Consider the following 72,089-nt stretch of genomic DNA (forward strand, 5'->3'; position numbering starts at 1 on the left):
TGAAACTTTTTATTTAGGAGCTAAAAAACAAATGGATACACATGTGCTCTTAATGACAGACCTGTTCTCTTCTTGAGAGCCAATGGCTAGAGATGGATCCCTTGGTCTTGTTCTGGGTGCTTACCGTCCCAGCATTTCCTATTCCTTTAGAATCTCATGCAGGGAGGGGACGCTACATCTTTCTCAGTGTATGGTGTGTCTGTCTCCATGTCTCCAGTGTACAATCTAGCAGCAAAAGCTCCACTGGATTATCAGGTTTCCGCATGGAAAGTTGATCAAATGGCGACGTAGAGATTGCATTCCCAAGTGAATCCACAGAATGTCTGTTAGAAATACAAGGGCAATATATTTCAATTTTCAAAATCCAGAGCAAATTTAACTTTTTGATATTTATGAACTAAGAAAGAGTTTGCTTCTAAACATTTAATTTCATTTCACAGCAGTCAGTAAAAAAATGTTTAAGCATTAAAGGAAGAAACATGCATTTTACCTTAAATGCCAGCCTTTAACTCACTTGTGAAATAATTTCCAAGTGCTCAGGAGAATTTAACCTTTTCATATCATTTTTACTGGTTGCATGAACAGAAAAAGTAAGAAAACCATACCACATTTATATTGAGAATTTCCCCCCTTTTTTCTTATCATCTTTTATTTTAAACATCACATTTTCTACTCTAAAAATAATATTGTTTTAACATGAGCCTTGATCTCAAGTAAAAGTTATATAATTCTTTTTGCCAACAAATAGTGATAATTTGATCATCTTAAGAGAGGCTTTATTAATGTAATAAAAAACACACTATTTTTTATAGGTTGCTTAACATAAAAATCATTTAAAGTATGATTTTTTTCAATTGAGCTAAATTAACAGACTGTCTAATCATATGTTCACCTCTGTAAGCTCCTAATTCTTGCAGGGTATATAATTTTTAAATTAACTCATAATTTTGTCAATTGTTTTTGCTGACAAATTTAGCACATTGCATATTGGGCACATTTAAAAGTGTTCCTATATTTACAAAATAGCAGGAGTGGATGGCTTTTTTCATTACAGCATTCTTCAGCTATTATGTCATAATTGCTTAATCTAGGCAAAGTAATGCCATGTCACACTGGTAATTTAGCAAAGATAAATCACATTTTTGTTAGGTTGTTTTCCCTCCATGTAGTTAGAATTATACACTTTTTTGGAGTTGGTGTAATTTACCAGTGAGGTCTACTCTGAATTGAATTTGAAGGAAAAAAAAATCTTAATTGAGATTAATGCCATAAAGGTTGGTGTTTACCTGCATTTTCTGTTTTTGTTATTATTGTTTGCTTGAGTCATTTAAGTTTCAGAAAATTGGGAAAATTTTAGAGAAATGTCCTGTACGCAAACTGGGGCACATGAATTACAAATGACTTATTGAATCATTGCGAATATACCTATTAACAGGAAAGGAAACACATGTTGTCCAGAAGAGGGACTTGGTTTCTGTTGGATGCATTATTTTTATAAGAGTTTTCTCTGTGCGTGTTGTACCATAACCCAGAAATGTAAACTTGTCTTGGATAAATTGATGGTGAAGACATTTTTATAAATAGTGATTCCATGAGCACTCTCTGATCACACTATTTGGATATGGTGACAACCATAGAAAGTTGTGTGTTGGTTAGAACACTGCACACCATTCTCCTAACAGTATCAAGGAATGAATGAATAACATTGGGGAATACTTGGAACATTGATTAGAAATCATCAAACCCCTTGAAATATTTAAAGATTTGCTAAAAATTCAGGCTTTCCACGGGCTTATTTGGATAATATGATAAATTGGTCAAGCCCATTTCCCAGACACCTGGAGGAATTTTATCAATTTTATCAAAGCAATGGCAACACATGCTTGTGTCCTTTCTTTAATTTTCAAGTCATTGTTTATTCTTCTGAAGACACATTTCAAAGGGGAAAGTACATGTTGCAGATGCTGTGGATCTAATTACAGAAACACACAGATGTCATAAAAAACTTACCTTCGGGGCCCAGGATATAAGTTCAGGATTTGAGGCCCAGGAGTCTGTTGAGGTAAGATCCATTGTTCTGTAGCAAACAAACATTGAAAGTTCTGAAAATGAGAGGCTTGATGGCATTTAATGGTGCTCCCCCCATTTTAATGATGTAGTTCATTTGGGCCCAACTGTGCAAAATTGAGTGAAATTCTGTCTTGTTTTAGTTGGCTTCATTTGGGCTAATTTTGACTTACAGTTGTCAAATTAGATACGTATATTAAAAGAAAAACAATTATTTAACAAAGTACAAGTGGAATTAAATTGCTTGTAAACAAGAAAGTTATAAAGAGAATGATTTGTTGCAGTGAAAAAAAGTATGTTTTGGATAATATATGTCAATACTAAAGTGGTGTTACGAGATCATGCTTAATAAAAGAAGCATGTTGTAAAATCTTGATAAAGAAGTTTTATCCATTTACTCCCTTAAAAGTAGTCTTTTTCCTCCCCAGACCTGGGTGTGAGAATTTAGCTTTCCTTTAGCCCAAACACATTGCTACATAGCAAAGAAGAAAGAGATTAGAGGGAAAAGCTACTCAATAGAGGCCAGAAGCCTCTCCAAACTGAATTTTAAGTGCTGCTTCTGATGTAGGTTTCTTCTTTTTCATTAAAAAAGGGTATTAAGGAAGTAACACAAGCATAATAACTGTTCACACAGTCTCTTTCACAAGGTATTCTTAGTGGCTTGCATTTTTCTGGGCCTCGTGTCCGATAGTGGAATAGAATTGATGCAGATGGTAGAGAAGCAAATTCTGTGGAAGTGGCTGCAATGAGCAATATGGTATAATCTTGGGCACAATGTTTTCATTGTGTTTGATGCATTCATTCACTTGCAGATGCATTCATTTGCAAATTACCCAGAGCTCATATCCCTTTTCAAACTAAGAATATGTCATTCCAGGAAGGCCAGCACATCCATGACCCACTAGATTCTTTAACAGCCTGCCCTCGTTCTGGTTTTCCCCACCCTCTTTTATTTCCTTTGAGAGGCTGGAAGAGCCTCAGTGAAGAGAGCATAGGCTCACGCGGAATGTGAAGGTAGATCCTTAACTACATATACCTGGACGTCTCCCTCACAAATATTTCATTGCACATCCATTTGAAGATACATTGAAATTAATGAAGTTAACCATAAATTGATGGAGTAATCTTGGAAGATAGAAAGAATTACTCAGGTTAAATTTATGTTGTCATGATGGATGTGCAATAAGCAGAGATAAGACACACTTGAATAGATACCTATTTTATTGAATTAGGAGAATTATCTTACATATACTTGTATTGGGTCAAGATCATAATGATTGGAGGAACAAAAGCAATAGAAAGCAAAGAGACTCTAACAGAGGAAGAATAAATCACAAAAGGAACATTGGTAAGAGAATAAAATCCTTCAATAATCAGGCATCAGTGCTGGGGTTTTGCCAATGCCTCATGAAGTGTCAGGTTAGATTAGGCAGGATGAATCTGTTGCCTGCTGTGTGCCAATGTTAGACCCCGAGTTTTAGAGGTGAATGAAACAGCCTCTACCTGCAAGGAGCTCACAGTTAACCAAGGCATCTGGGCAAAGTGAAGTCTGGTGCAGGCACCCATCCTTGATAAAGAAACCCCAGAGCTGAAACTTGAATAATGATGAAGTGGCAACTAAGTGCCTCCAGAGGGAAAGAGCAAAGACTTGTCCTTGCAGGGGACTCAGAACAAAGTGGTGTGTGAGATGAATAAGCAGTTTCCACATGGCTGTATTATCTCCATTCCAGTGCTCCAGCCTCTCTATCACACTCTTTCTTCAAACTCATTGAAGGCACATCTATGCATTATTTAGGTGTATAATTGACTGGGGTTTGGCCTTCTTATGTTTTGAAAATGCTATTCAAAATTGAATAATTTCTGTTCTTTTTCCACTGGCTATCCCATTTTTGACTTTCATTCCGAGGAAGGTGTTAGAGCAGATCAATCGAAACGGTTTGTGAGGATCTATGAAAACTAACATTGACCGCAGGAAACTACTATTGTTTGCACAAAACAATCTCCATTTTCCTTTTTTTTTTGACGTTAGTATATCTCTACTTGAAAATGTAATATATAATAGTTTTCATGATGTTCTGTGGACAAATAGGGAAATATTGGGGAGGATACTAGATGGATAAGTAATTGTTCGCAAAGGTCATTAGCGGCTCAGTTGCTGTCACTCTGAAGGGAAATGTCTAGTGACTAACCTCTCAATTCTTTCATTGCTCCTTCACCATCAACATTGAACGGAAAGGTTAAAAATGCTGTTGCCAACATTGTAGCGTTACAATACATATTTTCTTCCTTTCTCTCCCTACAAAAATGACAAAAATGGACAGCGTCTATTATGTAGTCGACATTGACATGCATTTTCTTTAATCTTCACTGTCTCCCTCCCACATGAGTGTATTATATTCCAGTCTTACAAATGAAAAAAACTGAACCAAGTAAAATAACCCACTTAAAAGTCACAAAGCCTGTAATTGTGGAGTGAAGATTCCAGAGATGGCTCTTCTGGCTCCCAGACTTGTGCTTTGCCCATTGTTTATACTCCCTGTGTAATGCCTCCTTTAAATATATTTGTCATCAAGAGTATTTGCACATTATGATCTTGCCACTATCTTAAGTTTGCCTTCTTTATGGACAGGAACATCTTCATGAATGAAGGGAGGGAGTAAATATCCTCCATCAGTCTTTTTAGAACAGATCGTCTTTATAAATTAACATGATAGCTTCTCTTACAATGAAAAGAGCATAATATCATTACTACTTGCTTTATTTCTTAAACTTTAAAAATTTTCAAATGATTTTGGACTTATGTTAAAGTTGCAAAGATATTACAGAGACTTCATATACCCTTTGCCCAGTTTCCTGTAATGTTAACATCTCACATGGTACATTTATCAAAACTAAGAAAGTAACATTAATAACATTGCTATTAATTAAACTACAGACTTTATTTGGATTTCACTAGTTTTTCCACTAATGTTCATTTTCTGTTTTGGGATTCAATCCAAGAACCCACATTGCATTTAGTCTTCATGTCTCCTTAGTCTGCTATGGTTTCTCAATCTTTTTTGTTTTTCATGACCTTGACAGCTTGGAAGAGTACTGGTCAGGTGCTTCATAGAATGTTCCTCAATTTGACCCATATGAGATATTTGTCATGATTAGCCTAGGGTTATGGGTTTTTGGGAAGAATACCACAGATGTGAAGTGCCTTTTCATCACATATTGTTGGGGGGTGCATGGTACGTAAGTGAGTAAAATACCTTTCTTCTACCCATCTTAGGTGCTTGCCTAGGTCTCTGTAACAAAAGGCATATTAACAAGAGAAAGGCGTACACATTTGTTTAATATGAATTTCACACAACATGGAAACCTTCATAAGGAAATGAAGGTCTGAAGAAATGGTTAAACCTGAGTGTTTTTATGTTAGGTTTGGTGAAGAGTGGAAAGTCATGGAAAGATAGGATAGAACCAAAGGGGTATGAGCTAAGTGTAGGAAACTGGGGGAAACTTAACAAGGTCTGTTAGTACAGATTCCTCTCAGCATCTCTCCATCTTCAGAGATAAGGATGCTCTTTTGCCTCTGAGTATAGAGAGGGCACCTCTCAAAGGGGGTTTTATGACTTACTTCCAGGGAAGGTCAAAGGATCCTTTTGCACTTGCTATTTCTCAAATTCCTCCAGTTTAAAATATCCAATGTGCCAGGTTCCATATTTTGGGGTAGTGTGTCCTGACTCCTGTTAATATTGACACGATCTACTGCTAGTGCTATTAACGTTGATCACTTGGTTAAAGTTACGTTTGCCAGGTTTCTTCACTGAAAAGTTATTGTTTTTTAGGGGCTGCATTCTGTGCTCCAAAAAGGATATGTCGAAGTCCTGGCCCCCAGTACCTGTAACTGTGACCTTATTTGAAAATAGGGGTTTTGCAGCTCTAATCAAGTTAAGGTGAGGTCATTAGGATGGGCCCTAATTCAATATGACAGAAGTCCTTACAAGAAGAGGGAAACATCATGTGAAACATCAGTGAACACACAGAGACACACAAGGAGAGTGTCATGTGACAACAGAGGCAGAGATTAGAGTAATGCAGCTGCAAGCCAAGGATCAATGGCCATCCCAGAAGCTCGGAAGAGGCAAAGAAGGATTCTGTCCTGCAAGTTTCAGAAGGAGCATGGCCTTGCCGACAACTTGATTTCAGACTTCTAGACTCCAGAATTGTCTGCAGTTTTGAGCAACCCAACTTGTGGTACATTATTATGACAGCCCTAGGAAACTAATACACTCTTCTTCATTTTCCATCCTCTATCTTTTGTAAGCAAGTCACTAAATCCAGGTCACATTCAAAGGTATTTAGTTTGCTCTTATGTATACATCTTGCAAACTTTGGACAGAGCTTGTCACTATCTCTTCATCTCATTTAATCCTTGGCTAATGACACGGCCAACAGGAACATGGGAGGACTGCCACTGAACAATGGGTCACGTCTCAGCTTATCACAGAATTCTCTTCAAGGGCAGGATTAAAAGTTTACTCATTTGGGAATACTACTCAGCCATAAAAAAGGACAAAATCGTCCCATTCACAACAACATGGATAGACCTTAAGGGTATTATGTTAAGTGAAATAAGCCAGACAGAGAAAGACGAACTCTGTATGACTCCACTCACAGGTGGAAGTTAACATATAGACAAAGAGAACTGATCAGTGGTTACCAGGGGAAAGGGGGGTTGGGGGCAGGGCACAAAGGGTGAAGTGCTGTACCTATAACATGACTAACAATAATGTACAACTGAAATTTCGCAAGGTTGTAAACTATCATAATCTTAACTTAAAAAAATCAAAAAAAAGTTTACTCATTTGCATTCCCTCAAATCACACTATACTATTATAATGCACAGAGTCATAATTGTTTTTGTAATCCTTTGTTAGCACAGCATTGAATGAATGAAGGTTATAAAAATGCGGTATTTAGCTCAGGCTTTTTATATGAAATTCTCCAAAAATGTTTTCCTTTAACAGCAATTTGATTGAACTGGTAGGACAGTTTGGTTAAACCACTTGAACTTCTACCTATTTATAGAGTTCCAATTCTTTTTTCTTCCAGAAGGAAAGAAGGAATATCAGGTTAAATCTATTTACTTGGAAAAGCCCCCAAAGTAAGCTACGGTTTCAACTGTGTTTCCCCAAAGGAAACTGTGCTTTCAACTATGTTTGAGGAAGCTAATTTGTTTTATTTTTCCTTGGCATTTCTTTCTTTCTTCCTTCCTTCCTTTATTTCTTGTTTTCTTTTATTTACAAGAAAGGTTACTTTCTGTGAAACTAGGTGTATATATTTGCTTTAAATACACATTAGTCAGGCTATAAGAAGAAAGAAGAAATATGTGAAAGTTCATTTTTGCTACCCTATCTGTGGTAATAACACCTATTTTCTGAGATTCTTGTGCATTTCATTAAATTCACTTTAAAATTTAATTATGTAAAACCAGTGCATTACAGCTTGTGATATCATGATGGCTTAGAAGATGATCCCTCAAGAGTTGCCCACCCAGGGGAGCTGGGAGGTTGCATTACCAATTACCAAAATATGCTTAATGCAAGCCCATTCTTCTTCCCACACGATGCAGCATTTATTGGAAACATTCCAAAGCCTTATGAATATGTATGCCCTAAATCGTCCATTTAGCTTAGCAACAAAAAAGTGTTTCCTGTTACATTATACAATATTGACCATCAATTACTTTTAAACAGTGTGCTGTGGAAGGTTTTGAATAAGCATGCAGATGGAAACTATGATATCCTGCACCTTTGTCATGTATTTAAAAAAATTAGAAGATGGTTCCTAACACATACACGCAGACACACAGTCTCTCTCTCTCTCTCTCTCACACACACACACACACACACACAGAGTATGTGTATATTGGACTTTCTACATAAAAGTGTATATGATTATAACAGTTTTTATTTTAGATATGGTGTATATGACCTTACTGTTTTTGTATGGACCTCCTGATTTAATCATTTTTATGAGTACATCTCTTTGACCATTACTCATCAACTTAATCCCCAAATCATGTCAGTGAATTTGTTTAGAGATAGTTTTAGGCAAGGGGGAAGTCTGGGAGAATGAGGCAAAGAGACTGTAATGATGATTTACTAAGTCTAAGATATCGGAGAAAGAGACATCTTGCTTTCTGCAATTCCTTCTTATTGTTCAGTCTCACGTTCTTGGGAGACTTACTGAAGTAAGCAAGCATAATATTCTCTGTGTTTGCTAAGTATGTATCCATTTTGTTGCTCAATAATTATCGGCAATTGCTGATTACTGAAAGCAGCTTTAACAATCAATCATTTAAGCCATACCTGGGGACCTGAGGAGAAGACATGTAAGAATCAAACAGAGTCTAAAGCAAATGATGTGTCACGAATCTGTGTGACAAGCTGCCCTTCATGTTCCTTTTTCCATTTTGGTCTGAATAAATTAATTGTGCAGGGAAATTCTGAGTGCTTATTTGGTAGGACGCTTGTCAAGTGTTGGCTATCACAAGAAGGTACGTTGGCACCAAGGAGAAAATACTTGTTTTCCCATTTCCTTAAGGAAAAACAATTAAATGCTACCTTTTGATGAAAGAAGAGAAATCATCTAGCAAAATGGAACTCCATCCCCGCCCCAAACCCCTAAACATATTGAGAATAAATTCAGATTTATGAAATCAGTTATTTTCAGAAGTGTTTCTTTCTTTGGCAGTTTTAGCAGTTGGGTCCATTTGTTTAAGATTGCCATCCCAAGGAATAAATTTTCAAAATCTCCTAAGTATCTAACCATATTCTTACCAAGTCATAGATCAAAGAAGTCTGGCAACAGCAAGTTTGGACAGATTATTTGGAAACATGACAGATTTCTACATAATAAATAGGAGTCACAAAAAATGAGAGAAACAAAGCAAGAGATAGTCTTCCTTCAAAATGGAGCAAATTAAATTCCAAATATTTTCAAATAGTTATAGTTTCCTAGGGAAGAAATTGTGTTACCTGCCTGAAATGATAACTTCCAGGATGCTTCTTTTGAATGTGACAGGTACTTGCTTAGTTTAGATTGGAATTTATTAGTCCATATACGAATTTCTTGAATATGATTTCTTATATTTTAAAGAAAGACTGAATTATTCAATTTTCTTTTAGGGCCATTTTATTAGGAATTCAATTTGACAAAAACCTGAAGACATCCGCTTTTAATCTCTGGCTTTCCTGGCCGGTCCTCTACCAACCACAGAGCCTTCAGCCAGTCCAGCTCTAGTTGTCAGAAAACCATTAAATGCTTTTGATTTTATCTTCTAATATTTACCAATTCCCTCCTAGTTCAGCATCAAGCCGTCTCAAAACTCAGTGGGCTTAAAACAACAACAATGGGACAGCTAATCTCTGCTTCATGGTGTCCGGGCCTCAGCTGGGAAGACATGAAGGGTGGGGTTTGGAACCTAAGAAGGTATCTTCACTCACATGACTGGCAGCTGATGCTGTATCATGGCTGGGATCTCAGCTGGGCTGTCGGTTGGCACTTCCCTGTGACCTTTCCGTGTGGTTTCTCTGTGGGGGGCTAGTTTGCGCTTCCACACAGGACGGCAGCTGGGTTCTAAGAGCAAATATCCTAAGAGAACCAGGTAGAAGCTGTATCACATTTTACGACCTAACCTCAGAGGTCACAGATGGTCACTTCAGCTGTAATTACAAGGGGAGGAAATATAGCCCCACTTCTTGATGAGAGGAGTCTCTGAGTCACATTAGAACTTGGAGTTGTGACCATTGTGGCAGCCACTTTTGGATAATACAATGTGCCACATTTTCCTTCCTCTTCTTACCTACCGTCACTATTTTAGGTCTGCATCTCATCATCTTTTGCTGGGACATGAAGGCCAATGGCCTCCCGTCTGGTCGTCTGATCTCCCTGCCTGTGCTCTAATTCTTTTCAAATCCACCTTCAACACAGCAGTAAAGGTGACCTATCTGAAATGGCATGTCCATCATTCCACTGTTCTAAACCCTTCAAGGTTCTCTCTAGAAGAAAGGCCTTCAGCCTGGTGTCCAAGCTCTTAGTGATCTGTTTGCCAAACTCTCCAACCTGTTCCCATGGCAGGCTCCAACAGAAACAAGCTTCTCGCAGTTCTCTCTCCCCTGTCCCATCACGCAGGTACACATGCTTCCTAGGCTTTTTCCATGGTGTCTCCTCTTCCTCATTTGTATCTTCTACCGTCTTCATCTTCCTCTAGCTAATGCCTTCCAGTTCTCTACAAATGGGATCAGGCATTACCTCCTCCACCCAGTTTGCAAGATGTTTTTAACTTATCTTCTAAATTGTAATTCTCATTTCTACCCACTATGCCTCATTTTTCTCATCTATTAATAGGAAATAGAGTCCTCAGCTCATATGGCGGTTGTAAAAATTAAATGAATTTAAGGCGTGTAAAGGCTTATAACAATACCCAGTACACGGAAACTGCTCAAAAGATGTTAGGTATTGTTATTGTGATTATCAACTACTTGCATCCTATATTTCTGGCAAACTGGAATAATTCTGGAAAGTGTCTTGCTTCAGTGTCTTTGCTACGTTCTATTCTAAATGGAATTCTCTATCCAAATCTCTATCTAGACCCATTCTCCCTATTTCCCAAATTCTATTTTAAATTCCACAAATTCTCAAGGGAGGCATCTGCATGGACTGAATTTTGTGTGCCCTCAAAATTCACATATTTAAACTAATACCCAATATGATGGTATTAGGAAGTGAGTCCTTAGGGAGGTGCACAGGTCGTGAGGGTAGAGCCCTCATGAATGGGATTAGTGCTCTTATAAATGAGACTCTAGAGAGCTAGCTTGTTCCTTCCATGTGAGGACTCAGAGAAAAGATGGCTTTCTATGAGCCAGGAAATGGGTTCTCACAGACACTGAATCTGCCTGTGACATGATCTTGGACTTCCCAGCCTCCAGAACTGCGAGAAATAAACGTTTGTTGTTTATAAGCCATTCAGTCTCTGGTGTTTCGTTATAGCAGCTTAAATAGACTGAGGCAGCATCTTTCTTCCCCAAACTTTAAATGCTCATAACTTTGTTCATATGTCCTCTCGGAATCTGCAGATTCTACTTTTTGTATTAGTTTGTTTGAATGTATCTTATTTATGGAATCCTTGAGGGTAAGGATAACATCTTATATTTTTATCACTTTAATGTATAACATTTTACCTTGCTTGGAGCAAGGTGATATGCATTGCCTTAAATTAGACTTAAGATAAAAGAATTACTTCATCACAGATTTTGATACTGTTAAACCAAGACAAATGTATGTTAAATTTGACATTTAGTTTTGTTATATTATGTCATATATTTACTATGTATTTTTATAAGATATACCCAATGCTTTGTATTATAAGGTGGAAATATGTAAAATGTTAACTTTATCGTCTGGTCAATCTTTTTTCGGTGTTTTGATTATTCCAACTTTAAGTCTTCTCTTCAATTATCCTTATTTAATTTATTTCTAAATTAAAGCAAAGAGAGACTACTATACAGACTATTCCCAAAAGTATCCTAAATAAAGCTTTTAGAGACATATTTGTACTTGTTAATTTATAATTTATTTTGAATCCAAAATTTATTTCATGAATACTCAATTGGTGCCTAATAGAAGATAAACATTGGTGCTACAAGGATTAACAAGACATAATCTTCTTCCTCAGGAGCTTAGCATTGACTAGGGAGTGAGGGAGGAATCAGTGAGTGATACAGATAAGGAGGTAGGAGAGTTCGAAGGAGGTGATATTATTCTCAGCCAAGAGGAACAAAAAAAGGATTTACCGGAGGACATGGCATTTGGGCTGGGTGTTGTGGGATAAGTTTGATGAATTTGGTGAGCATTTATTATTCCAGAGAAAAGGAGAAAGCAGACAAGTTGTGCAGTGAGTGTAACAACGTGAACATACCTATTTGGTGGGAAGGCACAGGGGTGTGTGGGTATGGGAATAGAGTTTGGTTGAAAGGTACTGTGGTTGTAAGAGGAGGAATAAGAAAGGTAGTTGGGCCTTGGTGCCAAAATCTTTAAATCTTCTGCTTTGTTCTGTAGGTGATGTGAAGCCGTTAAAAAGTCTCCATGTGATCAAACTGAGCTCAGGAAAACTGCATGGGGAGAAACACTGAGGTGAAGGGATTAGTAAAAGAGTCTGACCTCAAACACTTTCTCTGTAAATGTTTAAAGAAAATCTAATTTGGATGTGGATATATTTGCTTTTCCACTAACAATCCTATTTCATAAGCTCGGGTTGCTTTTGAGGTGAGAATTTTCAGTCACTCCCAACCCAGGCAGGAATCACTCCAGTGGATGACCCCGGGGCGACAGCTCCACAAACCAATTACAGTCCTCAGGAGATGTCTGCACAGGGTCTGTGTCACTCTAATTTCAATTAACATCTTTCTTAATTAGAAAGAAATACAGAGGGAAAGAGTGATACTTTTAATTCATTGGCCCTTGCTTAGCTTTCTGTCCATTTGATACTTAAGATCGCGCAGATGGAAATTTGGAGAGCCAAATTCATGGAGAATCTGATTATGACAATAAAAAAGTTAGGTCAGGTAAATTATACGCAAGTTCAAGTTTATTCCAGGCCCCACATTTGCCCTGAACAAATTGTGTAGTTGTGCTTTAGAAGCTATTTTTGTGGATTCTATATGTCAAACTGTTATGGACAGCGCTCTTTTTAAGCCAACATTATCCATAGAAGTTAGGTCCCTATTTCAATTTCCAATAGACAAGTCTGCAGTATAGCTGCTTACCTCAAAAAGAGCAAAACAACAAAGTGAACCAAGGGTTGCTTCATCATGCCAACTGAACTTTGAGACACTGTGTCATTGGGTATACATGTTAATGTACCCATGGGGGGTACTTTCACTATATAAACTGAGAATATTACTTCAGCCTAAGGGCAGGCTCTGATTCACCCCTACCATCCAAGACTTCTGATCTTTTCAGGAAGCTGGATAACCTGACCTTAACTAGACAGCTCATGTGATAAAAGGTCGAAGGCAAATCATCGCTTCCGGAACTTAAAGCTAACTTTACTCAAATAAGAAGAGAAATGCCCTGTTATAAAAATAGTGAGAGAAAAGCAACTCGAAAGGGCTTTTAAACTACAGTGAAACCATTGCTGTGTAATAACATATTCAGTAAAGATGGTAACAGAAAATTCTACCAGAAGTATTTACAGGTATTAAACAGAAATCTAGAGGGAGGAGTCTGTAATCTAGGGCTTTATATCATCTCCCTTTAATTAAAGAGGAGAAACACTTTTATTTAATTTCACCAGAACCTGTGAAATGCTTTCATCATTTCATACACATTGTGATGAGACTAACATGGTAAATGGAAATTGGACTTTTCCCTTTTTAGATCAATAAAAATAGCTTCTATTTGTGGAATGTTTACTTTATAACTGCTTCCCATGAATTATCTTATTTATTTCCCACAGAGTTATGGGTTGACGTAATTACCTTTATTTTACAGGTGAGGACCCTGTGGCTAACCATGTTCAAAGACATTCCCAAAGTTACAGCCATTAAACGAGAATCAGCATTTGGATCCAGGTTAATGTGAATTCCAAATCTGATCTAGTTCCCACAACACTTTAATGACTGTCATGCAGTATCTTAGGATCTTCTGTGGGGATGGTATTTTAAACTGTTCCTTAAATCAGCAGTGGCATTGGGCTTTGATTGCATCTTCAGCAGTACCCTATTAATTGGGACCTTTTAATACTAAAACTGTGAGATTCATAGGCATAATATCACCTCAGTGCAAACCAAATTAGGAAAGATCCCATTTGTAACTTTCAAGTTGCTTTTTCAGATCCCTAATTTGATGAATATAACTGTGGATTAGAAATGAAACAAGACTATAATTGAAACAATTTTACTTGCTTTTCAGTTTGGGTAACTTAGTCTTAGTTATGTTCCTTTTCTTATAGCACTACTGTTTTCCTTGTTCACAAAGTGGTGTAATTGAGAGGGTAACAGCCATTTATATTTAGGACAGTCTGTATCTAGGTTGGTTCAGCCATTCAGAACTCAAATGAAGCTTAGTGCCATAGTTTAAATAAATATTTTACTTTGGATCGAATGCTACGGTCTGGTGTTTGTGTCCTCTCAAAATTCATATACTAAAATCCTAACCCCCAAAGATGATGTACCAGGAGGTGGGTCCTTTGGGAAACGCTTAGGTTATGAGGGGGCTATGAGGTTCATGAATGGGATTGGTGCCCTTATAAAAGAGAACCCAAGAGATCCCTTGCTCCTTCCTGTGATCCAGAAGAGGGTGCTCAGTTGACCTTACTGGGACCCTGATCTCAGACGTCCAGGCTCCAGAACGGTGAGAAATAAATTCCTGTTGTTTATAAGCCATCTAGTCGGTGGAATTTTGTAATAGCAGGCTGAATGGACTAAGACACGGAGACCTCAAAGTTTTCAAGTAGGAAGTCCTGCTTTTTACTCTTATTTCCTTATCTAAATGCATTCAGTAGGTCTAGTAATTTTTCAACTCTGAGTCCTGCCTCCTTAGCTCTCCATACACCTTGAATATCAACTAACGCCAAGGGCTACTTCTTGGGTTTGTCCCGTCAATTTCTAATTTAGGAAAATGGGATGCAGCAACCTCCTTGTACTATTTATACACATTCAATACTTTTACACCTTTAAACCCTCAGGGACATTCAAGGAAACTTCACACTTTTGTGTCACTTTCTGCTCAGATTCAAGGCCATCAGAATTATAATTAATTTGCATTTTAGACCCTTGTGTAAAAGGATGTCACTTCTTGGAAATGCTACTGGATGATAAAGTAAAGCAGGAAGCATCCACTGCTCTGAATACACTTAATTTGGAATTCCAGTTAATTACTCATTATGTCCCTTTACATTTCTGGAAATTTATAGAGAAATCGTTTCTTCTCCCTTTGTGTCAAAAAAACCCACCTCTGCACAGCAAATTTTTCTTTTTCATATGATCAGATCCTTAAGTGACCTTTGTTAAAAATACTTTTCTATCTCAATGTCTTCTTTTACCTTTCAGGTGTCAAAAAACAGCCTAATTCTGAAAAAAGGCAAATTTCATAGTTAGATACACTAAAAATACAACACAGAAGAAAAAGAAGAATTTGTTTTCTTTTTTAAATTTAAGAAACACTTATATTTTAAGTGTTTTAAAGTATTAGCTCATTTAATCCTTATAATAAGCCTATGAGGCAGCATACTATTATTATGCCATTTTACAGATGTGGCTATGTCTGTAAATGATGTATGACATCCTTAGATATTAGATAATATTGTTGGCTAGGCAATGACAAAATGTTTGCGTTCCATATATAGGTTTAGAAAAATAGCAGAAGAAAATGTTGATTACTAGCTTCTTTAAAGGGCTGTCATTTCTCTCTGTGGCAGTTTCCTTAGACAATCTCAACGGTGAGTCAAATTCATTCTATGAGCAGTTTCTTCATGAATTCCAGTGGACAAGCTCCTGAAGTTAATTCTAAAGATGAATTTAGTGCATTCAGTCCCGCACCACAGTGAGTCACGTTACAGTGAAGCTCCGCCATGGCTTCTTTTTATAGTTAGAGCAGCAAATTAAAGGAGATTTCATTTGCTTTTGAGCCACTCTCCAATTTAATTGTTCACATTTATATAATAGCTGGTAGCACAACCTATTGGAAAGGACAGCCAAAAGCAATTCAGTTCTATTTGTTCCTTAATGGACTGTCTGTGTGATTTTAGGTAAATCCCTTTATCTTTTCCGATTTTTGTTTTCTTTTCAGTAAAACAAGAATAATGCCACTTTTATTTCCCTACCCATCTCCCAGGAATAGTCTATGATAAAAACTCAAAACAATGAGGAGGAGAGGCATAGCTGTGTGCCCCTGTTCTTTTCTTCTCTTTCGAGCTGATGCTAGTCTGCTTGTGTTATTACCCACTACGCTTGCCTAAATGGCATTTTCTGCTTTTGATGGACAAGGAGCCCTTGTGCAGTTTGTCAAACATCTTATTACAAAAGCTTTTGAGAAAAACAATATTTTAACACTTTTCTGACTACAGAAGGCTGCCCCTTGAGATTGCATCTGCTTTGATGTAATGAGCAGGGAGGGTAACAACTTTATTTTTTACACAAATATTTATTAAGTGTCTACCAAAAATGAATGGATAGAAAGTAATATGGGTGAACATGGAAGCAGCATTTAAAAGTCCTGGTTTTCAGTTTTTTCTTTACTGTTTCTAGGCCCCAGTCCTCAGATACGTTATTTAAATTAGCTGAGTTTTTTTTTTCTCATCTATTAAATAACGTTACTAATACCTCTTCTTCTTTTGAAAACCATAAATTCCATTTGTCGTTATTGCTTTTGATAGACAAATGATAGTGATATTTAGAAATGAAACTAATTAAAGGGGTGATGGTAACGTGTTCTAGTTTTGCATGAGCAATAATGCCTATGATGTTGCAGTAAATTAACTGTGTAGCTTTTCTTAGTAAATCCAGACTGTTACTTAGAACTTATTTGTACAAAGCTATCCAAATATTTTCTCTGGGCTTCCAAAAGTTTTAGTTCAGTTTGGATTCCATTGCAGGTTTTCTTCAGTCTTAAGCAATCACTACGTGGAGAATACTCATAGTCTTCACTGTGAGCCAAGGTCAAAATAGCACCAGGCTCCTACTCAACTCCTCTTTCCCTCTAAATATGTGTAAATTGGACTTACTATCGTTCCTCCAAAAATCCTTCCTTCTTCTGCGTATCTTGTTGCATAATCACTATAGGATGGAAACCTAGAGTCATCATGAAATGCTTCCCTGCCCATCACCTTGTTATCTTCCTCTCCATTTTGCCCATCATAATCTATAAATCATCAAGAACCATTGATTTCTTCTTTTTCCCATGACTTATATATGCTCCTTTGCATATATATTTCTTTCCAAAACTTATATAAATATGAGCATCAGTGTGTTAGAGGGTGAGATGCTATGGAACAGAATTAAGGCTACTGAAATGACCATTGATAATATAGCCTAAAGCGAGTGCTAATCATAGCAACAAAGAAAACCTAAATATTTTCTTTCAAACAAATTTGAAGAACAGATTTGAAAAGAGTAGCATGCTGCTTAAGCATTTACTGATTGGAAATTTATTGACATGGAAATTAGAGCAAATCAAGAATGCTAGTGTAAGCATTCACTAGTATAAGGAGAGATCAAGTTATATGTAATATAACATTCTATTAATAACAAACTTAACGACTACGTTACAATATGTTGATAGCTTTTGGGTACCTTTTGTGTGTGCATGTTGTGTTGTATGTGCATTTGTGTGTAGGAGGTGTATAAGACATACTCTTATACATATAAGAAAAATAGCTGACATGTATTAAAGATTCTTCTAAATGATTTAGCACATAGACTCTTATTTAAACTTCATAACAGTTCCAGGCAAGAGGTATTGTTATTCTACCCATTTTGCAGATGGCCAGGACTGAAGCAAAGAGCAGCTGTTTGTCCAGAGTTACAGACATCTGGTAAGCTGCCAAGCTAGGATTCTAACCCAGGATGTCCAAATTCAGAGCCTAAACTTTTAACCTCAACATGTGCTCCTATTCTGCCTTATGAGAATTTCATCATCATCTTTTATAAGCAGTCATACTATGAACCCTGTCAGGCAGAATTATCAACAATAGGGCCTAGAATATAACTCTATTATCAGGGAAGTAGTATACACCTGACTAATGCACTTTTCTGATTTATTGACACTTTCAAAATTAAATTCAAACTATGTGTTGATGGGTTGAATAGAGGTCACTGCAAGGGAGATGGATGACTGGAAGAAGAGAGAGCAACCAAGAGCTATGTATGTGGAAGGATTTGGGGAGCTGGGGATGGGTAGAGCTGGGCTCCATCACAGAGTCTGCCTTGAGGTTGATCCCTTAGCGAGCCCAAAGAGATATGTGCTTGACTCTCAGGGGGAAATTTAAAGATCGGCTTCCTACTCTGCTGGAAGATCTGTGACATATTATGGTTGTTGTACAAGATAAGTGTATATAGAGAGTAGGGGTCTCCAACTGGAGGCAATTCTCACCTGCCCCCTGGGTGGCATCTGGCAATGTCTGGAGACATTTTTAATTGTCATGACTTGGTTGAGGGGGGGAAGTGACTGGTATCTAGTGGATAGAGGCCAGGGATGTCTGACAATGTGCAAGGCAGTCCCCACCAGCCCCCAGCCATCAAAGAATTATCTGGTCCGAAACATCAATAGTGTCACTGTTGAGAAACCCTGATATAGGGGAATAGGTCCTTCTTGCTTCATCACACAGACTTCAGCAAGTGTTGCTTAGACACAGTATAAATTCTTAACTATTAACAGGAAGCACCATAGACCACAAGGTCCTAGTAGCAATGATCATGGTAAAGCTTCGTGATGCTTCTTCATCTTCATGTGGGAAGAAATCTGAGATATTTATATGGAGGTATTTGTGGGGCATTCTCTGGTGACTTCCCAAAATATTAAGGAAATAAGTTAGAAGGAAAACCAGAGATTCTTTCTTCCTCCCTCCCCTCATCTCATCTAAATTCCTTCTTTCCTCCCTTCTTTCCTTCCTTCCTTCCCTCCTTCCTTCCTTCCTTCCTCTCTTCCTTCCTTCCATCCTCTCTTCATTCCTTCCTCTCTTCCTTCCTTCCTCTTTTCCTTCCTTCCTTCCTCCCTTTCTTCCATCCTTCCTTCCTTCCCTCCTTCTGTCTTTGTCCTTTCAACCAAAACAGGTGGGCACCTATTATGTGTTAGGCAATCTGTATAGATACAAAGATGAAAAAAACAAAACATCAAAATGGAATAAAAATGTTTTAGGAGGTCTTTGATACTGTATGATGTCTATGCCTCTATTTAAAACATTATAATGATGAAACCAAGGGCATAAATAACACACATATATGGGTCAGCCCAATTTGCTCAAGAAAGACAGCAAGGCTTTTCCTTGTATCTCCAAATTCAGTACGTGTGAGCTCTCACAAATGTGTGCAATCTGATCACACGGGGAACCAAATAAGATAGTGTAGATATTTCTGTGGAAACCTATCATCTTTAATAGAAAAAAAACCCCAACTTAAAGCCCATGTCTTACTGACTAATCACTCAGCTTATAGTTAAACTCAGACAGAAGGCTTTTCATTAGGAAAAAACCAATGCACAATAGGAAATGCAGGTATTGACAATTATTTCTCCACTTTTGAAATAAAACTGAGAGGCTGGGGAGGCACCGAATTCAATGAGTGTATCTTTCAAAAAATTTTCCTGATCAGTGAAAAGTGGCCTTATTTATGTATTTCTTTTGAGAAAAATTTATCTGGAAATTGTGTTTATAAATAAGTTTTTAGTAATTACCCTTCTAGAATATTCTGCTAAAACCAAAAGGATCAATCAAAGCTCCAGAAGAAGCAGAAAGACAAATATTTCAGCAAGGCAAATCCAAAGCAAACACTGAAGCAAATGAGGTTATAGACAATGGCATGAATGTTAATGAATATAAAGCCATGTAGTGGAAATCTGCTAAATGCATAGTTGAGGGAATTGAGAGGACATTTCCCTAACAGTTTGTTCCTGTTGCTTATAATTTTAAAAACGGTACTGCCGGATGGCCCAATTCAGTCCCAACATCATATTATGCAGATGCATTACAATTCCCTACTGGAGTTCTGCGGAAGAGTTGAGTCTAATTTAGTACAGTTGTTTCCCACGATATCATCAAGATCAGTAGAGGAATACCCAAAGCATGTGTGAAAGGCTGAGAAGTGATTGCAGTTTTGCAACCAAGAACAAACTATTCTTCGGAGGTTCACAAATTCATGAGGAGGGGAAGAGAAACTATATACAACAACAACAAACTCACACAAGCGTTAGTTAACGTTAGACATTTACCTTCAACTTTAACATGTATTTTCTTTACATTTTTATTTACAGTGATGAAACAAAAAGCCTTATAATTTTTAACCAAGGGAATGGCTCACCTCAGAAGTCCTGTCTATCTTTGTGGTATCCTGAGAAGGAAGATATGCTGGCACTCTTAAGATATAGCTGATATGAAAAATCATGGAGGTAGGCTTATGGCAGACATCCAGTCCCCAAACTAGGCATGGCCTCATACCTAATCCTTTCAACTGCAGAAGATATTTTAATGGGAAAAGACCTATGTCAACAACCTACTTAACATTAACCCTTTTCACACGGAGGAAGAATGATATTTGTTCATGTTCTTATTCACTTTTCCCTTCAACAAAGATTTATGGAATGTCTATCATGAACAATATGGAGTCACTATTATTTGAGATTCATAGTCAGATTGAGAAGACAAACATGAAACTAATGAACAATCATGTGATTTGATACAACTAAAAGACCTTATGGGTTTGCAAAGAATGAAGTGCTAGGAGAGAATGAATGGGGAGAGTTTATGCTAGTATTCACAAAAAAGGGATGAATAGGAAGATGTGTAAAAGATTAGCGATGTTTCCCTAGACAGGAGTTAAATGTATATCATTGAATGCTTTGCTGCTATTTTTATAAGACCACCCAATTCATCCATTTCAGATACTAGCTAACTTAAAAAAGATGAGCTCTAAATACTCATAAGTATTCTTGCTGGTTAACCTAGAATTCATCACCACTCCTGAACATTATCATTGCCAGGATACAATATCCTCTCCACCTTACTGCGGCTTTGGTGTTGAACTTGATGCTGCCTACGTGGACTCTGTCCTGGTTTGCTATTCTCTCTGAAGTCCTCATTTGATTCCCTAAACACCTAACCCCTGCCAGTAATTAATTGGGCTGGCGTAAAGGTGAGGCCAGTTCTGGTCCTCCTGAGAAGAGAGATTCACCAGGCTGAGGAAGAAGTACATGCAAAGGCACTGAGGACTGATGAATTGCTGGTGTTTCCAGGAATGCAATTCCTTTTGTCTGGAGCATAGAACATGTGTAGGTTGGATGAAACTGGAGACATGAAACTAGTTCTCTCTGCTATCCACAGATTTAATTTTTTTGATGTGGATGGTAGGGATCCGCTGAACATCTTTAAAGTAAAGGAGAAATGGATTAGATTTGTTTGTTAGGTGACACAGTGAACAAATGGTGTAGAAGAAGGATTGCTGATATAAAGCAGTAAAAGTGGCAATGGAGAGGAGTGGATGGGTTTCAAGAGTTATTTCAGAAGCAGCACTTCGGGGCTTGAATTCTTTTCTGTCCCATTCATTGACCCCTTTTCTTATACCTGAAACAGAGAAGAGTAGAGGATGATTACCAGATTTTTAGATTGAATTAAAGAATGGCCATGCCTTGATTTTACATCTATATACTCTCCCATTTGCCACATTACCACATAGTTTAATAGCTATGTTGACTTGTCCAACTTCCCTAATAGACTGAGCAACTTAGTCTCAAAAGACTTTTTTTACCTTGTCCAACTTTGTATAGTCTATTCTTAAAAGAGTGCTTCACACACAGCATGTTCTTCGTAAAATTTTGACGCACAGATGCAGACAGAATAGCTCTTAGCATGACCGTGAGTAGAGGGATTGGAGAATCTGGTAGAGAGATTTGGGAGTTACTGAAATAATCATTAATTATAGTTGGGATTACCTCTAGGAGACTATGTAAAGAGACTATAAAAACAATAGCCAATGACTATTGACATTGTGGCATGCAACACGCCAAGTGCTTTACACGTATCGACTAATCTGATCACTTAACGACTTACTGAGTAGTTGTTCTTATTGACGCCATTCTATAGATGAGGAAGCAAAGAGGTGTATGGAAAGAACCTTGAGAAGCAACAGATTTTCCAAAGTGGGTATAGGAAGAGGGACCCGTGAATGTGGCAGAAATGGAATGCGCAGAGTTAGGCAGAGAATCTCTGGAAAGAAAAAGAGGACCAAGGACAGAAGCCTAAGGAACAACATTTGTGGGGGTGAGCGTGAAGAGGGGTCTAGCAGGGGACTCATAAGAACTGGTCAGAGATTTAGAAGGAGAACAGGAAGAAAGTGAGAAAGAGAGTTTTGAAAAGAAAAGGATGGCTTGGTCGGCAACGCCTCAGACTGTGAGAGGTCAAGTTATCTGAGGATGAAAGACGCCTTGAATTTGGCCTTTAGAAGCTTGTTCTGTGCACCCTTAGCAGGGTGGTGGCACAGACAACTGAGGACAAAGGATGAAGAGTGAACTGAATGGAACGAGAGGGAGAGGAAGTGGTGAGTAGCTGCCTGAAGGGAGGCGACACTGAGGAGATCAGTGGTGAGGAGGAGAGGCAGAGGTCAGTAACCAGAGGAGAAAGAGATTAAGGAAGTTTCATTTTTTTCCTAAGATAGAAAAGAGACTTATCATTTTGTTTATATATAAAGGCTGAAAGGAAGGAGTCACTGAGGGAGGTGAAGATCCAGAAGAAGGGTATAATTGAGAGAATAATATCTTAGAGGATGTTGGAGGACACGGGTCAGAAATATAAAGACAGGCAGAAGAAAGGACACCTCCTTCCCTGACCCGTGCTTCCGGGGCTCAGAGGAGGCTTGAAACACTGGGCAGTATGAGATAGAGGAAATGTGAAGAGATATCTAGGGGATCGGGGAACTCAGACATAGAAAAGCTTCTCCTGCTCTCCTAATGTAGAACTGGGGCAGGCTGTAAAGTTTTATATATTTTTTTCATAAAGAAAAATAAATAAATGTAGTACATCTGCATAATACGACTTTGTACTGAAATGAGCCTCACTATGGGGCCTTCTTCAAAATTAACAGATTGAGGCATAAAGTGTTAGAGAAAGTAGTTTCACTTAATTTACTGTATTTCATTTGTTTAACATGGCATCTGCAATCGATGTTCTTTGTGGTATGATAACTATCCACAAATTACCATGCTTTCTTCCTCAGAAGTTCACCCTCTTTGAAAAGAAAAATATTTGCAGATTATATTAGATTTTTATTTCTGAAAACGTATGTCTGTGAACATAAAACATACAAACCTATATATTTCATAGCTACATTTATCCAATCATATATTAAGGATTAAGTCAAATTAAACAGTTTTAAACTATAGCAACAAAAATAAACCAAATGAAGGCAAAAGGAATAAAAGATAAAGTAGCTACTGCATAAAATTCAGTAGAAAGTGAAAGATTTTAGATTCCTGTTGGGTATAATGCGTACACTTCAACTTTTTTTTCCCTGGGAAAAGAGCCTTTTCTCATAATGCGACTCTTAATAGAATGTCTCAGTGACATTTGGGAAGAAACCTAGTTCCCAAACATGTAATTGCAACATGAGGATGAGAAAAAAATCATTTTTTCCCTAAAAAATGTTAATTTTTCTAGTATTTCATTCAATTCTAAAAGTAAGATACTGTTGCACACAGCATGCCAGTAGGGATTGCCTACATATATACCAATTAAAATTCAGTTATTCACTATTACTCAATCATTTTCTGGCTAGAATGCCAAGTCAAGATATATTTAAATGGAATGAAAAGAATTTCTCCATTATCTGAATCCGATAAATATGTATTTTGATAAGGAACCAGATATTTCCCTCTGGCAATAATTTTATGGTAAAAGAAGGGATATTTAAATGTGACTCTGATCTCACCTGCTCTCAATTTGGTAAAAAGAACAGTATTTTATGTTCTATCTTCTACCTGTATGTTTCTAAGTCACCCTGTCACTGGGAGTAGGTCCTCTTCAAAAGGATCTCAAGATCTTAAGACACAGATCAGGTCTTAAGAGAAGGAGGGCGACTAAATATGTCTTTGCTCAACACCAATGCTTCACTGATTAAACTATCTTACTCTGGGATACTGCCTCCATTACTTAAATATGAATATCTTTGAGACGTGACATGTCAAGTGATGTTTTCCTTTTAGAAATCAATGACCAGAAATAAATCCTCATTGGTAGCTCAGGGAACGCGATGCTAGTTAGGGGTGAGAAAGTGTTTCCTAAAAACTGGGCAAAATCTCCAGAAATTGGGGCTAGGGGATTATCACAAAAACCTTTGCTTGCTTCTTCATTTTCCATGTGGGCAAAAGCACTCTTGTCTTGAAAAACCCTTTTGACACCGGGCTTTTTCATGTGGAAGTGCTATAAATGGACCTTCCAAGAGATACATCAAAGGGTTTTCACTTCTGTTAGAGTCTGTTTTTCAGCTAAATTCAATCAAACAGAATTTCTTGGGCTGCTCATGTAAGTAACATGTCTAGAGTGCCTAAAAATACTGCAATTTATTTTTCTTCTCTCAGATTTATGGAAAGCTCATGAAGGCAAAATTCTTCTCTTGCATTGTGGAAGAGCACAATTTGGTCTTATGAATGTAATTCTCAAATTTACCAAATATCGTGTGGATTTTCAGAAAGTATTTAATTTAGTTTCTCCCTTAAGTCTCTGAGCTAAAGAAAGTGGGTTGGTAATCATGGCATTTCCACTACGATATTTCTTAGATATAGTAGTCTCAAAATAATGTAGGAAGGCCTTTTTTTAAAAAAAAATAATATTCTATTAATAAGTTACCTAAATCTTTTGGAATATCCAAAAGTCTTTGCTTAAGTTTATTTGTAGAAAACAGTGATAGTAGAAAGCTGCTTGTAACCAGTTGCGGATCATAAACGTTGAGTTTATCTGTATATACATTGTCATTTCTTCCTATTTTAGGCAATTAGGAACCAAGTTTCAGATGCTTACAAGTTTTGGCTATTAGTCACTCATCTTCTAGTTATTGCCAAAACTAATACTGGATACCAACAATTAACTTTAAATTGCCCCACACCATACAGAAGTTTATTTAATTATCCAACAGCCTTGTGCAGGAGATGTCAGTATTGTTCCCTTCTTATAGATGAAAATTCTGCAGATCGGAGGAGATGGGGAGATTGGCTCAAGACCTCACAGCCAGTAAGTGACAGCTTTAAGACCCAGTTCCAGAGTCTCTGACTCCAAATACAGTGCTTCTGCCATCAAAAGGGAACAAAGCAGCCTGTCTATGGTCTGCCATTTACTGCAGCTGATGTTTGTCAGAGAGAAGGGAAAAACTCAACAGATGATTCCTCAGAGCAGAAAAAGGAGATAGTTTTAGACTCCCAAGGAATTGAAAATTTTGAGTTCAGTTAATGCATAGAGAGTTCCATGAGTGACTTTCCAAGTTACAGTTCTTTCTATTGACATTGTTGTTGATAAAGAAAGCCAGCATGATGAATGTAAGCCACACTTCCCGAGACAGAAGCATACTGTAAGTCCTTCTGAAATCTCTCCGTCAAATGTTCTGCTGTGCAAATACACAAAATCTCACTCCAAGACACTTGACACTGAGACACTGTCGGATATGTATGCAGACATAACTTGCAAAGTTATTGTCTTGCAAGAAAAACACTCTCCTGTGTGTATCAGACTGTCACACAAAGGGTCAAGGATATAACATTTTTTTTTACGTAAGAACTCGCCTTCTTCCACTTTATTTTAGTGGTTACTAAGGTAGTAGGAAAATAGATTGCATGGTGTCTGGAAATACAAGGAAAATATATATTTATAATTCCTCTTACTAATTTATCTCGCTAACTGTAACCCTTAGAAAAATTCTGGTGGAAACCATGGAGGTGGTTTAAAGTGTGGGATTTGATTGAATAAGATGACTACTCTGTCAGAGCGAATCAAGGCATCCACATTTCCGCGACTACCTGACACAGTGGTTGAGGGCACGGATCTTTGATTCAGACGGCTGTGTGTCCTTGAGCAAAACACTTAATTACTCTGTGCCTCAGGTTTCTCACCTTTTTAGTGGGAGCTTAAGAGTACCTATCTCGTTGTGTTATTATGAGGATAAAAGTGGTTCATATCTATAAAGTATTTAAAACATCACCTGGCATATATATATACATATATATATATGTGTGTGTATGTATATACGTATGCATGTATGTAGAAAGTGTTTGCAAAATAAAAATAAATTACATTATCCTCAAATAACTGCTTCTACTTATGGAAAATTATAGTCATAAAAATTTAGAGTAAGAAGGAACTACGTTGGTCTTTAAAAAACGTGGCTCATTATGTAGTCTACTCTCTGCCTTCTAATGACACAATTCCTTCTTTAACAACCTGTTACTAAAACGCTGATGCCTCAATTTCATTGTCAGGAAGTTTCAACTTTAACAAGAAATAAAGTAATATGCTGGGACTGTTTATAAGGAATTAACTCGTGAAAGTAAAGTAGCCCATTTAAAGTCTGCTTCTGTTCATATAATAACAGAAGAAAACCCAACCAAAATTCTATGTGTAACTTTTGATTAAGCAAGTAGTGTGGTATGTTCTGAATAGCTGTGTATCTGGTTACCTGTTGGTGGGACTGCTATGTGGGTAAATGGCACTGATGGTCGGATGGGAAGTTTCTCTGGAACGCTTTTTGTCACCAGACAGAAGAATAAAGCTATACGGATGTCTTCACTCCTATTTTGGGCCACCTCTTTGGGATTCTACCTTTAGGAGATAATTAAAGCAGAACATTATGGAGTGTAAATGAAAGAATTCAAACACTAATATTATATGACTATATCACATTTCTTTCTGGATATCCTGTTTTCTTTTTTTTTTGTTGACTGCATACTGTACCTTGAACATAGAAAAAGGTATAGATCGCAGAGAAGCTACCATTAAAACAAATGGGTATGTTATTCTTTTTCTGTCTTTTTAAAAAAGTCCTGACTGTTTAAAGAAAGCAAGCTCTCAGCAGAATTTTCCTTTTCTTATGTGATACAGATTTTTGTTGTAGTAACTCATATTGTAAATATGATTAGTGTCTACAGGGCAATTGTTTTAATCAATTGATCATAAAGTATCTAATTGTGTTGCAGTTACAGTGGGATCAAGGTCACATTGGTCTTAGATTATAAAATTAGCAAGATAGTTCCCTCTGACATTCTATTTGATATATTCTTTTAATTTTTAAAGTTGATCTGTTTTATTCTATGATTGCTTTTTACTTTTGTTTGTATTCTATCAATATGTTAATAGCTGTGTCTGCATAAATCATATTCAGAAAAATAAAAATGCCTTATATTCCAATTAATTAATAATGGAATTTTGCAAGTATAATATCTTATGGAAATGCCTTTAATTAATATTAATTAGTTAATATTAATTAATTAATTATTAATAACTAGTCAATAGAAAAATGCATGAAATCTGTATAAACTGTGAATTTGGTTTCATAGTAAAGGAAGTGGGGTACAATCTACACAATATCATAAGGTCTACACATAATCATCACCAATTGCTGTCTCTGAGGGAGCCCCTTGAAGAATGATGACAGATAGAAGGAGAAGAAGAACCAGCTAAAGGGGGCAGTCAAAGTATTGGGAAGAAATAAGTAAAACACATGTAAAATAGTAAAGAGAGAATTCATTAAAGAGTTGTTTGTATGGTACCAAAACTACTGCCAAACAAGGTGAAAAATTTAGTCAGAACAAGTACCCAGTATCACCAGTTTGCCCAAATACTCTTCTTCTTTCATTTGATGGTTGCTGTGCTCTACATTGTACATAGTCATGCATTCATTTTCTCATTGCCTCAGTAACAGGCTGAATCCCAGCCTCTGTTCAAAAAGTGTAAAAGAGATTATTCAGCCAATCACCACATAATTCAAAAGAATTTCATGGATAGGCAATGCTTAGTTACGAAAGAAGCAATTCAATCCATTTAAGTATTTTCATAATTAAAATTATATTAATTTAAAGCTTAAATCAAATGCCCTGTATTTTATTTTTATATATGCACATAAATGTGTATACATGCATAAAAATATGAATGCATATACAGGCATAAATTATATGTTTGTATTGGTTATGAATTTTACACAGTCACAGTCTAGGTTGTGCAAAAATGTAATGTGCTTATTTCTTTAAAATCCAGCACAACACATGGGTTTTCATTTCTGCTTGGCTGTAGGACCCTTATTCTAGCCATTTAAGGTAACCCAGTCACATCCAATTTTTTAGAGCAGTTTTAGATCTACAGCAAAATTGAGCAGAAGGTACAGAGATTTCCCATATGTCCTCAGTCCCCACACATGCACAGTCTCCCTATTATCAACATTCCACACCACAGTGGTACAATGTTATAATTGATGAGCCTACACCAACTCATCATTATCACTCAAAGTCCACAAGTTTCATTAGAGTTCGCTCTTGGGGTAGTACATTCTTTGGGTTTGGGCAAACATACAATGACACGTATCCACCATTATAGTATCACAGGGAGTAGTTTCACTGCCTCGAAAATCCTCTGTGCTCCATCTATTCATTCCTCCCCTTCTCCCAACCCCTGGCAACCACTAATCTTTTCCCTGTCTCCACAACTTTGCCTTTTCCAGAATGTCATGTAGTTGGAGTCATACAGTCTGTAACCTTTTCAGATTGGCTTCTTTCACTTAGTAATATATATTCAAGTTTCCTCTATTTCTTTTCATGGGTTGGTAGCTCATTTCCTTTAGCACTGAATAACATTCCATTGTCTGGATGTACCAGTTTATTTATCCATTCACTAACTTGTTTGCTTCCAAGTTGTGGTAATTATGAGCAAAACTGCTATAAACATCCCTGTGCAAGTTTTTGTGTGGGCATAAATTTTCAACTCCTTTGGGTAAATACCAAGCAGTGTGATTGCTAAATCTTAGTAAGAGTATGTTTAGTTCTGTAAGAAACTGCCAAACTGTCTTCCAAAGTGGCTGTATCATTGCGAATTCCCACCAGCAATGAATGAGTGTTCCTGTTGCTCCACATCCTTGTCAGCATTTGATATTGTCAATGTTCTAGATTTTGGCCATTCTAATAGGTATACAGTGGTATTTCATGGTTGTTTTAATTTGTATTTCCCTGATGACATGTGATGTGGAGCATCTTTTCATGTGCTTATTTGCCATTTGTATATCTTCTTTGGTGAAGTGTCTATTAAGGTCTTTGGCCCGTCACGACCGATTTTAAACAGTCATTTTAGGGTAAACACCACCTCAATTCAAAATTTACCCCCACTCCTATGCCTTCATTCATTCCTTTTTCCTTGGTAACAACTGCATTTGAGAGAATTCACTAAATTTTTGGTACTAGGAGTGGGGTGTGAGGTGCACCTCTGTCCTCGGTGGCCTTTGGTCTTTATTGGCCGCTGCTGAATTGTAACTTGTCCCTCATGCTTTTGGGTGTAAACTTTGGATCCCAGTTATCTCTGCTGTGAAGTCAGTGCTTCCACCTTGGCGGCCAGGAATCAGCTGCATGAACTTTCCTTCCTCTCTTCTTTGAAACTAAGAGAGAATTTACTAGCCTCCTCCATCTCCCTCAAGAGACTCAGCCATTTCCCTGCACCCATGGGGATGGAAGGGCCTCCCTGTGGCTGCCGCTTTCAGGAATGCTCACCCAGACACACGCATCAGCCACTGGGGATTCACATTGGATCTCTGGCTTCCCTAATAGGTTTGCTGTCTTCTCAGTTAAGCCTGGGAAAGCCAAGTAGCTGCCCTTCGGTTCAGTTTGCTACCTCTGAAATTCTATCACAATTTCTCTTATCCTGTTCTCCACTCCCAAGGACTTACCCAGGCCCAAAGACTTCCTGGGAACTTCTCAGTATCTAAACCCCAGTGAACTTTACCCTGTTTTTTCTACTTTCACACCAACCCACTGTTTGTCTTTTTTTTTCTGTAAGGAGAAATTGTCATGATTCTTTCATACTTTGCTTTATGCCATTACCTTTATGTTCTGATTCTTCTGGGATTTTGCTCTTGCTATTTAAAGCCAAGTCATTGGAATTGATAAGAACAATTTTTTTTTATTCACTCATGGAACTCTGGCAGTCAAAAACCATGGTGTCATGATTGTTATCTTGGCTATCTGCCAAAATCTACTTAGGATCTCAAAAGTCCAAAAATTTATCTTGCTGCTCTTTCTGTATTATTTCTATCCAAATAATGGTAGAAAACCTCTGCCGTTAAATGGCAAAGAGAGGTAGGGATAAATGAATTTTTTTAAAAAACAACATATGGTTTAAACCACAAACCTTACTCTCTTATATTTACATATAATTGCGTATTGCATTTTAATGGTTGTTTTGCTGCCTAGAAGATCTTCCCTCCTTCAAGAACTGTTTCCTTCTCTCCTCAAACAATGGGGTTACAATGGAGCTTCCATTTTCTTACAAGACCCCATCCACCGGCCACGTTTGATTGGTCTGGTGAGAGGGGACCTTACTTATTCAGGGCTAATTAGAAGCTTTACAGGATTTTTTCTGTTTTTTTTTTAAAGATTGGCACCTGAGCTAACATCTGTTGCCAATCTTCTTTTTCTTCTTCTTCTCCCCCCCAAAGCCCCCCAGTACATAGTTATATATTGTACTTGTGAGTGCCTCTGGTTGTGCTGTGTGGGATGCCACCTCAGCATGGCCCGATGAGCAGTGCCATGTCTGTGCTCAGGATCTGAACCCCCGAAACCCTGGGCCGCTGAAGTGGGGTGCACGAACTTAAGCACTCCGCCATGGGGCCAGGCCCAGGAATTTTTTTAAGAGAGAAAATACACTAGACTTTTGGAGATGTGAGGGTTATGTATAAGAAAACAGTCTATAATGAGAGAGAATGAAGACAACACACAAAGGCAAGTGGAGATAAGTGATGGAGAGAGCTGTGAAGTGCACTTGGAAAATAAGATTAAAGGAACATCTGTTCCGGGACTGGCTCCATGGCCGAGTGGCTAAAGTTCTGAGCACTCTGCTTTGGCGGCCCAGGTTTGCAGGTTGGGATCCTGGGTGTGGACCTGCTCCACTATTGGCTTTGCTGTGGAGGCATCCCACATACAAAGCAGAGGAAGACTGGTACAGATATTTGCTCACGGCCAATCTTTCTCAAGCCAAAACAAAAAGAGGAAGATTGGCAATGCATGTTAGCACAGGGTGAATCTTCCTCACATACACACAAAAAAGAACATTTGCTTCTTCGCTTTCTAAAGTTTTTGAATATCAGTCCAGGGTGGACACTGTTGGTGATTTGCAACACTTGGTACCTGTGTGATCTTGAATGAGTTACTTAAACTTTCTGAGCCACACTTACATCTTCTGTGAAATAGGCTAACAGTGCCAACTTACATGGACTAAGCATACACAACTAGCAGCTGCTGTTCTCTAACTTATCGTCAGATGGACTTAATGATAAGCTAATCTTAACCTTAAATTAGACTTTTGTCTTCCTCGTAGATGACTTAAAAAGATGATTTTCTATATCATCATGGTTTTAGTGAACAATACTTCCTGCTTGCTGAGAATAGAAAATATGGATGAAATTGACATATTATTTAATCAGAGAAGTGTAGGCTTAGCCAACTTCGGTCCCAATATTTACATATATCTTATCCCCACAGTAGCATTCTGACATAGAAAGTGCTTGCACAAAAATCAATGACTAATAATTGCGGATTGCCAGCCTAATTGTTTTTGCAGTAAAAGATTTTTCTCTTTTTTAATATTATAGGAAAGGAAGAGTTACAAATGACAATTAATTGCTATAACATCAATTCAAAAGAAATACAATTCTCTTCTGAGTCCTCTCATATACCTTTTATCCTTCAAGCATAAAAACCTTGATGTGGTGAAGAGTACAAAAATATGTGAGTGGCATTTATAAGACTTCTGCAGAAATGCTAATGACTTCATCCATTTTTCATCACAAAATAGCCTTGACAAATTGAGTAGATGTTACCTTTACCCGATAAGAAAGGGAGAAAATGTGGCCAGTGAGAAATGAAGGCCATTTCTTCATGGTGTTTGTGGTCCCTCAGTTTTACTGAGATGGGCCTTTATAGACAGTGTTTTTGTGTATGACTAAAACAGACGAATGTAAACACAAGCTGATTACTTTGGCTGTTGTTGTCCTATGAGACCGTACTTTTCCTTTTAAACTGTGGGTGGCAGAATTTCTTGGCAGGAAGAACCTCAGTCTATTCATTACTCATATTTTTAGGCCAATTGCTCATTAAGAAGTTTGAAATTTGGAGTTCCAATTATAAAAATAATTACATATTTACTGTAGAACACTGGGATTAAATAGAAAAAACATAAATACAAAAAGAATAAAAACACACTTTGTAGTTCACCACTTAGAAGCAATCACTCTTAACAGTTTTTCCATGTCTGGGTTGGCATATGTGAGATCTTTCTGTGTAATCATTTTATCTTCTATCATTTTCACCTACTGTTGGAGCATAAGCATTTCTTTCTCTTCATTAAAAATCTTTTGGAAACATAATACTTAAAAGGCTGCATCATGTTTGCTGTAATATATTTCATCCTTGCTGTATAGTTTATGTATTTTTTCTAAAATTGCAATTAATCCTATGATGAACATTTCTTTCTTTTTTTCCATGAGAAGAGCGTAATGAAGCTGAGGAGAGCTTTGCAAGAACAGCTCCTCTTTCCATTCTGCTCCAGCATGTGTTGGGGCCCTTATTTCTTGTAGGCATCGTGTGTTAGAAAGGTTAGAGCAGTTTTGGTGTACAGTGCTCAGATGCAGAGGGTTGGGGAAGAGGAATATGGTTGTCTCTTGCAACTCCACACCCTGATTCTAGAAATAATTTCAATTTCTATAATCCGTTGTGTGGTTGGGGTCTCTTCTATTGAAGACTCTACTGTTCTACTTGGGTACACCATATTGCACTCCGACGTTCACCAGATTGTTTTCCTTGATCTGTGTTATGTTAGGCACTCAGTAGAAAGCAAGGTGACATCAGAGTTTTGGCATGGATGATTATGCATGTCTTTTACATGTTCTCATGAACCCTAAATGAAGAAACCTCAGCAAACTTATTTACGGATGGAAACAGTGGTGTTGACTGATAACACTGAGAATAGAATGGAGCCATATTTTAGTCATATCATATTTTAACCATATCATGGCTATTAGCCCCTCTCTGTTTCCTTCAGTATTTTGTTGTGATATTCTGAAGGTAGTAAAAATTATACACCATCCCAACTCCTGGTGTTGTTTTAAATTTTATTATAGTTTTCCCTTAGCCTAACTGCCACATGATTGGTTTAAGAAAACAGTCACTGAGAAAGCTAAAGTTTTCAGACTCATGACATAAAACCACAGAAACTCATGTTTGTATGCCCTCTCTTTCTCATCACTGTTTGAGTAGACCTAGAATTCATTCTGAAGAAAACCTTGATTTGCCTCTGGGCAAGGTGAGGTTGGTTAGGCAACTCAAATTTCACAAGACACTATGCAGAGGGGCCTAACTCAGTTGGCTCTGCGTTTGCCTGGCAGCCTAAAAGAGCTGCATTCTAGGTACTCTAGGTACTCTCCAGGGAGTATAATTCCAAATTCCCAACCTCTCAATATATTTCAAAATCTTGGCAGAGAAAAACAAATGCTTGTGGAGGATTGCCTGAGAGAAAAGCAATAAATTCATTCCAGTGAATCAATGATTCTCAATGGAATGTGAGGAAGCAGAGGAAGAAGGAAGGAGGAAACGGGGAGGTGTGACGTCCTCTCCTTAGGACGATTCTCTGGTGATTCATGTTACACGTATCCACTGCTCCCCTCACATGTTGACATGGATAAAATTTGAGAACCACTTCTTGAGTGATGCTAAAGTAGAGGTGACAAACTAGAGACCTCTTGGTCAAATCCAGCTTGTAGACATGTTCCTTCTGCTTGTGTATGTGTGCGTATACACACACTCTCACATACACACATTTTAACAAGGAATATAAAATTTGCATAAAATCTGCATTTCCTTGGAAACAATAAAAATCTGGCAACACTGGGCACATATCCCTGCCTGGCAACAAATGCCTGGAACTGAGAAACAGTTCCTTCTTTGATCACTGTCCTTGCTACTTCCTTTTGCTTACATCTGGCTCACATCACTGATCTAGGTCACCTGTCGGGTCCCTGCAGGCCTTGGAGTTACCCGCCTTTGAGTAACAGCCCGACTCTAGATTAAGGCAACAGAACAAAGAGCTGGGTACCTGGCCACATCCTTTTACTTTCTAGAAGTGATTTTCTGGATTTGTGTTTCAGCCTGATGCCATAGGTCTTGTGACACAAGGAATTACCCTATAGAATTCATCTCCAGGTTTACTATAAGAATATTTTGTTCATTATTTTGAGAATTTTATAAACACACTGTTAAAAGGATGGACTCCGGAGCCAGACTGCCTGGAATCCAATTCCAACTCTGATATTTCCTAGCCGAAAACCTTGCCATCCTAGCCTGGCATTTGATCTTGGTTCGATTCAATTTCTTCTTTTGTAAAACGCAGATAGCAGTAGTTCCAGTTATTTAGGATTTTTGTTAAGATCAAATATATTAATTTATGTAAAGTGTTTAGGACAGAGCTTAGCATGGACAAATGTTTGATAAGTGATGGTGTTACTGATATTATTACCTCCCGTCTCAGAATTAGCAATAGTTGTACCTGCTATTATGTTTTTCTATTTTATGGAGAATCTAAAACTTGTGATGAATCATGTTTGTGTCTTCTTATTGGCTGCTGGGAAGTTTTATGTAAAATTCAATACATCTGTTTAGTAAATATATTACCATATATCTTTGGTCCTGCCTTCATTTTATTTTCCTACTCTTCATTCTCCTCTGTATAATTCCTAATAATTCTTGATTAATCTTATTTTGCTGTACTATGTGCACCTTTGAAAGTCATCTTAATTCTCTTTTGAAACAGTACAGATCCTAAAAATAAACCCAAAGCAAACAAACATACGTGAGCTCTCCTACATGGACAAGTATGACCAGTAAAATAAATTATTTCCCAACATGAATTTCATGTGAAGTTTACTTTCCTGCTGACATTCTGAGCTTCCATTTATTTTCAGCTCTGTCTTTTAGCTTTAGGGATAAACTGATCCAGTCATCTTCGATAGCTGCTCTCCAGCAAGTTCCTGCAGTCACATTATTTCCCAGATGTCTTCAAATATATTGTATTGCTGCAAATTGATTTTTAGCTTGTCTCTAGACCTAACATCTGAGTTTCCTATGCCCAGTTGGTCCTTTTTTAGGTCACCAAAGGTAATTGTTTGTATATTTAAATTTGCTATGTGAGACAATACTGGAAGCAACCACATATTCTGTACATCTTGTGTAAAATAGGTTATTTCGCCAATATAAATAAACCTGTTTGGAAACGGTCAGCCTCCTAGAGTTTAGTCCCAAGAGACTTGAAAGAGGGCTTGGGGAATTTCACTATAATTATTTGATACAGTGAATATGGGAATATTTTATGATTATCCACCCTGAGGCCAGTAGAATGGCAGGGCTTTATTTCTCTCCTTTTTAATTTGGTGGTAAATGAATGAGACAGTTTTTAGGATCTGATCAGCCATTTTAAATGAGGGAAACAGAAACCACTGTATTGGAATTTCATTTGGGGAACTGGTTACAAGTGAAGGATGGGTAGGAGAAGCAAAAGGAATAAAAGTGGTATTATCTAGAGCCTTATGAATCTGCATTCAGTACTGACATTGCTAGACCATCTTGTTTTGAGTAGGACCCAAGGAGCCCACACTCTCACTGACGCCTCTTCTGTGTTCCTTCCTTCTCTCCTCATCTAATGCAAACACATCCCATTGGCGAATTAACTGGAGTACAGCTGGCAAATGGTTCTGGGAAGTGTAGTTTCAGACTTCCCTCTGGCAATACAGGGGAGGGCATAGAAGAACATATCTTCCTGCACGTACTTCTACCCTCAACCTTATTACTCTGAGTCATTTTGTTGCTTCATTTCTTTCATGTGATGTATTCATGTGAGTATTCTAATTTTAAAACATTTTGAATTCTATGAAAAGATTTCTAACTCCAGGACTATGTCAATTATATCAGAAACACTTACAGGAGTCACTTTTAGGAGTCTAGAAATATTTTAGGTTATTTTATTGCCAGTTATATGATTTTGCCAATCCTTAAGAGGTAAATTGTTAATTTAATTTAATTTAATATGCTGCTTATTATTTTAGCTACCTGAATTCCATGTTTCCTTGTAGGGTTCGAAATAATTTAATTCTTAAATCTGAACATTTTCTCAGCATTATTTATTTGGATTTGGTTTTTGTTTTGGTTTCCTGATTTTCATAAACATGGGTTTGTTTTTAACTTCCTGTGTTAAAATATGGGTTTAAGCATCCGGCTCCTACATCAAAAACTATGGTTCATCAATTTTCATCTTGACCTCCAAAACATTCAGATGAATTAAGGATTCTTAAAATGCATCAAAAAATGCATGCAGAAAGACGAAGGCACTCAAGAAGCAGAGACAGAATTGCTCAGAAGTGCACCAGTGGAACTGGGTTGGCAAGTCAACAGGATCTGAGTGGGAGGGCTCATCTCTCTCCACAGCCCTTTGTACCCAGAAGGGTTTCTTGTCATTTTGGCAATGGTTGACAGGACTCAGTTGAGCCCTGGCATGTGCTGTGACTTCTGTAAGTGTTTCTGACATAACTGACATAGTCCTGGAGGCTTTTGACAAGTTTGTCAACCTAATGAATGGGCAACTAAGCCTCAAAACCACAGTAAAGGTTGCGCGCAAGTTGTTCAATAGAGGTGCAAAATCCAGGTAACCAGTAATGGTTTCAGAGTTATTCTGCTTGCCTGCTTGCTGATGATAGTTCAACAGACCAAAATAATAAATCATCTTTGAAATAAATATTCGTCTTTGGGAATGTAATGTAGCATATGCCTTAAAATACCTTTTTTAAAAGTTATTTGTCACATTTATCTTCTCATTTGTTTATCATTTTCTTTTGTTTGTGCTGTGGCTGGAATACTTAATGCTGTAGGTCTCTGATGAATTCCGGCACTATCTGAAAGGTTGGGGTTACTGTGGTGAATGTTTCCCAGAAAACGGAACAGTGACTACTAAGTAACTTTGCTGAGGTGAGGATTAACCGGAATAATTAACACTTTCTTGGGATTTTGTGTTTCAGGGGCAATGCTCTATACGGAAATTGCCAGGGCCTCTGACACTCAAGTGTCACTCTATTTGAGCAGAATCATAATTAACAATAACATCCGGACTAAAATTTGAAAGTTGGCAACAAAAATGATAATTGCACATGCCTGCAAATTATTAAACGAAATAAAATTATATTCTATATTTACTATTCCACTTCAAAGGCATGCTATTTGGCTTTGCAGACTCGTTCTCCTTGAGTATCTAAATTGGACCAGAATTTTAAGGTTTAAGTTCTTTTTTTTCTCCAGGCTCAGGTCTGACACTTCAGGAAATCTGTAATTCTAACTTCATACATGGATTAGAACATCTCCACTGCAGAGAGGTCTGAGTTCTTATCTATGAGGTAACTGATATTTTTGCTCACAGGGGTGTAAAGGCAGAGAAGAATATGGTCTAATAATTGCCACGTCTTCACGTGCTATAAGTTTTTAGTTTATCCTGCTTTTTGGAGTAACCTTAATCTTGCAATGAATCTAATTGAAGATACACACACACCTTGTTCCTATTTTCATTCTTTGTTGAAAGCTGGAAGGTGCAGTGAAGATGGTCACATCCAGCGATTCTCATTTTTCTCCAAGGGTGAGGTTAGGGGTGATAAATGGGATAGTAGGTAAAAGGTGATGGGGTAATAGGAATGAGGATGAAGTTGAACACATACATACAGCTCTGTGCTCCCCACCTTTTCTCTGACAAAAGGAGTTCTGACTTTATTTTGTATATTGGGGTTCTTGTGATACGTAATTCTGCTGCTAACCAGCCCCCCTGTATTTCAGGTGAGGCAACTTGTCTCCAGAGGGACTAAGTGATTTGCTTGAGACCATCAGTCTACTTCAGGGCCAGCCAAATTCAGAAGGGGATCTCCTGGATCCTAATGTAGTGATATTTTCTCTCCCTTTCTTGTTCAATCAATAGTTTCTGATAGGATTTCTGACAGTATTCAAGAAAAAAAAGAACAAAACTCTCATCCTTTCGAAGGACTTACAGTTTATTGAAAGAATAGATGTACAAATAAACATAACGATAGATGTATGCACAAAGTAAGAGTCTCTAAACAAAGGAAGGCTGCTCATATCTTCTTAAGTGAGTCAAGAGAGGTTCATAAATCTCCTGTTTCTTTAAGATTTCTCCTTGTTAATATTCTCAAAGACATTCTGGAAACTTTTAGAAGAGTTTATAAAATTCTTACTTGATACTCATATTTTCATAAAAATTGGCTAATATAAAATGTTTTAATTGAGCTCACACAATTTCTTACTTAGAATCTCAAATGTGTCATGTACGTAACACAAGCTGCTTCCAAAATGGGTTTTTTCTTTTCATTTGAATGATTTGAATCACACATTGCTTGCACTTCAGCTTTGTATGCCTTGTCTGGTGAAAGTTAACAATTGCTATAAAGAAAAATGATATTTAATTATTTCACATAACAAGTGACCTTGAGGTCTGTGGCTTCAGGGATGGCTCAGCAATGACCTCGGTGATAGAGGATTTCTTTAATTCCTCAGTGTGTTGGCTTTTTCTCCTCTGGCACATTGTCGCATGGTTGTGAGATGCTGCTATGGCTCTTGCCTCAGGTATTCACGCAGCAGCAGCCACAGGAGGGAAAGGACAGCAACAGTTTTTCTTTGTCAAATAGATCTGGTGTTCATCTGCCAAGAATCTTTGATCTTTTGACCTTATACTTTGATTAAATTGACTAAATACAATGTATTTTTGTTTACTTTAAACAGAGTCTATTAGATGTGAGCTCTCCAACATTGGGGTGTGTGTGTGTGTGTGTGTGATGTAAACTGTGTCTATTCCTTACCACGTATCCTGGAGGTGATGTGAGAGGAAAGAGAGAGAGGGACAAGTTTCATTCACACAGTCCATGCTGGGGGTAGCAGGCTGAAGAACTGTCATGATGCTTTCGTCCAAAATATAACCTCTATCTCTAAGGCACAAGGAGTAAGATAAAGCTAGTACTTATACATAAATCCTTGCTCTCACTCACTCACCATAAGTAAATTCAATCCATCATTGAGTACTATGGACATTTCTGCCTAAATGTCTTTCTCCTCTTTCCACGCCACAGACACTGTGTTTCAAGTTGCCAGTCTCCTGTGGGATCACTCCAAAGCCTCGAAAATGGTCTCCCCATAGACATTCCACCCCCACTCCAATCTGTTCTCCACTCTGCAGTCAGAGTGATTGGCTCAAAATGCATACATTGTTACCACTCTGTTTCGAAAAGTTCAATGGAAGCTATTACTCTTAGAAGAAACAGAAAAACCTTAACACCCAGCTATCAGGTTCACCATGGGCGGCCTCCCCCTTATCTCTCCATCTCCATCTGCAGGACCTTCTATTTGTTTCCTGAACTTCCATACCATGGTCCTTCAGTCCCTCAGATGCTCTCAGTTTCTTCCTATCACGGATCATTTGTATATACTGCTCCCTCTACCTGCAATTCCTTTGCATTTCCCAACAACCTCTGCTCCAACATGTTACTCTTTATTCTTTAGATTTCTAAAGTTTCTAAAGTGAGTTTCTTAATCCTTCTCTGACTCTGAGAGACTCTGCTCTCTTTGTACATCTCCTTTATATCATTTACATTACACTGTAATTTTACAATCATGTTTGTAATTGTATGATTACTATCCATCTCTCCCCACTGGACAGACAGTGAGCTTCATGGGGGCTAGACATCTATTTTTTTAAAAAATTCATCTTTGTGTTCACAGAGCTTAACGTTGTTCACAATGCAAACAAGTAATGTGACACTTGGCACATAGTAAGTGCTCAATATGTGTATGTTGACTGGTTGTGTCAATAAATTAATGAATAAATAATATTTATCATGCTACCTGATCTCTGCGTCACTCAAGTTTTCAATTGCTGAGTTTAAGTGGTTGATGTGGCTGTAGATAGTACTTCAAAATAAGTCATTTTGGGACCTCTGCATCAGAAAATTGGAAATTTTTGCCTTCATTATTGATTCCTTGAAAAAAAATCCTCACATCTTTTATATGCTATACATACGAGGTTTTAAGTCAGAGAACTTATAAATGCAATGATGTTTTCTCTTAATAAAGTGGGAATCTATAAATGTACGACTTTTGAATTCGGAAGTCAAAGTACTATTGAAATGGTGAAAAATTTCAGACCTTCTATGTATGGATTTGAGTTTGGAGAGATCCAAATGTTATTTGGAGTAAAGTTTGCTGAATGGCATGGCATTCAAAATAAACAATAAAGAAAGTTAAAATGATGTCACTGCACAGTTGAGGTGATTTCTTCCCTGACATTCCTTTTAAATTTTTCTATTTTTCTGAAATCATAAAACTTACTACCTCTGCATTTGGCAATTCAACAAAATTATGTAACATTTATTAAGCAGATACCATGTACCGTTTACTAATCCGATGAATCATTATTGGTCGCCTCCTACTTACCAGCTATCAAATTGTATTTTTCTTGTCAGGAATTTGTCTAGGAGAATGACACAATCCCTGATTTCAAGGAACTAACAGTGTGAAGAAGAAATTTAAAACAGAGCATGTTTGGTACCAGTACTTTGTTAGAAGTAAGCAGAGGCGGGTAATGAGAACATATATTAAATGTCCCTAACTCAGTTTCTGTTAAGACAAGGGAGAGGAGAATTGAGGGAGGCCTGGCTTCCTGGAAGGAATAACATGTGAGCTGAATTCTGAAACTTTTAATGTAGAAGCTTTTAACTAAATATTTATTATTTATGATGCCAATTTTCTTACTGTATTAAATTAAGTAGCATTGTTATTTTCCCTCCAACTCTTCTAATTCTTTTTCTGTCTATCTCACCTACACAGTGGAGCCTTCTTGAGAATGGGAAATATGTTATGTATTTCTTGGTATCTAACAAGTTATTATACATAGGGCTATGTATCATCTACATACACGTTGGTGATTTCTCTCACTAATGTTAAGTGGATTGAAGCTTTGCAGTGATGGTTCTGGGAGGCAGAAAAAGGCACTTGAACCAGATTCCACCACGAGCTATGATTTATTTAATTTGCTTAGCTCAAGTAATTACCATTCACCCTAATATTTGGAAAGACTCTAAGTGGCTCTCTCTATGTGAGCACTCATAGGTAACATCCTATTGAGAAAAGCTCAGATTGAATTGCAGTTTTTATATATTCTTTTCTTTTTTTGGAGTCTCTACTGAAAGTGTTACAATGTTTCTGTTATTGTTCGTATAACTCCTGAATATAATTAAGTCTACTTTCTCTGGTCCTAAAATTTGGGCCTCTGCCTAAGTACAGACTCATAAGATTGTCAGAATTTTTGCAATAATGCTTGATGGATTCTGTCTTCAGAAAGGACGCATGATGAGTGTTTAGTAAACACACTCAGTTGGTGATCAGGTTCATGGGTCTATTTCTCCTCTTTTTAACCTGTTACTTCTTTTACTTTCAAAACAGGTGATGAACATTTAAAAAAAAGAGTGCAAATTGTTTTAATCTGGAAGAGGAGCAATTTTTAACTATTGTCAATTAAAGATGCACTAGATGTCTGGGTTCTTAGGACCATCTTCTGAACCAATAAACGAGTATTTAACTAATCGTGAGGGAGGACAAGATAAACTCCCTCCGAGATCGTTACTGGAGAGGGAAGAAAGAGGGAATTTATTAGATATGCTGTTGCATTACTTTCTTGCATTTACTCCCTAAGAAATATTGTTTCATTTGACATTTATTGTTAAAGATGTTAAGTTTATTATTTTTGGTTTTGTTCCTGCCCAGAGGCATCTCCCGTTGTTTTTCTGTTCTGTGTTTCCCCTTCAGATGGATTATTTATTTTCTATTAAGTTGTTCTTCTCCACCTACACAAGTGAGTTTTGAGGAGCTAAACATTATCTGTTCACTTAATCTCTCTTCAGAGTTCACATTGCCAAGACCCTATATTATTTTTAGAAGCACTTCTCTGTACTTTTCCACACGTTTTCAACTGGGTGATGCCCAGACTGTTTTAATATCCCAAATACAGTTTTCTAATGCTATGTAAAGTAGCAATATAACCTCTCATTATAGAATATTTCTTTTTGATCATGTTGGGTTAGCACTGACCTTTTCTTTTTCTTTAAGAATGCTGTGTAACTTCGGAAGCACTTCCGGCGAGTGCTCATTTAAAATGAAGAAATACACACGTTAAAAAGGAAACACACACAGTTCTTCTTTATTGTGGAGTCACTTATCTGGCGATTTTAACCATTTGAAGTTTCGATGCATGCTGGAGACATCCTTTGAGTTGTAGCAGTTGCTTATGACATATCCCCAGAAAAATCTGTGTGCTGGGGGCTTGGTGGCTATGCTCCTTACTAAACCCTCAGGAATTTACTTAGGGCCTCTTTACCCCTAATTATGAATAAGCTGGGTTTTCTGATTTCTTAGCCTTCAACAGATTGGGAAGAGCAAAGTAGAAACAAGTAAGGGAACAAAGAGCAGATGTGTTTTGAAATGGAGATGATATAAATAATGAACACATTGGAAAATTTACCCCACTTTATGACTGTTCCGATTATGAAAGATAAAAGCATTTTGTTGACATTTTTGCATACGTTTTGCCAATTGTCTAAATGGTTTTTGAGTAAGAAAGTATGTTTTTAGTTTAGATTCTGGGGTTCCTTTTTGAAAAATAGGGATAATGGGAAGACAGAAATGTGAGTTATATATCTAATTCTTTTTATTAGGTAGAATACTTTATAGTCTGAAACTATGACATATTATATCTCAAAGACTTTGCAGAGTCAATTATTAATTATACATAAAATACACTGCATATTTATCAGCCTATTATCTTTCTTAATTCAGTTCTAGAATTGTATAAAACAAGTGTTCTTAACCAATTCCCCCACTGAGCATTTGGGAGAGTGTTGGCATTTGAACTGTTGACCTATGGGAATTATGTTTATTTGTTTTAAAACAAATGTAATATAGGTAATGTAAACATTAAAAGAGTCATTTCATTTCGTGTCTAATATGATAATGAAAAATGAGAACATTTTATTTCAATCCTTTGAATAACTATTGTCCATTTTTTAAGAAGTTTTCACATAAGGAAGAATATTCTAAGACTGGATTTTGATGTGCTACATTGACACTTGGAAATCATGGGTGCTGGAAATGTGAGGGTCAGAAGGACGTACACCAAGGCACTGGTGATGAAGAATATAATCTGAGGACCACTAGTTGCTTCTCTCTTCTCTACTTTCATGTATGAAAGACTCTGCCAACCAGCATTATGCCAAAGACTATTCATGATGCAAAGCTTCCTTGTAGACAGGCTTTTAAATGTTTTCATTAATACCAACTTACGATAATAAGTGACATATGCTTGCACCTTTTGGATTTTTGCTAGTGACAGCACACTGCAGCCTAACTCTTGCCATGCTGGATCTTCCAAGGGCATCTCACATCACCCTTTGCGATGCCACCCATGCCTGCTTCTCCAGGGCCCCAGGATGCCCTGTCAAGCATTTCACTGATGCTTTAACAGCTGAATAAGTTACTAAGATTATTGCTGGTTTAGTGAGGTTGGTCTGCGTTGGAGCATGTGAAAGGAATCTCAGCTAACACAGATGTGGAAGTCAAATGTAAATCTTTCAAAATATAAATATTCTTGTATTTGTTACAATTATTAGTTCTCTTTTGAGCCCAGTGGTAGTGGTTGTTCCTTTAGCGATTTAGCAAAGAGAAAACCAAATAGACTAAGAGGTTGATCCTCTACATCCCAACCCTCCCCTCCCCTCCCCTCCCCTCCCCTCCACTTTCCTCGCCTCCTCTCTCTTCCCCTCCTCTCCCCTCCCCTCCCCTCTCCTCCCCTCCACTCCCCTCTCTTCTCCTCTCTTCTTTTAAAGTAACCCTGGCAGTAAGGTGCTATTTTTATTTCACATGGATATTCCTCACCTTACGCTCCTCCCCCACCAAAGAAACCCTCAATTAGGCCAGGTAGTTCTTCAGTGTAATGGCGAAAGGTAGAATGGAAGAAAATTTCCTCTCTCTACTAGTTTCTTTCAAAACTAGATTCAAGAAACAACGTAGTCACAGCAGCGGTTTAAAATGTGGGTACTCTGTGGTACAGTGTGTTTTTTGATTTGCCAAGTTGTGAACCATCACAAGTTGATAAACTAACCAGTCATCCTATACACCTGGGCAGCATTCTGCTTTCCTGGATGCTGCCCTGGACTCAATTTGGCAGAGGACAAGCAAAGCATGGGATCGGTGTTAGCTCTGGGTAATGTGTGAACGCTGCCAGTGTGTGTTGAGAAATCTGAGTATATTTCCTGGAGACACCCCGAACTTGAAAGTTTTTATGTTCCCCCATACACCACTGAGTTGAGTTCAAAGAAGTTGTCAATGTCTGTTTGATAACAGAAGTGTGGTCTTGTTGGGCATGGCTGCATTTTAATCACTTCACGGATATTAAGGGCTTTAGTTCCAGTTTATTCCTGCCTGTCTATTCCTTCCAAAATTCCCCTTAATCCGGCTCCCGATAGGAGGGACTCGCCTCTAGGGACAAGCAGAAGCAAAAGATAACAGGAAGGCCTACCCTATGCCAGGTGTCTTGAAACATGAAAGGTCAGACCCCACATTTCTCTAAAAATAAATCTCTTTTCACAGGGTTAGTAAAACTGCTATCATTAAAGAGAATCTCCACTTTCAGTTTCTTCCTCTCTTTCGCTGTAGAAAAATATGCCAATATATTCTAAACTGTGGCTGATTAACTGTTAGCAGAGTTTAGTTCAAACCTCCCAAGCCCATTTTTAAACCCCTTTAGAGGGGTGACTGATAAGGTGTCTAGCATGGCAATAAACACAAAGCCAGCACAGGCCGTTTGGAGGGTGGGTCTATATTAGTATCATTATCAGTATTATTTTTCCTCCCTTTCTTCTTTTTGCATAAATTGAAATGCCTTCAAAACTTCTACAGCATGTTATTAAAGGATCTGTATACAAAAAAAATGCAAATGATTTTCTTCTGGAGGAAAAGGCTGCTGAGGAGTCTTTGAAGCCAATGCTTTTGTTGTGAATCTGAGAGCCATTGTTACCTAACAGATTCATTCCCTAGGCAGAATTGCTGTGGAATCGTGCGCGTAAAACACTGTGAGTGTCAGCCCAGGGCACCTGAGGAAGAGGCAAGACCATCAATGTCCTTCAAAAGGAAAATATATGGGTCTCAGCATCCATGCTTTCCTACATCACTGCAGTGGTAAAGCAAATTGCACGCTCTTTAACCCTTCTGTCTGCCCACTGTCAGGGAGAGACTGGAACAAGTGCCAAGTCTGTATTGTCCTCCTGCTGAAATGTCTATCTTATCCGACTGACAAGACCATTTTCAAGGACCGCTGGGAAATAATATCATGTGTTCTTCTCTTCTACATGACATATGTACACATGCAGCTCCATCTCTATACTTACATACATATACGTGTGTGTGTATAACTTACTATCTATCATCTGTCTGTCTATCATCTTTGTTTCTTTTTGATCTCTAGGGAGATATTGACTAAAAGCAGTTTGAGAAAGACCTCCCTTTGGTGTCAAAGACCTCCTTTTCCTTCTAGGTAACCAGAGACAAATCAGTTTTAGTCTCTGTTAGACTAGATCCAAGAAGGATTTGAAAAAGCCTCTTACGAACTGTAAAGTTGTTTCCTTTTTTTTTTTCTGCTGTGTTCCCCATACTTAAAATAGACGCTCAGACAGTTAGTTGTATGATGGACAACTCTTGCTGTTACTACATGTTAGCAAGGCTGTGAACTCTCTGGGCTGCTATGTGTTTATTTTGATGCTTTTAATGTGTTGTGTTAATTTGCAGAACAATAAGAAATAAGAACCAAAACAGAGGAATTGCAGATTTCAAAAATCGGAGGAAATAGTTGGGGAGCATTACGTCCCTAGAGATTGGACCCAACCAAGATTTGCTTTCTATTATTTGCCTTTCAGGACTGTGTCTGACTCTTTTAATTGACAAAGACTGCATTGACATAAAGCTTTTCCAAAGGTTAATTATTTTACAAAGAAAGAAATCGGTATGGTATTGCTTGTTACCCTTTATTTTCATCTTAAAATTATTTCCCTTAATTAACCAACTGTGTAGTTTCAGGGATGCTTTTCATTTCTGATTTACCTTATCGGTTAAAATATTTTTCAAATCTGTATCTTATCTGGTTAATCTTATTTATTCTGAAGAGAATAGATTAAATCCACTTAACTGTCCACTTCATTAAATTTTTGTTATAATTTATGTTTCTGTAATAGAATAAGTACAGGAGGAAATTAAATTGCTTAAAAAATACAGAAGAGTCTGTGGCTTCCAGAGTCTCCTATGTAAAGTCTGAAATCATTTCATGCTGTAAGTGGGTGGAGTGGTATTATAAAACTTTCTTTATGAAAGCAAATTCCAAAATAACATTTACTTCTTTTCAGTTTTTTAAAATGAAAATCACTGGATTCTCTGGATAGGGATTTTGATTTCCCTCCAACTTTATAGAACAAGTTCCATAATCATTCAAAAGTTTTAAGCAGAAAACTTGTTGCAAAATGTTGAGGTCAATTCCAATAGTGCAAGGATTCGAATGTTTTATTTCCCAATATTTGTTTCCTGGGCAGAAATAAAATAAACTTTGTATTGGTTATCAATACAATAAATCAATGTGTGCAACTAATTTAGACCATTCAAGCATAAAAACAATACTCCATTTTATTCTGTAATTATTCAAAAGATTTAGCTCTTCATTCTGTTTCATTTTTCATAGCAACCCTACTTAGAAGGATATATGTAGAAGGTGCCTAGATTCAGGGAGATATGAAAAATTGCCATGAGGAAGGAATTACTGGAACAATTGCAGTACTGTAACCTGTTGTGTTTAGTCTGGAAACTAAATCAATGGAAACTTGAACTAATTTGCACTGCCCAGGAACTGTATGAATAGGACTATCAGGTGTCATTGGTCGGGAGTGGTAAATTTGAACATTAAAAATGATACAGTTATAGGTGGGTTTCTCAGTATCCACATATTTGCTAAGCTGTATGAGCCACACACCATATTGTTAGTTAATGAGCATTTATTAGATACCTACTGTGTATGAAGCAGTAATCTCGGAACTGTGCATGATGATGTGGGGAGTGTAAAGGACATATAAGACAGATTGTGAGGTACTGAAGGAAAATAACCACATTTAGGGCTTACCAAAATGTTTCAAAAAGATATTCTTTTAGTAACAAAGAGAACTAAGTCAAACGCATGCATTAAAACGCAAATCTGTTGGTATGGTGTAGTAGTGGGTATAATTGTTCTGTTAACTTTTTAAACCAAGAGACTGATTTCTGACTTTAAAAATAGAGCTGTATGTTTTCAGATACCCACATAGCCTAAGCACTGAAGACTGAATTCTGTGTTCGGCTATTTGGCTGTTGTTAGCACTGATGCATGAAGCAGAGAGAAAACAGCTTGATTTCCATAAGTTTGGCAAACTCTGGAGAGCTGGGAGTGGCAGGGAGGCAATTGGCTTGCAAAATAAACTGACCAAACCGGAAGCCAAAATTAAATAGAGTGTATAGGGGCACCCCAGGGATCGCCTTAACAATGTACTAGTTATGAACTAACTATTGTCCTTATTACCACTGCTAATGAAGAAACCATAGGAGAAGGCAAGCAATGCCTCTTTCTGATTACTGTGGGCTTCTGATTTAACTAGCTAAAGCACTCAATGATCCTTTAAAAAATGAATTTACTCAAATGTCTTTCTGCTATTAGTGAGGAAACCATTAGACATGGTTTAGCTTCAGAACGTAGGAAGACGGTTTGGTTAATGATGGCTGAAACTGCTGGATAAAACAACATTCTCAGACATTCATAGATTTTTTTTTAGCATGTTTTGTGACTTGATAATGATTTTAGTTTCTAATATGTTTCTGAAAAACGATCCAGGGAAGTTATTAAATGCCAATTCTCATGTAGAAATATTAGTCCACTGTCTTGGTTAAGTCTTTTTAACTATTTCTGGTGCTGGAAGCTTGGGAAAAAATATTTTCCCAATAGTGGCTTTTAGAACAATGGAAGTCAATTAATATGCAAAATGATACCACTATAGAAGAAGAATACACCATTATTAACTCTGCTAAAGATTTGGCTTTGGGGGCAAATAAAAACTAACGGTTAGAATATCTCTGAAAATGATTCTTTACCCAGCCCCCCTCAGATTTGAAGAAGCAAAAGGTACTTCCTTATTTGATTCAATTCTTATGTATAATGATTCATTCATCCATTTATTCATCCAATTCTCAACAAATATTTATGTTGCTATCACATGCCAAACCAGTTGATTAAAAATATAAGTTCATAAATAACAAGAATAACAATAATAGGTAACATTTCTTAAGCTAGGAACCATGGATTCCAGAGTACCAATTAAAGGCAACAGAGTGTCCCTACACCCTGAGCTGGAATCCACACTCTGCTGCCTACTAAATGTCTGACCCTAGGCAAGTTCTTTATTCCTCAGTGTTCTTATCTGTAGAATGGAAATACAATAAGAGCACCCATTCCATATGTTTACTGTGGAAATTAAAAAAAAGCAATATCTGAAAAAGCATTTTGAACAGTGCAAGTCTCATGGTAAGTGACCAATAAGTATTAACAATTATTACTTATGGTTTCAATTATTTCATTTAATCTTTATATGCATGAGTATACCAATGAAACACTTAGAATGAAACAGCTAAGTGTGGGGAACTGGAATTGGCCACTCCAAGATATGTCTCTTTGGCATGAGGATTATTTTGGGCTGGTTACTTTTAAAAACTGCAGACAGGAAAGAAACTCTGAAAAGTAGAATTTACTTACCCTTTGTTAAGAGACATTTATATTTGTAAGGGAAATCTTCATCTGTAAAGGTGTCTCCCTCTCTGTACCAGGAAGAAGGGGGGTTGACCTTATCTCTAGAAATTCTTATATAAATGTGGAAGGCAAGGACTCAAGTCTGCATAATAACCTGACTCTTGTTTACTGTACTTGTCTGGTAGTCTCCCATTACTGACTTCCCCCACCCCCAACATCCTCCTTTGTCTTTAGCTGAGGGTGGTATTTAAGGGGAGAGCTTCCACCATTTGGCCAGTTGCTCAGTTTGCCTGAGCCTCTCCCATGTATGCATGTTATAAAGCTTTGTTTAATTTTCTACTGTTATTCTGTCTCATGTGAATTTAATTCATTTTCCTTCCAGAAGGACCCAGAGCAGGTAGAGGAAATATCTTCCCCCCTATGCAAGCAATATGAAATGAGCTAGATTATAATGGCTTCTTTGGGAATTAAAGTACTGAGTTTCCATAATATGATGTCTTTTTGTTTTAATTTGTGAAATATATTTGTAAGTCCTTATGCTCTATTACAAATGATATCAGATATGCAATAATAGATATTCAATAATAACTATAAAGTCTTAATAGGCTTGTGTGGATTATTTATGAATATAATATGATTGTCCACATTTACAGATGAAAAACTGAGGCACAAAGAGATTAAGTAACTTGTCCAATATCAAACAACTAATAAGCAAAGGTGCCAGAATTGAAACCCAGGCAGTGTGACTCTCATCCATGTTGCTATGCTATCTCCCAGCAGGGCCACATAGCTTTTCCCCCAATTTAAAGATCACTCAAAAACTCACATATGAAGTCAGGTTTTGCGAGCAGTTTACTCAAGTTAACCTAGTCCCCAAAGCAGATAACAGCTCCAATCTTCTATGTAAAGCAGCTGTCTCTTTGTATCTGGAATAATTAATTAAAATAGGTCATTCTGATCTATAAAGCAGTAGAAGATCTGAATTCTGATTGCTTTAGAGATTAATTCTCTAGACTTACTGTCATGATCATCAAAGTGCTTATGCTAATATTTCCCAGATTTGAACTTTGGGAAATCAAATGTACCCTCCTTTATTTTCACATTGTAAATTTCAGGCAACCTTCTTGATAAAATGGAATTTAGGTCAAATCTCTCGTATTCAAGCAGTTTCTTTGTATATGGAATAAGGAAGTAAATTAAGAAGGAAAGAGAAAGACCTCAATTTATCTTAATCTTGTGTTGTATGAGGCTGTGTTATGCTAGATGAAAAATGCATACATATACATAACAAATGAAAATTGCTCCTTGACTAGAATCTAAATTCAGAGTGTTATTGCAAACTGTGAATGTAGCTAAGAGTTCCATTTTTTCCCCCAAAATAGTGAAACTAGTACATATTTTCTCCTTTTTTCTTTTCTATTCTTTCCTTGTTTCCCTCCAACTCTTTTTCGTTTCTTTTCTTTCAGTAAGAGATGCTCAACCAGAGATTATGCTTGTTTTAGATAAAATAAATGCTGTTCCTTTTTTAATAGTTGTCCCCATCAGAATCAAACGAAAGTTAAGCAGGAAAAAGCCCTGGTTTGTTCTCACTTGGATGCTGTGCCCAGACTCAACATTTGATTTGACTGAATGAGGAACGATGTAATCTGCTGAAGAATAATATTAACATAAAAGCATAATAGAACTTGTCACCAAATGCATGGCAAACATTATAGCATGTAGTCTAGAGCTTTAATTAACTTATTTGTTAAATGCCAATTCTTCGAATAGACACTATCAACAAAGAAAAGACTTTCCCTAACACAGATAATGCAGATAGCTTGCCTTCCTTTAAGAGATTTTGACAGTTGTACTATTGAGCGCTGTAATTCCGCTGGGAACCAACTCCCATCCTTCTGCCACCCAGGCTTTCAAAATCGGAATGGAGGAGAAAGTCAGTAGCTTTTACTGCTCTACAATTTATTCCAAGGCAGGAGCTGTAAATGGATGTATATTCAGACTTGGAAATTTGCATACTGAATGCCTCCTCTCGGTTTTCATATGCCTACCTCTGTCCCTGTCATTTAATTCGCGTTTATTCACCAATCAAGTTTGTTTCCTGGATGCCTCACTTGCATGAATGGGTAGCAGAGTAATTGCAGCTAAGTAAAGTGGTTTTATGAATGAAAGCACAATTTACAGTGATGTGTGTGGGTATCACCTCCCCTTCTCTTGTTTAATATTCAGACTTGTCACCTTGCGTGCAAGCTGTTGGAAAAGGCTCCAGAAGCCACAGTTATACCTCCTACAAATCACACCAGATTGTACTGCTTTGGAGGACTTTCTTGGGGCTGAGCAAAAAAGAGTCTTAAAAAGAAGTCTGAGATACAAAAGCTTGATTCATTATTGCATATAAAGAACAAAGAGTCTGAGAACAGATAGGTAAAACGAAGGGAGAAGGTTAAGGAGAAAAAAGTTACATGCTATTTTTGGAGAAGATTTAATTTTATTTCAAGTATTTGCTACAGGGTTCTCTCTTTAGAAACCCCATGGTTCAGCTCTTGGGCACACAGGAGAAAATTTAGTAAGGACATCTTTATTGACCTTGGCAACAGTACTAAAGCTTGAGATTTTTCAAGTGCTATCAGGTATGCATTTTTGAAAATGTTGCAGAATATATTTGTAATCAATTTAAATTGATCAATTAGGAATTGATGATGATGACACAGACATTTGCAAGTTTTTCCTGATTTAGCTCACTCTCTCATTCCCTTAAGCCAGTTTTCAACTAGGGATGATTTTGCCCCAAGGGCACATTTGGCAATGCCTGGAGACATTTTTAGTTGTCACAACTGGGCAGGGTATGGCATGGATGCTGCTAAAGATTCTACAATGTTTAGGACAGCCTCCTGCAACAAAGAAAATTATCTGGTCCGAAATGCCAATAATGCCAAGGCTGAAAAACCCTGCCCTATGCCCTATTTGCCAGCCTGCTTCCCTCGTTTCACCATTGCTCTTTCCTGAAGAAGAGGATCTTGCCACTTGGCTTCTATTTCACAGAAAAAATAAAAGGCTATAAACCATGACCTTCCTCAACCCCAGCCATCCATCCACAAACTTGCTTGCACTTAAAGTCTTTCCACTTAAAGCCCTTACCTTCATTCCTCTAGCCCGGGAAAATAGCAGCCCCTTTTGCTTTCCAAGACTAACCCATTCATTTGCGTTCTAGGTTTCATCCCCGCCCATCTCTTCCCAAGCATTTCTTCATCCCTCATCACTTAATCCTTCTCTTTTATCCAAAACCTTTCATTCTTCATCAGTTCAAGACTCATCAATTAAATACAAACTCTTGCTTTGACTTTAGCTTTGCTCTTTCCTTCATACAGAAGTTTTCCAAGAGTACTTTACAGTTGTTATCTCTGCTTCCTCCAACCTGTATTTCATTAGCCCATTGCATTCTTTTCAGCAGCTGCTCCTACTTTAGCTGTTTATATTAGTTAGTCGTTGCTGTGTTACCTGCCGCCCCAGAATTCAGTGGCTTATAATAATAAGCATTTTTTACTGTTCACAAGTTTATGGGATATCTGGATGATTTTTCTAATCTCACCTGGCCTCATAGTGTATCTGCAGTAGGTTGTATGTCTGGTTCACAAGATTCCAAGAGAATGAGTGGAAGTGGAGACCTTCTAGGCTGAGAGTTGGAACTGACACAGTGCTGCTTCCAGCACACGTCACAAGGCCAGCCAAATTCAGGAGGCAAGAAAATAGACTCCATTTCTTGATGGGAGGAGGTGAAAGTCATGTTGCAAAGAGTACTGATACAGTAAGGGGCAGAAGATCAGAGCTATTTTTAAGCAATCTCCCAATTGTATGAAAATTATCAATGATCTAATATTCAAAATCAACTCTAATTTTACTCTTCATCTCCCTTGATTTTGTGGCAGACTTTGACAGTGACCTTCTTCCTCGAAACTTCAACCTCCTGTCTACCATAATAACACTGTCTTTAATTCTCCTTCTGATTCTCTGATCACTCTTGATAATCCTTGATTATCTCTGCCCTAACTAATACAGACTGTTGGTGCCAGGGTTTCTGTCCTTGGCGCTCTTTTTAGTCTACAAACACTTATTTGGCAATCTTACCCGAGCTGTGTTTTTATCTCTCACCTATGTTTGTCATTGAAATCTAAAAATTTCTAGCATAGCACATTTCATTAGTTGTAGACTTATATCTCCATTTATATATTAGAAATCTTTACCTGGAGACTGAATTTATTATCACTCTTCTAATACCTGGCTCTCCTCAAAATACCTAGTTACCTAGCCAGTTATTTTTGACTCCTTCTATTCTCTCATCACCTCCAACCCTTTAATCACTATATTCCAATTCAGTGGTTCATTCAATTCTGTTGATTTATTTCAACAACTCAATTAAACAAATATTTATCCAGTGCTTACTATGTGCCAGGCTTCAGAGAGCTTAGATTATATACTACGCACTATGCTATTTGACAGTAAACAATATGGAAAGATTTAAATTTGGGAAAGGGAAAGATAGAGAGTGCCAGTGGGTGTTGAAATTTTACTTATGGTGATTAGGAGGACGCACTGAGGAGGTGATACATTATGAAAGTCCTGAAGGAGGTGAAAGAGTACAGCTGTCTCGCAAGAGCATTCTAGGCCAACAGAAAAGCCAGGGGTAGGCCCTGCTGTGGGAGGTTGTGTGGATGATCAAGGAACAGCAAGGAGGTCAGTGTGACTCAAATATGAGGAAAAGCAGCACTTAGAATCTAATTAATATTTTTGTAAAAGTAAATTTTATTATTATATATTTGCATATTTTCTATCAATGTTTAGAGTCTTTTCGCCCTCTCCATCAATAAGACAGGAATTTAGCATGGTCTTTTGTCCCTTATTTTCTGCCCCAAATCTTCCTCTACCTCCCAAATTGATAGCTTTGTGATTTCAGCTCCAAATTATTATTATTTTTAAATTACTGGTATTTATATTTAACCGTTTTGCTACAAAAATCCTTTAGTCATTCTTTTTGGGGATTTTTGTTGAACAAATTTTTCTGAATGGTAATTTGGCTGGACATGGAATTCCATATTTAGAACACTGACAATATCAATTCAGTGTTACCTTATGGATGAGGGATCTAATCAAGGTTATCAGATTTAGAAATTAAATATATAGGACACCCAGTTAAATGTGAATTTCAGATAAACAACAAATACTTTTTAAAGTGTAAGTATGTTCCATGCAATATGGGACACACTTATGCTGAAAAACTATCCATTATTTATCTGAAATTTAAAGATTAACTGAGCATCCTGTATTTTATTTGGAATCCCTAAATCTAATGTAATCTGATGATTCTTTTTCTGTTTCTCTAGAAGATTTTAAGAAATGTGCATTATTCTCAGGATTCTAAAATGTTACCACAATGTGTCTGGCTGTGGATCCCATTCTCTTCAGGACTCAGTAGGCCCTTTTAAAATTATGTCTTCATTTCTGGGATTTTTCTTTTTAACTCTTGCTCTGGTAATTTCTTCCCTGTAGTTTTTCCCATTTATTTCTAGAACTCCTGTTAGACAGATGTTGAACATTCTAAATATAGCTTCCATGACACATAATTGTCTTTTCATACATTCCATCTCTATTTCTGTTTCTGCAATGATTTCTGGAAGAATTTATTGGCTTAATATCTTTCTGCATTGATTCACTCTTGAGCTATGTGTGTTCTGCTATTTGCCTGATCATTCGAAGCTTGCTTTCTGGGAATGGGGCTTCCCTCTGCCTCTGGAGGTAATGGCCCTCCTATAATAGCCTCTTTGATCTTAGCACCTCTACTCCTTCATTAGCTTGTTTTCAGCTGCTTAGTAGCTCACTGTACAAACTGATTGCAGAGTGGAAAGGGATGACATGCCTCCAGACAAACTCTAACTCTTTTTGTTAAACCCATTGACTTTGGGCTTAGCGGTCCCAGCACTACCCTACTGTATGGACTGATGTATGTCCCCCCAAATTCAGATGTGGAGATCCTAACCCTTAAATAGAGTTAGAATATGACTTTTTGGAGATAGAACCTTTCAGAGTGGCAATTAAGGTTGAATGAGGTCATAAGTGTGGGCCCTAATCCTATATGGCTGGTGACTTTCAAAGAAGAGGGGGAGACACCAGGGACATGCACAGAGAGAAAAGGCCATGCGAGGACACAGTGAGAAAGCAGCATCTGCAAGCCAAGGAGAGAGGTCTCAGGAGACCCAAACCTGCCGACACCCTCATCTTGGTTTCAAAACAGCCTTCAGAACTGTCAGAAGATAAATTTCTGTTGTATAAGCCACTCAGCCTCTGGTATTATGTTATGGCAGTCCTAGCAAACTAACGTACCTACCTTCAAAAAATGGTCTCTTGATGTTTTCCCTTCTATTTCAGTTCTTACATTTCTGGTTCACTTGTGCTGCTTTTTTTTTTTTTTTTTTTTTTTTTCCCAGTTTTTGTTTTGTCTTACGGATTTATTTAGTGAAAATAATATTTTTGGTAATTTTATGGGATTTTAGGCAAGAAGGGGACATGCAGAAATGCTTAGTCCACTAACTCTGTATAAACTTCCAGAGTTATCTTTCAATGATGAAACGATGTCAAATAGGCTCTGACAAAACCCTTTGATAAAATCCATCATGTTGCCAACAAAAGAGGTCCACTCTCTTCTGCTTGCATTCTTCCATGACTGCACCCGTTTTCTCTGTCCCTCTTGATTATCTTTCTCTTTTCCCAGTATACTACTTGCAACCCAGGCTCCAAGCAGGTCAAGCTCTTTGAAGTTCCATTTTGCAAGCCACAATGTTTCATTTAAGTGACGTGTCTGTCCCCACTTTTCCCTTCTTGTTGAAGCCTTACTCATCATTCAAGGTGCTGACAAACTATGTCCTGTTCTGTGAAGGCTTTTCTCTTGCCATCTTCTCATTAAGATGCTAAGACCCATCTTTGGTACCACCAATGTGAATTTCTCAATATCTTTGCCAAGATTTACAACAAGGTATTAAATTATTTCTCTATGTTTGTTTGTACCATTAAGGGGTGAATTATTTGAGGATGGAGGCTAATTACTTTTGCACCCTCATTGACTGAGACATGACTAATACTCAGAAGAATAATTCCTTAGTAAATGGATTAAAAATGAATAATTGACAATAGGAAAAAAAGACCATGAACCTTGAAGCATTTTTTAATTTTAAAACTATTTTAAAGACCATGAGCCAATATCTTATTATTTCTTTTAAACTTAGCATTTTCATTTGATTCCATTTCATTGCCATTGATTACTATAGAGTCTTTCAAATAAAAATCGGCAGGGAGAAAATTTAAGTCACTTAACCCCTTTTGTATATATTAAAAACATAAGCAAAAAATTACTTACAACTTAATTAAAATGTAGGTCAATGTTTCTTGTACCTAATTTATAATACTGTGGGTAATTGCCTTGGGACATCCAGCAGGAAAGCAAAGGAGTGCCATTTACCACTAGTTCAGCCCTGTCTAGTCCAGAACACTTATCCTGAAAAGGGCACATATTCAAAGAGGAGAAACAATTATCTGCACGTGAAACAGGTAATGAAGTTTTCTATGTGCTATAATTTTAATTTAAAGAGCATGTTTGAAAGGCTAAGAGACCCAGACAGGCAGATATTTCCTTCTTCACAGTTATAAAACCTGTCACATCTTAGAAATACTCCCCCATTGAGTGGCAATCACAATTTTTATTCTAAAGGTTCCACATGCGTGGCATATTATGTAATGGACAGCACTTCAGAATAATCTAATGAAAAGAGAACTCTTTTTCATGCTAATAAACTTCAGATTCTGCTTGTTTCAAGAAAATGAATTCAGGCTTTGAACTGCTGAGGTCCACATAAATTCAGGTTATCCATACAGCCGTGCGGAAAATCTCCAAGATGAGTTCTTTATTAATAGCAAGAGTGAGTGACTCAGTCAGCTCGTTTAATGATCTGGCCCATAATTTGAATCCATTGAAAGTTGCCTGTTAGCACCTCTGGGAGCTGGGATCAAGCGTGACCTTGACTTGTGATAGCCTGAATTAAATCCTTATATGATAGTTGCCACACCAGCTTTGTTTTTATCATTTGGCATGCAAGCAGACTCCTTGAACAGCCTTATAATTATTACAAACATGAAAATTGTAAGGAAGTGGGAGGAGGGTTATGTTAACATGTAAAATTTATTCTGATAGAAAAGAATGGGCGATTCCTTTCCTCTATGAAATTGCTAGTAGGGGCCTGCTAAAAGTGATAAAGTCCATCCAGGCAGTTTTGTTAGGCCTCTGCAGGACATTTTCTATGCATGTCTATTCATTAGAATTTCCTATTTTTTAATACATCTATGATATGGTTCTAAAAGAAAAAAGTAATCTTTCCACCTATGAGTGACCTGGGTCTTAATCTCTCTTGACAACTTGAACCTGTAAAAGCTTTAAGGTTTAAAATCCTCACCATATCTTGGTAATAACATTCTATAATTTGGATCTGTCTGAGCTTTTAAATATGATAGCTTCATTTCAAGACTTACGTATCTTAAGCATCCTATTGTATTTAATAGAAAATTACAGTTTTCATATGATTTTTAAGTGGTATGATATTTCTGCCTCTTTTTTCCCTGCCTCCACCTCACCATTTTGCTATAGGGAGATGGTGTAATAAATTCCCTGAAAAAATAAAGCTTCTTTATAGGAAATTAGTGACGTCAAGGACACTAGTTTTATAATGGAAAGCTTATGAATTTCCTCGGGCTGCTTCAACAAAGTGCCATAAACTGGGAGCTTGGAATAACAGATACTTATTATCCAGTAGTTCTGGAGACCAGAAGTCTGAAGTCAAGGTGACAGCAGAGCGGTGCTCCCTCTGAACCCTGTAGGAGAATCCTTCTTGGCCTCTTCCTAGCTCCTGGTAATTTGCTAGCACTCTGTTGGCATCCCTTGGCGTGTCAATGCATCACTCCAATCCTCTGTCTTCACATGGCCTTCTCACTATGTCCCTTCACATAGTCTCTCTGTGCATGTCTGCTTCTGTACCCAAATTTCTCCTTTTTATAAGGCCACCCCTCATATGGGATTTTAGCTCACCCCAGTAACCTCATTTTAACTTGATTACCTCTGTAAAGACCCTATTCCCTCCCAAATATGGTAACATTCTGAGGCAATGGGGGTGAGGAATTCAACACATCCTTTTTAAGGGACACAATTTAATCCATAAAAGAAAAGTAATTTGAACTGCCATATTAACATGCGTGTTTTTCTTTTGAGTTTTGCATTTAATATTTCTATTTGCCATTTGAACTATTTTAGACGTATTTCTAAAGATGAGATATGAATTTTTTCTTTGATAATGGCTTAGAGATAACGGCTTGGAGACAATGATAACAGATAGTATTATACTACAGTGTAGATACGAAATGATTTTACACGAAAGTGCCCCATACCGTGAATCTAGCAAGAGTGTCAGAAAAAAAATGTTAAGAATGACAGCTTTAGACAACCATGGAAGTTGGAAATAGTTAATATTATAAACAGATTGTTACAATTAGCTGTGGCATATACTAGTGCTTTTATTCTTTGACTTTTCATGGTTATTTTAATTTTATTTATTTTAGATTGGCACCTGAGCTAACATCTGTTGCCAATCTTCTTGTTTTTCTTCTCCCCAAAGCCCCCCAGGACGTAGTTGTATATTCTAGTTGTGAGTGCCTCCGGTTGTGCTATGTGGGACGCTGCCTCAGCATGGCCTGATGAGCCGCGCCATGTCTGCACCCAGGATCCAAACAGGTAAAATCCTGGGCAGCCCAAGCAGACTGCACGAATTTAACCACTTGGCCATGGGGCCAGCCCTTCATCATTTTTTTTTTTGATATTGCTTTTACAGCAGAAGTGATTTGATCTTATTGAAGTGCTTTCAGTTTCTTGTATTAATAGCTACAAAACATTGGAAATAGCATAAACTGGGGGAAACATACAATGCAGACTGATTTAACTTTTTGGACATTTCTTACTTTTAGGAATCTTCAGTCTTTTAAATTGAAATTTCCAACCCAATGGGGGCACAGGGAAGCACTTTTAACCTTTAAAATCCTCCATAGCTTATGGGTCCAGGACTTTAAATAGTTTGCATAGTTTTTTTCAGGTCTGAATTAATAAACAGTAAAGTGAATTACTTGGAAGTAGCATAAGTAGGCTGACAAATCCAGACCTTCCATGACCTTCCCACCAATTCTCAGTCAGATAGAGTTCAATATGGCAATTATTTTAAGACTAGGAAGGGAAAAATTGAGTTTATGGGGCCAAGTAAAAATCAAATAAGAATAATTCTCTTATTTATGAGGTTGCTGCCAAGGGAAAATCACAGAGGGAAGTGCCTTTGAGGACAGCACACAGAGATCCCATGAAAGTCTGGGAGGGGTGAGGCTCATTGTGATCAGATGAACAGAAATGTTGGTCCGATACCAGTTGTTCTTTTTTAATGCACTAGCCTATAAAGATTAGAACCAAAACTTTTCCTAGGTTAACACTAGACTCTATGGAATACGATGTTACTTAATTTTGGACTCTGTGACTAAACCTGCTGAAATATTTGGTCAATTTAATTTACTGTTTTTCATTAAGACGGTCTCATATGCAGCGTGACAGTTGTTAGGTCCCATAAATATTGATTTTTGGAGATACAAGATCGTTCAATCATATCTAACCGTTCTGTGGTTATATGGACAGAACAGTAGTAAACTGGAAATGAATTTTCACACTTGAATATTCAGTGTGCTTTATGAAACAAATATCCAATGTATCTATTCATTCCATTTTTGAAACATGATAACTAAGAAGACCTGGTTTCCAGATCAATTCTACCTTGGGATCGCTATGGGATTGTTGTGCACATAAATCTCTTACAAAATATGTGTATCAAGACATTGCTGCCCCCTCCTTTTTTTTCAATACACATACAGCCTGTTATGCCTCTACTGTGGCTTTCAATAGACGATGGAATGGAAGGTAGGAATAGTTTCTCATTTATTACATTGCCAGTTTAATAATTAGTTCATGACTCTGTGCTTGTGGTCAATTGCAGCATTTCTAATCTATCCCAGGGCCAGTCAATTTCAAATAATATTTCCAAATTGAAATCCATTAATCTCTTTGGTCTGACTTCACTAAAATGTATTTATGGAACAGGTTAATTGGAGCCACCACATCTGTGACTGTAAGCCAGTCATTTTGAATGATATAGGTAGCATTAGCTCATGCTAGAGCATAGCAGGCTCATTTGCCAGAGCCAATGCCATACTCACATTCTGGACTTGTGCTATGACTGAAGGGGTCCTTTCAGAATAGAATTAATCACACTTCACCACTATTTACAGAGAAGAACAAAGAAGAAACCGAATATAGAAGATGAGCACCATCCAAACCAATGTAAAGTGCTCAACTCCTGTGTGTGTTGAAAGAAGTCAATATATCTAGAGTGCTTGAAATGATGTAGTTCATCTGTCTTTGGATCAGCACGATTTAATGCAGCTCTCTTTACAGAGCGAGTGTGTTCACATTTTTCAATAGTGATCCTCATGATTAGAAATTCAGGTTGCACAGTCACATTGATTTTTACTGAAAACCGTGGTGTAATGAGAGGTTCCATGTTTAGCGTGTAACTATAGAACCTGACTCCTGCATGAATCAAGTGATTATGCAGCATTTATTCTTCTCTTTTATTCCCTTATCAGGAGCCTTTCGTAACGCTTCATATTTCGTGGTGTAATATTAGTGAAATTAAATTGCTCAAAATTTCATAATTAATTTTTTCAGTTTCAATTATGATTCACGGTCTGCTAGCCTGGCACCTGCTGGCAGGCAATTATACAAAGCAAGAAAAGGATATGTGGTAAGTTTGTCTTTCATGCACTCTTTCTCATGGCTTATGTTTCCCCTTACTCTTTATCCCTGCCTCCTAAGTCATGTGTGGGTCATGCATTGGGGTGAAGTTTGCTTCTTGGGCTGTAAACAAACACTTCTCTCCAGTGTGTAGACTTTACAGTATTGCTTGCTACTCGTTTGCTTTTCTGCCAGAACTTCATTTTTAGTGAACTTGTCTCTGAACTTCTAGTCCCCATTTCCACAACTCTGTCTCATCCTGAACCTGCTGAAGACGCTGTGCCTATTCTGATCTTCATTCCTGGTTCTCTGAGCCTGCCATTCATTCTTGCATTTACTTAATAGATATTTTTGAGGGTCTCTTATTATTATTTACTTGCATTGAATCCACAGATGACTTAATGTTAGCCATGACAGACCCAGCAGATGTAAACACAGAAATATCAACAATCTTGTCTGGTTACTGCTTATCTTTGACTTTTGCCAGTGTAACCACAGTCTTTCTCAATGTCCCCACATAAGTCAAAAACAGATGGAAAACAACTAACAAATAAGGCTCTAATTTCTCTGGCTTATGTGCCCTTGAATGCACTTGGGAGTTCCAATAATGGCTGAAACTTTTATTGCATTTACTGAGTGCTAGGGACTTTTCCAAGTTGTTTGTTTTAATCTTCATAACAACCCTATAAGAAAAAAAAGATGACACATAGACTGGGCAACTCATAAACAAGAGAATATTACTCATTGTCTGGAGGCTAGAAAGTCCAAGACCAAGATGCCAGCAGCTTGGCATTCGGTGAGAACCCACTTCCTGGTTCATAGACACCATCTTGCTCTGTCCTCAGAAGTCAGAAAGATTGAAGGATCTTCTCTGGGATCTCTTTTCTAAGGGCACTAATCCTATTCGTGAGGGCTCCAGTCTCATGACCTAATCACCTTGCAAAAGCACCAAATATCATCACATTGGGGATTACATTTTAACACATGAATTTTGGGAAGATGCAAAATTCAGTCTATAGGACCAACCAATCTGGTTCTAGAGCTGTTTCTGTGAACTCAGTCCATCTCATGTGAGAGTGAGGGAAGTCCTTCCCAGCTCCTAGACCAGAAGAGACATTTCCTACGGCATTTCTGTGCATCTTGAGCTTGAGAACACAGATATAATAGGATTATATCTTGTCCAGTGTTCCAAGTCTAAACTTAAATGAATGGATATGAGTAACTAAAACTGTGGTTATTATATGTGGATCATAGCTTAGAAATTTCTGGAAAATGTAATTTTGAATAATTAATAATATAAATTTCAGATAGCATTCGAGGAACTCTGCTCTATATTCTCTTTCTACCCTAAAACTCTGATTGGGAGATTTCTTTCATTCGGTTTCATGTGAAATATTGAGCTCAATATTCATGTTGTCTGGTGACCATGTGCATGTGATGTCTTACAGATGCCTCAAAACTCAGCATAGCCCAGATTGAATTCCTAATCTTCCTTTGACCTCCTCTAAACAGCTTTTCTTTTGGAGTATATCTCAGAGCATGGCAGTATTGTAACCCATCTTTTTGCCTAGGCCTGAAACCAGGGCTTCTTTCTTCATTTTCTCTTCTTACTTCCCACCCCTCCCACCCTCCACCCCCAGTCAAATCATTTCCCACGATATACCTTTTCTATGTCCTTAATGTCTCTCAAATCCTTTCACTTCTCTTCATCTCCACAATTTCTTGTTTAGTTCATTTTTTCCCCTCAGCTATTTGCAGTACATAATTCCCTGTATTCTCTGGCCCTCCTGTCTGCTGTCTTGGTCTTTAGCATGACATGCAACATGCTTTATCATCTGGGCTTTGGTTCCCTTTAGGACTCCACTCTTACTCCTTGACAATCTCTGCTCCCTGTAAAGAGGACCTTGTAGTCCTTCAGATGAGCTATGTGTTATATTTTACTCCTGGGATTCTGTGCATACTCTTCCCTCTGTATGGCATACTCATCTCCTCCCTCTCTCTTCCTTCTAGGTAACTCCTGCTCACACTTTCATGCTGCTTTCACACATGGGATATAGCACACCATTGGTACTCAATAAATACATATTAAATGGATCATAGAAGGAATATATATGGTGTGATTAGAGAAATATCAAGAGACTAGTTTAAAGATGTAGAAGCATTGTGTTAGAGAAAGTAGGTGATGTTTCCAAATAGACTAAAGTTAAATTTTAAAGAAACTTAATGCCTGGTTCAAGAGTCAGGTCTTAATAAATGAAGATATTCACTTGTCATATGATTCCAAAAGACAGATGAACTTGTTTCTATATTAGTAATAGGTAGGCTGCTGATTTCATTTTTTTTTTTCCCAGTTAAAACTATTCCTATCCATATTTATTAAAAGGCACTGTGCTGAGTTTCTAAAAGTACTTCCATGACATTTTGATAATAACCTCTACGTATACACCTTCCCCAGTTGGGTAGATCACTTTATGTCTTTCTTTCCCACTAGACTGTGAGTTTCTGAAAGTGCAGACACATAATAGATGCTTTAGGTACTTCTGTTGAATAAGTGATTTAAAGAATAAAGAAATCACGGAAAATAAATATGACTTCCTTTACTTTAGTTGATAGTGCATATTACCAGCTCACACGAGTCTAATACACGTTCCAGCTAAGTGGCAGTCAGTCAGCAAAGACACATAAAGACTTGTCAGGATGCTTCCAGAGCCACTTTCATGAGTCAGCATGATGATCAAGTAGGTGTGAGAAGCCTCTCACTAGCTAAACATTTGCATGGAAATTGAAACTCTGCTTTTCTTTGCCCCTCTGCCTGCATTTTTACTAAGTACCTGCCTTAAATTCTAGAAGCTGACAAAGATCCTCTCCTTGATGAAACTTTAGTTAGGCTCCTCTGAAACCTCTGCTTGACTAGACTGGAGCTTTGGCCTCTGTCTCTGTCTTTGTGGAGTGCAGTTTTAGAAAGAATCCTGCCAAGCTGGTTTAGCCCAAATCCCCCGCCCTGGATGTCAGATCACCCTTGATATCTGATCAGGCTCCTCATCCTCCAACATCCCCCAGCCTGGCTCCAGCAAGAATACTGTCAGGTTAGTTTACCAAAGAGTTACTCTACCCTCTTTTTAATATTCTATCCACTGACCTCTCCACTCTGGTCCTTGGCCATAAATTCCCATTTTTTTTTTCTTGATTTGGAGTCGAACCCAGTTTCTCTCCCCTACTGCAAAACCCCATTGCAGTAGTCCCTCGACCCATTGAGATAGTCTCCCTGAATAGTCTGCCTTACCATTTCAACAAGTGTCTGAGTAATTTTTTCTTTAACAAAGCTGAGGCATATAGTGTTCTTCATTTCAATATTGCAAAGACAGCAGAACTCAACAGGATAACAAATGAAGAGAAGATTTGCCTTTTAGGATCAGAAACCTCAGAGACTAGAAGGAGAGGTCAAGATGAGGACAAGGAGAAGTGACTCAGAGAGGGAGTTTGGAATATTCCAGTGGTTGACAACAGTTCTCAGTCATTCTGGAAAATAAGTGCCCTAAAATATAGGCAGATATGAGAGGACATTCTAGGGAGAGAAGAAAAGAAAGGAGATAGACTTGGAAATAATCTCACAACTTCTGAAATTATTTTTAAAAAGCAGTTGTGCTAATAACGATAACAATGCCATCTGCTCTCGAGTTTTTAATTATTCTTAAAAAAAACTCAAGTGCAGAATAACAAGAAAGGGTAGGTTAAATTTGGAATAGATTTTCCCAAATTAGGACACCTTGCTTCTCCAGTGCTCCTTGTAGACCTGAAAGTTATGGAAATAGTTAAAAGTCCTGAACCTCTAATTATTCCTTTTGTCTTAAAGTTTTAACTGTGATGTTGCTTTGAAAAAGCTTTTGTTCCATTTCTTCTCCATTCTTGTCACTACCATTTTGATCAACTGAAAGAAGGCAAAAATATAGATCATGGAATAACTTTGGATAAAAATAAAAACAGCAAATAAGTGATGAACAAGAAGTCTTCAGGGAGCATTTGTTTCCAACTGTGTATGTGGCATTTGTGGGTGGATAGGCTTGTGGGTCAGGGCTAATAATTATCTTTATTCTTCAGGTGCAGGAGTGCTCCTTGTACTGGCTTTCTCTGTGTCACTTTGAGTTCAAAATGTTATGTTATGAATGAACAATGTCAGAGCTAGGTTGACTGGATATACTGTGTGCTGAAATGATAAACTTAGAGATAATTTTGTGTAAATTCTCCCAAAGCATCATTTCTCTTTCTTTATGCAGAATGTATAACAGAGAGTGGTCAAAAGGAAAGAAAACAAACTTGTAAGAAAGCAAGCAATACAGGAGAGAAGTCATAAGAAAGCAAGAAAAGTCACTGACATTTCAAGGAAGAGGCCCACCACACATTATCAGTTACAAATAACTGAGATTTTCTTATGGTGCCTATTCCTGTAAGCACTTAAAGTTTACCTCACTTTCTTACTTGCTCCCTCTGCTCTACCAAGACATCCAAAGATGATGGCTGCCATAGTTGACCTCATTGCAACTTAATAATTTGATATCTCCTCCTTTCCCTTCTCAGGGTTTCCTCGGTGACAAGTGGCTTACCCGGCTAATAGGCTAACGCAGACTGACCAGAAGCCAGTCTTTTCCCCTCCTCCTCCTTTTTGCCATGCTCCAGGGATAGATGCCTTCTTTGTCATTCCCTATATTACATAAGGCTGAGGATGACAACATGGTACAAATTTCTTTCCAGAAAGCAACAAGAGTATGATTGGCTCTTGGCATACCATTGGGGTGATGCTTGGGTTTTAGTTCAGTATAAAGCTCACTCTAAGGAATGAACCAAGTGTTGCGACTGCCAAAAAATGCAAATTAAAGCTAATGCAATGCACAAAATTACCCTCAGCATTCTCATTAAAGAGTCTGCCTGCAAACAAAGCTAATGACAATTATTTGTGCAGATTAAATTATGTTTATCAAATTATACAAATAAATTAATAAAAATCACACCATGACAAAGATTTCTAAGCAGCCAAAGAGAGAAAATGCAAGCTTTACTGATCACCAGTTGCGCTGGTGTCTGTGTGGTGTTGCTAGCAATTTAGGAGTTCTTCACAGGCTGCAGCAGCCTCCAAATTAGAGAGTACCTTATATTGACCACACTGTGTAGAATGCTTCACCATTTCCAGAGCCCTTTCAGAATATTTCCTCAATGATAACTGTGACGGGGAAAGTAGCTCCTCATTTTATAGATGGGGATCTGGTAGCCCAAGTGGTTTAATACCAAGGGAAGAAGCTTCCACTAGAAGGCATGCTTCAGACAACCATTTATTACCCTTTGTTATGGACTGAATGTCTGTGTCCTCCTAAAATTCATATGTTGCAGCCCTAAACCTTAATATGATGGTATTGGGAGGTGGGGTCTTTGAGAAGAGATTAGGTTTAGATGAGGTATGAGTGTGGGGCTTTCATGATGGCATTAGCGCCCTTATAAGAAAAGATGCCAGAGAACTTCCTTCCTCTCTCTCTGAGTGTGCACACAGAAGAGGTCATGAGAGCACACAGTGAGTGAGATGGCAGTAGCCTATAAGTCAAGAGCAGAGGCCTCAGAATGAAACTTACCTTTCAAGAACCTTGATCTTGGACTTCCCGGCTTCCAGAACTATGAGAATAAATTTCTGTAGTTTAAGCACTCAGTCCATGGTATTTTGTTCTGGCAGCCAGAGCAGCCTAAGATACCCTTTCATCTAGCTAAACCATAAAGCTGCTAATTGGCCAGGTGGCTGTGTGACATGAAACACTAACCAAGACCTGGCATGCTATAATTTCATCATTCTTTTATACTTTCATTCTTTCATGCAAAAAAACTTCATTCAGTCCCTGCTTTGTGCTAAGTGTGTCAGGTGCCAGAGATGCAAAAATGAACAGGCCACTTTCAAGTTGCTCACATTTTGATAAGGGAATGACTCACATAAGAAGATAATTATAATATAATTTGATAAATGTTATAATAAAGGTATTAAACAAAGAGCTTTGGAAGCACGAAGGAGCTCATTTAGCTTAGGGGGACTCAGGAAATGCTTCACGAAGGAGGTAACGGGGGTGACTTTTAAGTGATTACACGTGAGGCTTGGAATCCATCCACCCAGATGTACTCAAGGAGGATGCAGCTGACGGAAGGAAGGAGGGAGGGCGGGCATCACCTATGCAGGCAGCTGCAGTCCGTGGGCTCCGTGCCCAGCATTATGGTGGACAGCAACCCAGCACTTCTGCCTCCACTGAGATCTCCCAGGGAGCTTTTGTTAAATCCAGATTCTTCAATCTTGACCCAGACCTGACCTACCAGAACACAATCTCTAGGCACAGCACAGTGGAATAAACATATTTAATAAGCACTCCGGGTAATTCAATACCCACTGAAGTTAGAATAACAATGCACTCAGGATGCAGGGAGACCAAACAGCCTTTTCTCTGTATTTCAGCGTGGATGAATTCTGATGTCAGATTTCCTACACACTCTTTTACATGTTCCTTTATACTCCAGTTTTCCTGTTGCAGCACAAAATTTCTTCCTAGCCCTACTTTCAAAGCCTCCGTCCTGCTCTGTCAGTAAAATGATTTTTCCTTTTCCTCTTGATTAATAAGCAGAGCATCATCTGTTTTGTCAAGCTGGTTCAGTTCTATTCTACTTTTACCTGAAAGATCTTACAGTTGGCTAATAAGAAACGAGGCTGCACAGCACAAAGACTGGGGAACAGTTACCACAGAATAGAGATAGAGCTCCTCCCACAGCGTTGGTCTATTCCACTCTCTCAAAATCCCTCCCTGAATTTCAACCACTTCACAGGCATCATTTCATGATATTTAATTTCTTCTTCCAAAAATACTGAACATGTAATTAAGATTAAGATACTTCGAGAGCTTCTCCCTAGGTTGGAGGTCGATTCCTCCTTCTGTTTGGAACTATGTCATTTAACCTCTCTTCCTCTCTTCTCCATAAGTGGGGAACACAAACTTACCTGCCCTGAAAGAAGTTTTCTGAAGATTCAGCAGTGATATTAGTCAACTGGTTAGCACCTAAAAAGTGCCAAATAACAGCTATGTGATGTACTGGGTGAAAGCTTTCTGTGGAACATCTGTGCTCCTTGAACCTTTCTGTGATTTTCATTTCTTGACAAATTATGTCATGTTGCTTCACTGCACATGAGGGAGCAACAAGATATAATGTAAATAATTAAAGCCAAAATTTTTACTGTCTATTTATGTAAAATAGGAACAAAGAACAGCAATGATGTGCCACCATAGTATTCGATACAATAAGAAACCAAGTATTTTCTTGAAAGGGTTTGAGAAAAGACCAAATAGCAGTATGAGGTGCCACCGGGAACTTCACTTCTTTTCTTTTAAAGAGCTCCACATCCCTATCTATCAAAGAAAAAGCACATGTTATATATAATCACAACTGCCTTCCAGATTATTTAGAAATCTGGGAGGTATCTTTGACTCTTCTGTCTATCTCACCAAACCGCTTTATCCTACTAGTATCTTTGAATTCGTCTATCTTCTCCCAATTCCACATCCACTCTCTTATCTATTACACCAGTTTCTCTGTTGTCTATTTTAGTTGTTCCTTAACTGGTCCATATGCTTCCTTTTTACATCTCTTCCAACCTGTTTCTCATATAGCAACCAGAGTGATTCTTTAAAAAGGTAAATCTAATCCTGCCTTTAACCCCTTATGTCTTTCAATGGTTCCCACTCTACATAAAATCATATGCAATCTCCTTATCTTGAGTTACAAGAGTCTGCTATGTTGACTTCTGCTTACTTTTCCAGCCTCATTTTGAGCCACTTCCTTTTTCTCACTGTTGCTCTAGCCAATTGTTCACCCTTTAGTTCTTGGAATACCCCAAGATCTGTCCTACTTCAGAGCATCTATACACAACCTCCCCCTAGATCTTCTATACGAGGTGTCCTTCCCTCCTTGTCACTCTTAAAATCTCAACCTAAGTGAGAAGATTGAGATTTTCTGGGATTAAAAAATAAATATCTCAGCAGGTCTCTCCTCTTTATCCTCTAACACAGAACATGCGTACTACTTTCCCAGCACTTTCGTAATCTTCAATTATTCATTTATATATCTATTGTCTGTTTAATGTTTGTCATTGCCAACTTGCTCATAAGCCATGGACCAGGGCTTTTTAACTTACCACTGTATACTTGGTGCAGAGAATACTACCTGGCATTTAGTATCGATTTAGTAGATGATTGCTGAATAACTCAATGGATAATAAAGAAGGTGGATCTTGTTTCTGGAATGCCCTTTTGTGGAGGAGCTCCTGATTAGCTTGTATGTTAAAACAAAAAAGACGGAGCCTGGAGACAAACTGGTAGTAGGAGTTGGAAAGAGCTAAAATTAAATCAGAGAGTGAAGAGTTAAGAGAAATGGAAGAGACTGAAGGAATAGCTGCTCGATAGATGAATAAAAGCAAAATAAAAACAAAAACAACAATAACATAAAAACAAAGCTCTCATTGTAGGCTGTTGAAGCCCTGAGTCTAATTTCTACTACTCAGTTTGAAATTTTTTACATGCCCATCATGTACATAAACTCTTACTTAAACTTCCCAAGTCTCCAGAAAAGTGTGACAAACACAAATGGCATTATGTATGTGAGTTGCAATTTTATGTGTATCAGTTATCTATTTCTGCGTAACAAATTACCATAAAAATTAGCATCTTAATATACATTGATTATCTCAGTTTCTGTGGTTTAGAAATCTGAGCATGGTTCAGCTGGGTACTTTACTTCAGGGTCTATCACAAGGTTGCAATCAAGGTATTGGCCAGGGCTGGGGTCTCAACTGGTGAAGGATCTGCTTCCAAGCTATTGGACTGAGGGCCTCAGTTCCTTAGGGGTTGTTAGACAGAGGCCAGCTCAGTTCCTTGCCGTGGGGGGTTTCTCCAATATGGCAGCTTGCTTCATCTAAATATATAGTCTAGAAGGCAATAGAGAGACTCTGATAAAAAGATGAAAGCCACAATCTTTTTTTACCTAACCACAGAAGTCACATCCCATTGCCTTTTCAGTATTCTGTCTGTCAGAAGCAAATCATTAGGTTCAGCTCACACTCATACTGAGAGGGCTGTACAAAGGAATGCATACTGGAAGGCAGGGGTCATTGTGGGCCAACTTAGAAGTCACTTATCATGGTATGTTTATTAATGCTTTGGTTATGTGTGTGTGTGGTTAAACCAAGGAAAGGACTAAGTTCCATATACAAAGTGACGCAATTCAGCAGGAACAGGCTGTTGGAATCAGAGATAACCATGAGAAGATGTTTAATGAAAATATGAAGAAAATTTGGGACAGCCATTCACAAGGTCTGAACCATATTATTTGACTCTCAAAGGGCACTTGGATGTTATCTGTCCAACACACTCCAATAATTAGATTATCCAGAGCCCTGTCAAAACTCTCCATTTTTCCTTTCTTGACAACTCTTTTAGAGATATAATGCACTTAGAAGGGCTAAATGTTGCTAAAGAATTAGGGGGATTTGTATAGCAATTGTGAACAGAGGGAGTTTTATAAGACTTTGCACCATAGGGTCAACGTACTTCAGTGATACAAAGATCTCAAGTCATTTTATCATTCATTTTGGCTCAAGGTCTAATGTAGAAAGTCAGGGAAAGTTCTCCAGTGCTCTAGCACTAACTGTAATTTGTAAGCCCTCTGACTGAATTACAAAATTTGGATTACTAATACACTTATCTAATAGTTACATGTGTCTCTTTTATTTAGAATCAAATGAGATGTATTGAGTATTTATCTATGTCCCAGGCATTGTGTTGGCACTTTCCCAGCTGCTAACTTATAGACTGCTTGAAGGACTCTGGTTACTAAACAATTATGAAGGCCAATAGTAGAAGAGAGGTCCAATTAAAATTTTCTAACTTGCGAGATCAGATTATTTATGAAATAATTATTTGAAATTATATGATGGCAATAAGTTTGATGATGGGTATATAGAGGATGACAAGTTCTGTTTTACAGATAAAATATGACAGCATATACAATGATGTCATCTGGGGCAATGTGGAAGTGGAAGGATAGTATTGGGAACCATTATGAGCATTAAGTAAGGAATAAAATATAAGGTGAGATGACTGCTGTATATATTTTAAATATCGGTGTCATTAAAGGTTGATTTCAGCAGCTCTCCTTACTTTTTTTGTGCCAATAACTTAAGAATGTCACTGGTGACAATAAATGACTATATTCTGATTGATAAATGACTGTATATGTGATATTTGGTATTCTGAGAGCAGTGACACCTTCGAATAAGAGCAGGTAGGAGTTAGTAATAGTGTCACCTGGTTGCCTCACAGAATGACTTCCCTTGTGTTTGGAATCGCAACAGAGCTGGCTACGCTGCCTCTGTCAATGGGTGGAGTTACTGAAAACCTCAACCAAATGTCAGCTCCTGCTACCTTCCAAACGTGGAATTAGACATACTTTTCCAAGTGATGGGTGCCTCGCCTCTCCTCCTGTTTGTTCTCATCAAGCCCAAAGAAGAAATAGTCAATTCTTCCAAAATTTTGGTTGGTATAGAGGTGATGGAAGTGCACTGCTCAGAAGGGTCTGCCGTGGGGAGTGCATGCTGAGGCCATTGTTCCCCTAGGCTACTACCAGCCAATGGCTGAGCATGGCAGCGGTGCTAGAGTGAGGCCATTGCTCTCTGATTCTGGATTCTTTTAATAGTCAGGGACCCTCCTTTGGCCTGGCGGAGGTGATCTCAGTACCGTTTTGTGGTGTGAGGCTCTTCCCCCTCAACCCTCCCTTCTGTATCTCTTTTCACAGGTATTAGACCTTCGTTGCTATCTCAAAGCTCTTCCTCTCATTTCTGCTCCCTCTTCCTTTGCCCTTCATACACAACAGCCCACTAAATCTCTTGAGCATGTCTAATGACCTCTTGGCATCAAGGTGTTGAAGAGCCTGAACTAGCCCCGGTGGTCAGTTCACTATCACAAGTAACAATTGTGCCATATGCTATTGTGATAAGCATGCCTAGTCTCTGAAGTCAGCTTGTAGAGGTTGGGGTAGTGAGGAGGTTGGGAATGGCATTGATAGATTGAGATTGCTCAATTTGATCTAATCAGGGTTACAATTTAGGCATTT

This window comes from Equus caballus, chromosome 21 (genome assembly GCF_041296265.1).
Source record: "Equus caballus isolate H_3958 breed thoroughbred chromosome 21, TB-T2T, whole genome shotgun sequence".
Classification (NCBI taxonomy): Eukaryota; Metazoa; Chordata; class Mammalia; order Perissodactyla; family Equidae; genus Equus; species Equus caballus.